This window comes from Sapajus apella, unplaced genomic scaffold (assembly GCF_009761245.1).
Source record: "Sapajus apella isolate SASKATOON/1434 unplaced genomic scaffold, GSC_monkey_1.0 scaffold91, whole genome shotgun sequence".
NCBI classification, from domain to species: Eukaryota; Metazoa; Chordata; class Mammalia; order Primates; family Cebidae; genus Sapajus; species Sapajus apella.
In genome coordinates this window covers 2,950,146-3,022,234 of record NW_022437031.1, presented here as the reverse complement: position 1 = coordinate 3,022,234, position 72,089 = coordinate 2,950,146, and the positions used below count along the sequence as shown (strand labels likewise).

At 40.3% G+C, this 72,089-nt stretch overlaps 1 protein-coding gene, 1 long non-coding RNA gene and 1 pseudogene across 2 annotated transcripts; 2 read left to right on the top strand and 1 right to left on the bottom strand.

Annotated features, from left to right (window-relative positions):
- The first annotated feature begins 5,368 nt into the window (after positions 1–5,368).
- Positions 5,369–6,377, top strand: LOC116534974 (annotated as a pseudogene).
- Positions 6,378–24,028: 17,651 nt separating this feature from the next.
- Positions 24,029–48,282, top strand: VSIG4 (V-set and immunoglobulin domain containing 4). Its single transcript, XM_032255816.1, is given in 9 exon segments — positions 24,029–24,295; positions 30,190–30,546; positions 31,267–31,548; positions 41,613–41,675; positions 42,195–42,272; positions 44,907–45,011; positions 47,152–47,173; positions 47,514–47,709; positions 47,711–48,282. Coding segments are annotated over 9 exon segments (1,209 nt in total). The 5' UTR covers positions 24,029–24,240; the 3' UTR covers positions 47,762–48,282.
- Positions 48,283–50,235: 1,953 nt separating this feature from the next.
- On the bottom strand, positions 50,236–60,624 carry LOC116535036. Its single transcript, XR_004262016.1, has 2 exons — positions 56,913–60,624; positions 50,236–54,612 (listed from the first exon to the last, which is right to left on the bottom strand). It is a non-coding gene; the product is annotated as an uncharacterized LOC116535036 (long non-coding RNA).
- Positions 60,625–72,089: the final 11,465 nt, after the last annotated feature.

The window sequence follows — 72,089 nt, the reverse complement described above, 5'->3', positions numbered from 1 at the left end:
TAGCCCTAAATTCTTGTATCAAAAAGACCAAAAGAGCACAAACTGACTTTCTAAGATCACACTTCAAGGAACTAGAGAAACGAGAACAAACCAAACCCAAACCCAGCAGAAGAAAGGAAATAACAAAGACCAGAGCAGAATTAAATAATACAAAAAAATACAAAAATAAATGAAACAAAAAGCTGGTTCTTTGTAAAGATGTATAAAATTGATAGGCCATTAGCAAGATTAACCAAGAAAATAAAAGAGAAAATCCAAATATCCCCATTAAGAAATGAAACAAGAGAGATTATAGCTGACAATACAAAAGATTGTTCAAGGCTACTGAGAACACCTTTATGCACATAAACTAGAAATCCAGAACAAGTGGATAAATTCCTGTAAAAATACAACCCTCCTGGCTTAAATCAGGAAGAATTAGATACCCTGAACAGACCAATAACAAGCAACGAGATTCAAATGGTAATTTTAAAATTACCAACAAAAAGAAGTCCAGGACCAGATGGATGCACAGCAGAATTCTACCAGATAGTCAAAGAAGAATTGGTATCAATCTTTTTGACCCTATTTCACAAGATAGAGAAAGAAGGAACCCTCCTTAATTCATTCTATGAAGCCAGTATCACCCTAATACTAAAACCAGGAAAGGACATAACCAAAAATGAAAACTACAGACCAATATCTGTGATGAACGTAGATGCTAAAATCCTTAACAAAATACTAGCTAACTGAATCCAGCAACATATCCAAAAGATAATCCACCATGATCAATGTATACTTCTCAGGTAATGGGTGCACCAAAATCTCACAAATTATCACTAAAGAACTTACTCATATAATCAAATACTACTTGTACCCCAATAACTTATGAAAAAAAAATAAAGAAGGGAAAAATTAAAATTAAATAATAAAACATAAAATGAAAACAAAAACTTCAAGCTATTTTTTAAGAGATCAGTTTGTACTGCTTCCCCACTCTTTTGCTCCCACTTGCTAAACTCCCCCTATATATTCACTCATTTTATTCCCCTTTTATTTCACAAAGGTCTACATGTGCTTCCATAGCCTCTCCAATGAGCTTAACTTCAAAGGAAAGGAAGGATTTTGTCACTGCTTTCAGTCAGCATATCTTATAAAAAGCAGATTCACTTAAATATAATGTTTACACAACCTTTAAAATTCTCAAGAAAATTCAGGCTTCAATTTACTCAGGACTGAGATTTTGATATGCAGGAATGAACCTAGCATACTTCAAAAATTGAAAAAAATATGTTGTCACTACAGTGTTGTTCCAACATTTTACATAAAGTTAACAAAAAACTTAGTATGCATTTCATAGGGTCCTCTTCTTTGGGGTAGGCTGGACTCTATGAAAACAAGACATACAGCTTATAGATCACATGTCCATATAGGTATTGAGACTGTGAAAAACAAACATATATATGAATTTTTGTTTGAATTGATTTTTGCACTTCAGAAAAATCTCCAAGGCTGAGTGTCCTCTGGTTTTATGGTAAAAACATCACAGAGTCATATATATCACAAAGAAGCATGAGCAAAAGTGATCTGGATCTATAGGTAGTTCTATGATAACCAGAGAAGTACACTTCAAGCTTCAAACCACTGGAAACTGACAAATAATAAATTGTATTTGATTTGGTTAAAAAATAAATAAATAAATATTGGATACAAAAAAAAAGCTGTGGAGAGTTTTAAAGACATAACAGAGAAAGAACTAAAGGTGAGAATGTAATAGCTAGAGCAGGAGCTACAAATAGGATCAAAGAGGTGGGTGAATTGGGTCAACTAAGATGGTATCTCTAAGTCCGTAGGTTGGGAGAACTCAATATAGTAAATGAGTTATATCATTCCAGGGTTTCTTGGTACAGTCAGATCTGTGTCAATTGAAGGCAGCCAAGAAGGCCTGAGGAGTAAAATGATATCAAATTGCCATGCTATATGAATAATCAGATGATAGTTTGGATAGTTTAATCAAACATTTAGTTTGGTTAGCTTAATCAAACATTTATAAGCCTACCAAGTGTTTTGTGTTTTCCCAGGGCCCACAGCCCATACAAGAAAGGTAATGAAATACTCTCCATACTTTGCTACTGGCCTCCATCCAAATGACTGAGGAGTCTTAATGTTTACCAAGTGAATATTAAACCTGGGCTTCTCCTTGTTTTAGACATATTTTTTTCCTAATCCTATCACTGCATTGCTTTAGACAGCCTATAGAAGAAAAGCAATCACTGTACAACCACCACAAAGTACTCTGGGTAAATTGTCCTGGTGCCAGATCACTACGTAAATTTCAATAATGTAGGCCCTGCTTCTCTTCTCCCCTAAAGAGTCATAGTCCCTTCTTCTAAGTCAGGCAAGTACTAATGTCTTTCATGGACCTTCTTATCATGGCATATGTCTGAGAAAAGTTAGAATGTTACATTGGATAAAAACTCAGTTATGGAGTGGGCTGTAACTTCCCCCAAATTAGAAACACCATGTACATTCTGAAATGTATAATGAAATATATTATTAACTAACTTTCTCAACGAAGACTAGGAAGCTACTAACAGCTGCCCCTAGAATTCAAAATTATGAAAGAATTCATCTCATAAAATGGAAATTTTTCAAATAAATGCTTTAAATCATTTTACTTTGCTGTGCTCATGGCACTGCCCGTCAGAAATGAGTAATGGTAGACGTGATTTTAGAATAATGGAGGATGATCTCGTTTCCCTTTCCAAGACGCAAGATCTTTAGGCAAAGATTAGTCTTTGCTGACTGCCTGACTATTGTGCTACTGTCAAAGACAGAGTAAAATGAAGAAAGTAGTAAAATTCATGAATTCAAAATGTAACCAAGCACAATTTGCTTTTTTATTGTTCTGAGTTCTTTTATATAGCAAATATTTATTGAGTGCCTACTCTGCACCAAGAACTGGAAATACAGTGGTGAACAAAACAGGGTTCTATACCTCATGAATTTTTGTCTCTAAATGGAGTCAGCACAAATATGTAATTGTTTTAAGTGCAAAGAGAAAAAGTGGAAAAGGAGATTTATTTGTTCATGGCAGTTTTTCTTAACCAGACCGTAAGTTCAAAGAACAGGTATTTTGTCTTGTTCCCTTTTATATCATCAGTGCCTAGAACATAGTGGTTAGTCCCTCAATACATGTTTATTGAATGACAAAATGAATAAACAATCAATCAAACTATCTGTTGAGTAGAGGGAAACATTTCGTAGTGCTTGGATAAAACTACAAAATATTTACTTTTGTATTTTTAGTAGAGTCAGGGTTTCACCATGTTAGCCAGACTAGTCTCGAACACCTGATCTCAGGTGATCCGTCGCTTTGGCCTCCCAAAGTGCTGGGACTACAGGTGTGAGCTACCCCTCCTGGCCAACTACAAAATCTCGAGACCAACAAATGCTTCTCCATCAGTGAAATTTCTAAGACAGATGCTCAGTTTGGATTATTTCACTTAGTACCAAGAAATATGCCTGAGTCAAGTGCTTCAAATAAAGCAAGAGTCCTTTGTACTTCTGGAGAGCCTGAACCTATCCTTTTAGAGAGCTTGAACCTATTTTATTTTGGAAGCCATCTACAGGCTAGACAAAACAATCTACCTTTGTTTTTGTAACTGAAATTCTATTAACTATTTCATATTATTTTTCTCCTTGTCTTCCAATACTAATTTCTTTCTTTTTATTTATTTCTATTATTTTTTTTTTAAAGATGTGGTTTCACCATATTGGTCAGGCTGATCTCGAAGTCCTGACCTCAGGTGATCTGCCCACCTCAGCCTCCCAAAGTGCTAGGATTACAGGCGTGAGCCACTGCAACTGGCAATTTCTTTTTTTAAATATATATACACATTTGTTTCACACTGCCGTGCTGACCTGCAAAAGTGAAAACTCAATCTGAATATTGCCAGAAGTTTTCTATTCTAATGTTTTTATCTTAGCCTGATAAATGCAATTATTGCTTGTTTTATGAGACATATAGATTTCAACACAGTTGCCTATAATATTAAATTTATTAAAATAAGCCTTTAAGTAACATTGGCTCCCATTAAATAAAAATAAATAACAGAGGGAATTCATAGGGTAGGAAAGTTACCAAAGAATCAAGTAATATAATGTTATCTTTTTGAATACTGGATAGTATTACTTCTAAGTAATAGAGTCTGCTGGGGTGAGAGGGCATTTTGTATCTGTTATCTAATTTCAGGCTCTCTCCTTACTTTTTATCCCATTTAGGCACTATTTCAAATCATAAGAATTCTTCCTATACCTGGCGAACCCTTGATTCTACATTTTGATCACATACTCATCAAGGATAGTATTTAAGCTTGATTTTCCAGAATAATATTTATTACATATGCCCATACCAAAAAGTTGGAAGGAAGAAGAAATGGTAACTTCTGCAAATGTTGATAGTTATATCTCTCATTACAGTAACTCAAATGGCATCTACGTTTACAAAGTGATTAATGTGGTGGTTCTTAAACTTGGTTGCACATTGAAATCAGAAGGGGGCTTGATATGATTTGGATCTGTGTCCCCACCAAAATTTCACCTTGAATTGTAATAATCCCAAAGTGTTGTTTGATGGACCCAGTGGGAGATAATTGAATCATGGGGGCAGGTCTTTCCTGTACTGTCTTCCTGATAGGGAATAAGTCTCATGAGGTCTGATGGTTTTATAAAAGGGAGTTCCCCTGCATATGCCCCCTTGCCTATCCTTAGACATGCCTTTGTTTCTCCTTTGTCTTCCATCATGATTGTGAGGCCTCCCCAGTCATGTGGAACTGTGAGTCAATTAAACCTCTTTCCTTTATAAATTACTCAGTCTCAGGTATGTCTTTATTAGTAGCATGAGAACAGACTAATTCAGAGCTCTACAAAATACTGATGTCTGGGACCCACTCCTAAATAAAGACTTCGATTTAATTTGTCTGAGGTAATATCTGTATATTCGAACTTTTAAAACTTTTCCAGGTGACTCTAAAATGTAGCCAAGATGGCACAGAGGACTGCAAGGGGACAGAGTGAGGTGAGAAGGAGGAGGCACCGACTGGAGAAGAAGAGAGCAGAAGAGACCATGGCCGCCTGATGAGGCGGTGAGGCAGGAAGGAGGCCTGACCCTGGCCCGGACCTTGGGCTCCGGGACAGGTAAGGATGGACCGACAGACATGGGGTTCTGGAGCAGCTGGCCCCAGAGGACGCAACCCTGGGAGGCTACCTGCATTGGTGAGCCACCCCTCCTCCCACTCACCCCTCCTCTCCACCCTTCTCCCTTCCCCCTCTCCCCAGCCTGCTGTGCTCTGAACAGCCAGAGCGCCTTCTCCACAAAAGTTTACAAATGAAAATGTAGGAAACGTCTTTGTCTGGCTTGGATAATAGCAAACTAGTGGTCATAGTGCAAGAGATATAAGCAAGATATAATCCTGGTCTAGGATCCTTGTTTGAGATTCTGCTTTGAGGTATACCAGGCTGTCAGGTGGGGCTACTTCTTTCTGGATGACACTGACCCTGAGAGCATGAAGGATTTTGGTTTTCAACCGGTGAAAGAGCAAGGAATATGTTTGTTCCAACTGCAGCTGTAGCATTCCTGCCTCCCACTTTGCTCCCCATCAGGATACGTGCCTAGGAATAGGTGGAAACAGTAGCCGAGTCACCAGTAGCAATAATATAAGCAAATCTGAGAGTGACCAAGAGGATAATGATGACATCAGTAACGACTGGTCCTATGGCTCAGAGAAGAAAGCCAAGAAGAGAAAATCAGACAAGAATCCCAATACCCCTCGAAGATCAGAGTATTTAAAACACAAAAATGGGGAACTTAGCTATTTGAATTTTTTTATGTGTAACAACTCAACTGGGATCAGCTATGAAATCAGTTATGATTTCATCATAACTATGAAATCAGTTATGAGACCAGGGAGCTTCATAACCTTCTAACCATGCAATATAGGGTGGTTTCTGAAGACACCAAGATATGCACAAAGTCCCAGCACACAGACGAGCAGAAGTGAACCTTGAAGATTTATTTCCTCAGGGCCTCAGCTGTCCTTCCACAGATGGAGAGCTCCCAGGATAATGACAGCTTTGACATGACTGACCGCTAGGCCCTGATCAGCCAACTTCAGTGGGACTGGTCCTCTGATCTCTCACCCTCTGATTCAGGCTCCCCCGGGACGAGTGAAAATTAGGGTTGAGGTCTAGGTACCAGCAGCTCCGAGACACAGAAAACCAAGAAAAAGAAATGCCATCTGAGTCTGGTAGGGACTACCTCCAGTCTGGACTCCAACAAGAGGAAGCCAAAGCCACCGGTACCCCCAAAGGTGAACACCTGTGATAACATCAACTGATTTCAGTGCAAGAGTTAGCCTTTTGCTGAGCAGAACCCTGTCTCCTGATCCCCAGCCAGGTGCCATAGCCTGGCAAATGGATGGCTGCTGGGGGTTGGGGCCCGGGAGGTTTGGTGGGCCAGGCAAGCAGAGGATCTGATTACGTACTCTGCGGGGGCATGTCAAGGTCCTTGGCGTGCAGAACTCAGACCTGGATATATTATGCTTTGGACATAAGTTTGGTGGTGAGGTGGCTTTCCTATTTATACTGTGAGTTACTGAATGTCCAGCTAGGCCAGGGGCCTGAACTGGGTGCTGTGTCAGGGCACTGCCTATCCCCCACCCCAGGAACTGGACTAAGTCCTGCTGAGGGGCAATGTGGTGGTCTAGGAGGCTATGAGTTGGAAGCTGAGCCTGGAGGGGGCCTGTTGTGGTTGCCCTCAGTAATGTGAATGGGTCCAGTACTTGGAGCCAAGGGGCAAGGATGGGCATGTCTTGTCTGTGAGGAGAATCCTATCAAATGTCCCCAGTCCCAGTGGTAGGCAGGCACAGAGTGCTGTCTGCTGAGGTCGGGGTCCAGAATTGCTGCCACCTTCTCTGGTGAGACCCTCCTTTATCTCTGGCCTCCCCTTGGAAGTAGAGGGGAGAAGGGACAGCCCTTTCCACTTAGTCCCCATGGGTCTCCTTGGCAGCAGGAGCTGTCCTTTTGTTGTTGGGTGCCAAGAAAGGGCCTCCAGCCTTTATGGCTTCAAGGAATTGGAAAGGGAGCGTATGAAGAGGGAGCTATATCAGAATTACTACCCATGACTCTCCTCCCTGACCCAGGGCTGGTGGGGAGTGGGGCCCCAAAGTGAGAGGGAACTGTGCTACTTTATTTGAAATGTTTTCGTACCTCATTCCCTGCCCTACCAGGGCAGCCCAAGTTCCCAACTGCTGCTTGCCACCCTGCTTCACCTTGATTGCCTTCTGTTTCTCTCTCAGAGCTCCTGCCTCCAAAGTACCCCACCCACCATCCCGAGTTTCTTTCCTTAGTGATTTTAAATTATTTATTCTATATTTGTGGTTTGGGGCTCTAAGGATAATCTTCATCTCGTGCCTCTTCTCCATTTGCTAGGAGTCAGGTGGAAAGAGAAGGTGGCCTCTGTGCTCTGGGTTGTCAGTGCTGGGGAAGGGGTATCATTGCCCTTCTGTGGGACTGTCAAATGCCAGTGTGCCCACCTGCCTGGTCTACATCATGAAGAGATGTACTATTCCCCCCTCCATCTGGGCACCGCTACACCCAGGAGCTGAGCTGGAGGACCACAGCCAGGACTGAGAGCAGAGCTGACTGACATGAGTGGAGGTGATCCTGAGCCAAGTTCTCTGGCACTTGCTGGACATGTCCCCTACCCTCTTCCCAAGAGGAGCCATCCTACATGTGGGTAGCTAGTACCCAGGATTGGTTGGACTGATCGAGTTAGGGACCCTAGAGCATTCAGGGAACAACAGAGATAGGGCTACAGTATCCTGTTTGGAACCCTACTGTCCCCTTAGGGTGATTCTGATCACGGCTGATGTCTGGCTGCAAGTTGGTTTTGACCCACAAATTGAAATTATTTTTTTAAAAGCAGATTTTGGCAGGAGTTAGAATAAATCCTGGGGCCTGGGCCCCTCTGTTCCTGGCCATCCATAGCCTTCTACCTCCAAGGGAAAGCCAGAGATAAAGGAGGATCTCACCAGTCCCCCAGGACCCTTCCATATGCAGTCTTGGGAGTAGGCTGAAGGTAAAGGGAGGAAGGCTATAGCCCACTCTCCCTTCAGAAAGGCAGCTGCAGGTCAGGCCCTAATACAGCCTTTTCTCTCTGGCCTCTCCCTTTTTCCCCCTTCTGGTTAGAGGAGTCAGAAGCGGGAAGTAGTTTGGGAACTTGTTTGTCCGCATAAACTTCCCCATTGTTCCTTGGCCCACCCTCCGGGCAGAGCCCCCTGCCCAGGCTGGGTAACCGATGGGCTTGGTCCAGCAGGGACCCTGAGGGAATAAACCCTTTTCTTTTTGAAGAGAGAGTTCCCCCGCCCAATCATGTAGTTGAACAGTGGCTAGGAGCTCTCCACTCTCCTCCCTCTAACATCAGGCTATGTAGACTTCAATTCCCATCCTTCCCACATCAGATAGGTGTCATCTGCCCTTTGTCTGTCTCCTGTCATGTGTCTGAGTGTGTGTGAGGGGTGATTCTGTACTAATTTCAGTGGCCAGTGGCTTTTCCTTCCATGCATCACTCTCCCCCACCTGCATACCCACGGGCCACCTGCCTGGCATTACCACATGCTGGGGTCATTGAGGGAGGTCATTGAGCTCACGCTATCCTATGTTCTTGAGATTTTTTTTTGTGCATATGTAATTCGTTATATACGTGCAGCTCATTTCGTAAATGTCGCGTATTCCCTCAGCCCCTGTGGCTGCTGTTGTAAATAAACTGCATCTCCTGTTGGTAAAAAGAATAATAATAATAAATAAAGTGTAGCCAAGACAATGACACTGTTTTACACCTTTGATTAATTTGACACCATCAGAATTGATAATAGTGACTGCTTGGATCCAAAAATTTGAGAACTTACCCTGAAGTAGTAGAAACGAAACCAACCCTTAAAACTCCATCAACCAGCAACAGCATGGACATGTGCCCCAACACAGCATGAGAATTACATGTTTCTTTCTAGTACCAGAAAGATATAAAGTGTTTATCAAGCCTTTGGAAAAATGAACTGCTCTTGAAAATTCCACATATATGTTTTTTACATATCAGTGATGTATAACTCTCACTTCAAGAGATTATAGCAAAGGGAGACAGCCAGACGAAAATATGATTAACTGAATTTTTCCTTGCAACGGCTTCCAACATGGAGACAGGCAACAGCTGCATTTGAGTTAAGTGATTCATGTATATTGAAAAAGTAGCATCTACTGTTGGACACTTTGTGCCTCCTCACATGGCTCAGCATCAGTACAGTTCCATTAAACCAGTTTTGCCACAGGTATCTCGGCCTTTAGACCTGCCTGTCTGTTTAGATCTGCTGGCACTACCTCAGTAGTGACAGCCAGGAACAGCCTCACAAAGACTCATAGTAAATAAATCAAAGATCACCACTCTTCATGTAGGTGACAGTGACCAAGCCAATCAAAGATGTGCAAGTGGTGGTGACTTCTGCGACTCTGGGCACTCTGGTGATTCCTTTTAAGTCTGTCTTGATTGTTTATTGCCAAATGTTCTCTCTGTCCCACAGTTACACACATTGTTACACCACCCTAGTTGCTCCACGGGAGTGTAGGCCTGATTTCATTCTTGGGTTACCCAGGACATTTTTCCATCTCAGTCAGCACACCCTCAGGGAGTGCTTGAATTTCCCAACTCCCCAGTCATGGGATTGATTATCACAGCTTACTAGAATAGTTAGTCCTTAGGGAGAAAACTTAATAAGTACTCTCAAAAAGTGTTCTGGGTCACAAGACCGTGATCTGTAAAAGATGACTGTTGGAACTGGGATTATATACTACAGAGAAAAAAAAAAGACTTACGATGGGAATACTCAGGGAAGGGGATATCTTTGCAAACAGTCTGTAATATTGGAAGCTATGCCAAACAACACCTAATTTAGCACCTGCTAAGCCTTTAATGGGCTTAGTTGCCATAGGAAAGATGACCTACACTGGGATTTCCTTTCTGATTCCAGAATTGAAAGTGATCTCTCTCCTTTCAACTCCTGGACTATTTAGTACATATTACATGGCACTTACTATGTGTGGCCTAAAATTCTAGTTAGATGCTATGTGTCTGTGTTTCACTCTGGATATTGGGTTTCCTGAAAGCAGTAATGTTTTGTACTCATTTTCATATTTCCAGTGCCAGCTCAACGTCAGGCATATAGTAGACATGCAGAAACTGAATGAATAACATGAACAAAAGAATACATTCCCTAGCACTGAGCAGTTTTGTAAACTGGACAGTGTGTTTTCAAGAAAACTTTTAGAGGCTTATTCCTTGGAATATATGACCTGTAAACTTTACACGGCAGATTTGATTCCTATTTGAGTACTACAAAGGAAGAAAATTAACTAAAAGATCTTAGAATGTTGATACATTCACCCATTCAATAAATATTTATTGAGCTCCCAAGGTTTCAAGCATGTTTCTAGGCACTTGTGACATATCAGTAAATGAAGTACACAAAATCTCTACCTCACAAAGCTTATATTTTAGCAGATAGTAAAAATTAGAAATAAATTACATTTATGTTCCCCAACTTTTATTTGTCCACCCACTACATAAGTCCAGGTTTAAGTCCTCAGATAATAAAGCCAGATAATAAGGAGGAATTGTGAAGCATTTTGTGGACAGAGGAAAAAATAATCAAAATAGAGTGTTTAGGATACATTTAAACATAAATTTGAGACAGTTAGGCCTATGAGAAATATTTGTAGTAGTTAAGCTATGAGCTTCACAGACCCTCAAGGAGAAATTTGACTATGAAGATGAAGAGAACAGCACAATTAGGCACCTGAAAGAGGAGGCCAAAGAGAAGGAAGGAGTATCTAGTACCTCCAAGGTTCGGTAAAAGGTAATAGAAAGTATAACCATAGAAGCAGGAGTAAATTTAGAACATTTATATTGGTCACGTCTACAGGGCATGTTTATTTGTGTCCATTTCAACATCCCTGCTCCAGCTGGGCTTTGTCAGCTTTTGCCACTTCTGCTTTGCTCCCAAATCAGTGAGATACAAGAATTTAGTTTGCTCAAGGGTTCTCAACCTCTGTAGTCAGTGAAAGTCCATGACCTAGCAGGACACACAGCTACTCTTGGCTCAGCCCGGAAATATCCCAGGACAGAACATAGGGAGTTCCACTTCCACTTTCCAGTCCCTAAAGCAAAGAAACAGTATGGGTGTGTGCAACGCAATGGCTGCGCAAGAGACTAAGAGATGCACCAGAAAAAGTTCACTCTCCACTTGAATTAATCTGGACACTGTTGTGCAATATGAAAGAGCACAAATTTGGAGTCACACAGATTGTAAGTAAGATTCCTGGTTCCCTGATGTGTGACTTTGGGGAAGTTACTTAACTTCAGAGCCTCTGCTGTATCTATAGAGTAATGATAACTGACAGATTTGGGATAATGCATGTAAAAATGCTTCTGCTTCCAATAAATTTTAAGAATAGAGGTCCAAGGCTTTCCCTATCTGGGGAGTTCTTTTGTAGGTTACCAGATATTCTGCTCCTCATGGGGAGGTTTTATACAATTTCTTCTGATCTTACTTGCTACTCTGACAAAGTCACCAAACCATTATTTGAATATGGATTGTCAATCTTCTTCTTACCTTCTCTTCTGATTTTAGAAACAATGTGTAAAAAATATTAAAAATTAGAGTAGTATAAAGCAAAATAACTGATCTTATTGCTTACATTTTAAATAATTGATACTTATTAGTTGCATTAGTTATCTTCAAGGTGGCTCTATGAAAAACATACAATTTTTAGCCCAATTACATATGAGAAAGTGGAAATTAACTTATATAAGGCCTCATACCTTAGTAAGTAGAAAATCTAAGATTAAAACTCAGTTTTCCTCCTTTGTTGAAACTGAAAATCCCCCATAAATCCACCCCACAAATAACAATTTATTGTCAGCCCTTTACATAATTTTTCTATGCATATATTAACCTAAATTTTTCAACAAAAATAGACTTATACATTCTCATTTAAATTTTACTTTCTTCATCTGTAATATGTTGTAAGCATCTTTCTGTATGTGTACATATAAAACTACCCCCATTCCTTTTAACAGCTTCATAGTATTCTTCAGTATATTGATTGAACTAAAATGTATTTAAGCAGTCTCTTATTGATAGACATTTAAGTTGCTTCTAACTTTTCCATATTACCATCAATGATGCAATAAACATCTTTGTATTTCATTGTACACTTGTGTAAATATTTCTGTTGAATAAAATCCTAAGATTTTAATTGCTCAGTAAATATTTTTTTTATCCTGATAGTTTTGTCAACTTACTTTCTAGAGTGGTGGCACCAGTCGACAATCCAGCCATCCCTGTATGAAAGAGTCTTTTTCCCTACACCTTTCACAAAATTGGGTAGCATCAATTGCTTTTATAATTTGGTTATTGTAAGTGAGGTTTAGCATACTTCCATGTGTTTACTAGCCAAATATATCACTTCTTGTGAAAATTGTCTCCTGATCGCTCATTGTTTCATTAGTTGACTTAAATTATTCTTATTTATTTGTAGATGCTGTAATGTGTGATGGATATTTTATGGTATTTCCAAATGTGTTAATATTGTCTATTAAAATAGTGCATTTTAATTGTAGAAAATCCAAAAACAGAACAACATAAAAAGTACAAAAGAAAAATTATTTTAGGTCTACCAATTAAAATATGTATTTGATGCATATGTGAAGAAATTTATAAAAATTAATTATTAAAGAAAATATATGACTATTAGAAAAATTCAAAATAAAAAAAATTAAAAGAAAAAATTAAACATTATCTGCAAGCCTGTCATACTTTTAACCTAGTTTGGATTATGGCTTACATAAAATTTCATATTCTTCTTTATTACTTAACATTATATTGTAAACTTTTTCCCAAGCCATTAAAAATTCTTCCAAAACTGTAATGAATTTTTCAACAGCTTTATTGAGATATAATTTATTAAGCATAAACTTTACCTACTGAAATTGTACAATTCAGTGGTTTTTAGTATATTCACAGATCTGTGCAACCTTCATCATAATCAGTTTTAGAGTATTTTTACAACCCCAGAAAGAATTCTTATACCCATGGCAGTCACTTCCCATTTTTCCATTGGCCCTAAGCAGCAATTTCCTCTAACCCTAAGCAGCAGTTAACCTACTTTAAGACTCATTAGTAACTTGCCTATTTTTTCGAGAACTTTATAATGCTGGCTTATTTGTTTCCACCTACCAGTATGGGCATGGACGCCTTGAAATCCTCCAGATAGTATGTGCTCAGGGAAAGCAAACATGAGGTTAGTACAGCAGAAGTGTTATTACATGGTTTGTATTACATGCATTTGGGTATAGCATAGGTCAAATCCTGTCCTGAAGCAAAACAGCTGCTCACATCTGGGGTCTGCAGTCTAGCAAACTAGTCAAGGCTAGAGATGCTAAAAGTGAAATTTTTCATCTGTAAAAAAGTTCTCCTACTTTACCCTGAACTTCAATTTGGAATAACCCCCTCATTTGCCCTTAATTCTTCCTATAAAAGATCTACCCTGGTGGTGTGCACCTATAGTCCCAGGTACTCAGGAGACTGAGTGGGGAGGATTGCTGAGCCTAGAAGTTTGAGGCTGCAGTGAGCTGTGGTCATGACACTGCCCTCCAGCCTGGGCAACAGAGGAAGACTCTGTCCCAAAAAATATAAAAAGAAAAGAAAGAAAAGAAAAGAGAACAGAAAAGAACAGAAGACAAAAGAGACCTACCCTATCCTCAAAATATATTGCAAACACCATTTCCCCCTCAAAGCCTTTCCTGACTGAGAGGAATTTGGCTCTTTGTTTCCTTGGGGTTTTATAATACTTAAACCTCCTAGGGTAGTACCTTCCGCATTCAATTTGCTTATATCTAACAGACAGTACCAGACACATATGAGGCCTTTGGCTGGTCCTAGAGTTACAAAGATAAAACTCACAGTATAAGAGTCAGTATTGGATAGTGGTAACAAGAACATGGACTCTATCCACAAGCTGTATAGGTTGAATTCCCAGCTCTGCTTCAAATTAGATTTGGAGGCCAGTCCTTGAGCCTTATATTCTTTGTAAATTGCAAATAAATTAGTAGCTTTCTCATATAGTTACTATGAAGGAAAGAAGGAGAAAATTTTTGTAAGGGCCCTATCACAAGCCTGACACATACAGTAAGTACTCAAGTCTTTTGATGAAATTAAAGGGATTTAAATTGAAAGTCTATTTAAGAGGAACCAGAAAAAAGGCTTGCAGGCCTAGCCTACAAGGGATCGCCCTGGGCTGTTCTTTGTTCAACTCTCCTAGTCAGTGGGTAGAGTGGGTGGAAGTAGGAAAATGACAAAATTGTCAGTGTTTGTATCACATTCACCCACTCACAGCCACAAATGTCTCACTTCCTCTTTTTCTGTCACCTTAAGAACCAGAGCTCAAAAAACACTGGTTCTTAATGTTCAATCAAAAATAAGGGCTGGTGGCATATAGTTTATTTTTTCTTAATTTCCCATTCTGCATGCGTGCATGTAATCAATGGATCCCGATTTGATTTTCAAGCATATTCTTGGTTGTTTCAGTTGACTGATTAATGCTATTAGCTTTACACTTCAGAGAGAGCAACTAGGGCCCAGTAAGGACAAAGCAGCTCCATTCTGCCCAGTCTAGAAATAGCCTCTCCCAAATGCATTTTTGAGGGTATTTCTTAGAACCTGCAGAATTAGAACATGTAGTAGCATGATTGGCAATGTGATGTAGATAAAGGTAGTGTGGGTTCTAGTCCTGCCTCTGCCACTCGCCTTCGCTGTGTATGATTAAACAAATTCCATTCCATCACTAGGCTTCATTTTTCCCCCTGTAGAGCCAAGGCAAAGGAGGAGGACTCATTGTGGTCTCAAAAGGTCCTCTAGTCTCTGACTTTCTGTGATTATAAGTATGGATCTAGAATTTATGGTGAAGGAGAGAGTTGGGTGCTGCATAGAACTCTTAGCTCAACATCCTTAGATACCTGCTTCTTTCTGCAGTCTCCTATAATAAGGGATATGACAACCTCTCATGGTGTCACCATCACGTGTCTTTGATGATTGTCAAAGTTCTCCCTCTAGGCATAATCTCCCCTGAACTTCAGGCCTATCTTCTTCACCTCATGAGGACATCTCACTGCAGGAGTCCCAACACCTCTGCTCTCACGTGGCTAGTCCCAAACTGTCTTCTGCTAAAAATAACCCCTCCCCTTGAAGACTTTCTGAGCTCTCTTTATGGCCTTATTGTTGCCCAGGCCAACCATATCTACAACATGAGTAGTATGTATGCTTTCCACTTAGCCATGATTTACTATGACACATAAGCAAAACCTAACCACTCTTCTTTCCACAGTCTCTGGCATCCACCCCTTCTACTCTGATTTCACTGTCACTGTCCTGCATTTACTCATTTGTTGCAAATCCAGACTGATTTCCCTGCTTCCACCCTTGCTCATCTATAGTCTACAATAGAGAAGCAAGGACAATCATTTTAAAACACAAATAAGATTATATCATCCTCCTGTCCAGATCCCACCAATCGTTCCTTATCTCAGAATAAAAGTTAAAGTCATTTAAATGACCTACAAGATCCTGCATAATATACTCTTCCTCACCCTTTCCCATTCCCACCTTATCGTCTCTCAATTTTCTCCTTCATTCCCTCTACTCAAAACATACCTCTTCGAACACTCTAGGCATGTTCTTTTCTCAAGGTCTTTGCACTTGGAGTCCTCCATGCCTGGAATTACCTTTCCCCAGATATCTGCTAAGCCTACTCTCATATTTCATTCACGTCTGCTCAAATATTACTTTCTCTGAGAATACATGCTATCTCATTACTCTGTATTAGTGTTATATCACTATCATAACAAATTAGAACAACTTTGCTGGCATAAAGCAACATAAATTAACCATCATACAGTTCTGGAAGTCAGAAGTCTGCCATGAATCTCATAGAGCTAAAATTAATATATCAGAGGATTGCATTCCTTTCTGTAGTGTCTAGGGGAGAATCAATTTCTTTGCCCTCTCAAGCTTCTGGAGGCCACCCTAGTTCCTTGGCACATGTTTCCCTTCCTCCATCTTCAAAGCTAGCAATGTTGCACCTACTTATGCCTTTTTTCCCATAGTCACATTTCCCCGTGCCTAACTCTGACTCCTCTGCCTCCCTTTTCTGCTTTTAAGGACTTTTTTGATTACAGTGAACCCACCTGGATAATCCAAAATAATCTCCCTATGTTAAGGTCAGTTGATTTGCAACATTAACTCCATCTGCAAATTTAATTCTCCCTTGCCATGTAACCTAACTTATTCACAGGTTCTGGGGATTAGTACATGGACATCTTCAGGGGTTCAGTACTCTACCTACCACACTCTCACACTGTCTATCCCATAGCCCTGCTTTATTTTGCTTCATGGTACTCATCATCATTTGACATATCATATGCAATACACATATTTGTTAGTGAGATAGGCATAAGAAAATCAAATCTTTTAATGAAACATCAAAAAACAGAACCAAAGGCAAAAATCACATGATTATCTCAATTGATGAAGAGAAGGCCTTTGACAAAATTCAACAGCCCTTTATGCTAAAAACCCTCAATAATCTAGGTATTGACGGAATGTATCTCAAAATAATAAAAGCTATTTATGACAAACCAACAGCCAATATCATGCTGAATGGGCAAAAACTGGAAGTATCCCCTTTGAAATCTGGCACTAAACAAGGATGCCCTCTCTCACCACTCCTATTCAATATAGGATTGGAAGTTCTAGCCAGAGGAATGAGGCAAGAAAAAGAAATAAAGGGTATTCAAATAGGAAAGAAGGAAGTCAAATTGTCTCTATTTGCAGACGACATAATTGTATATCTAGAAGACGCCATCATCTCAGCCCAAAATCTCCTGAAACTGATAAGCAACTTCAGCAAAGTCTCAGGATACAAAATCAACGTGCAAAAATCACATGCATTCCTATACGCCAATAACAGACTTAAAGAGAGCCAAACCAAGAACGAACTGCCATTCACAATTGCCACAAAGAGAATAAAATACCTAGGAATACAACTAACAAGGAACGTAAAGGACCTCTTCAAGGAGAACTACAAGCAACTGCTCAACAAAATAAGAGAGGACACAAACAGATGGAGAAACATTCCATGTTCATGGTTAGGAAGAATCAATATCGTGAAAATGGCCATACTGCCCAAAGTAATTTACAGATTCAACGCTATCGCCACCAAGCTACCAATGACCTTCTTCACAGAACTGGAAAAAAACACCTTAATCTTCATATGGAACCAAAGGAGAGCCCGCATAGCCAAGTCAATTCTAAGTAAAAAGAACAAAGCAGGAGGCATCACACTACCGGACTTCAAACTATACTACAAGGCTACAGTAATCAAAACAGCATGGTACTGGTACCAAAACAGAGATATAGACCAATGGAACAGAACAGAGGTCTCAGAGGCAACACAACATATCTAAAACCATTCGATCTTTGACAAACCAGACGAAAACAAGCAATGGGGAAAGGATTCCCTGTTTAATAAATGGTGTTGGGAAAACTGGCTAGCCATGTGCAGAAAGCAGAAACTGGACCCCTTCCTGACACCTTACACTAAAATTAACTCCAGATGGGTTAAAAACTTAAACATAAGACCTAACACCATAAAAACTCTATAAGAAAATCCAGGCAAAACCATTCAGGACATAGGCGTAGGCAATGGCTTCATGACCAAAACACCAAAAGCATTGACAACAAAAGCCAAAATAGACAAATGGGACCTAATGAAACTCCACAGCTTCTGCATGGCAAAAGAAACAGCCATTAGAGTGAATCGGCAACCAACAGAATGGGAAAAACTTTTTGCAGTTTACCCATCTGACAAAGGGCTGATATCCAGAATTTACAAAGAACTAAAACAGATTTACAAGAAAAAAACAAACAAGCCCATTCAAAAGTGGGCAAAGGGTATGAACAGATACTTTACAAAAGAAGACATACATGAGGCCAACAAACATATGAAAAAATGCTCATCATCACTGGTCATCAGAGAAATGCAAATCAAAACAACATTGAGATGCCATCTCATGCCAGTTAGAATGGCAATCATTAAAAAATCTGGAGACAACAGATGCTGGAGAAGATGTGGAGAAATAGGAACACTTTTACACTGTTGGTAGGAGTGTAAATTAGTTCAACCATTGTGGAAGACAGTGTGGCGATTCCTCAAGGACCTAGAAATAGAAATTCCATTTGACCCAGCAATCCCATTACTGGGTATATATCCAAAGGATTAAAAATCGTTCTATTATAAGGACACGTGCACACGAATGTTCACTGCAGCACTGTTTACAATAGCAAAGACCTGGAACCAACCCAAATGCCCATCGATAATAGACTGGACAGGGAAAATGTGGCACATACACACCATGGAATATTATGCAGCCATCAAAAACGATGAGTTTGGGTCCTTTGTAGGAACATGGATGAACCTGGAAACCATCATTCTCAGCAAACTGACAGAAGAGCAGAAGATCAAACATCGCATGTTCTCACTCATAGGCGGGTGTTGAACAATGAGAACACATGGACACAGGGAGGGGAGCACTACACACTTGGGTCTGTTCGGGGGAAATAGGGGAGGGTCAGTGGAGGGTGGGGAGTTGGGGAGAGATAGCATGGGGAGAAATGCCAGATATAGGTGATGGGGAGGAAGGCAGCAAATCACACTGCCACGTGTGTACCTATGCAACAATCTTGCATGTTCTTCACATGTACCCCAAAACCTAAAATGCAATAAAATAAATTAAAAAAAAAAAAAACTTTCACCTTTTCCAAGACAATCATTTTCAACTCTGTTATCTGCTTTTTTTTGGCCAGGCATTGACTTCATATCTCTGAATAACATGCTCATATTGCTATTGTTATTCTTTTTATAGATGAGAATGTAGCTCGAATTCATTCCCTCACCTCTATTGTCCCAAGTCCTGTGCATACACATATGAGTATTTCTCGTCTTCAGTTTCCCCAATGTATTATTAATAAACAATATATAGACAATGTTGGCAGTGAGAGCAACATTCAGGGTTTATGTTACTGAAACATCGTGGCAGAACCACCTAATATATAATTATATGATTATTGATGACCCTTTTTATATTTTTCGGTTGTTTTTAAAATTATTTCTTTCCATTAAAATTTGTTTCATGTCTGTTTCTTTACTACTATATCCCCAGGACCTAGAACAGTGTCAAAAACATCAAAAGTGCATAATATGCATTTATTCCATACCTATTATGTGCTACCAACACAATGTCACTAAACACAGAGTTAGAAATAAATTCACACAATCAGCTCTTAGAATTTAAGTTGGCTCTAGTACACCATTGGTTGAAATCCGTTCACCTAAATTTCTCCCTTTTCCCTTCCTCTTCCCTGCTACAGGACTCCTAGGAATCCGCAGAACATAGATTGAAAATCCGTGGGTAAGTATGATACCTTTAGAGTATAGACGGGAACACTGTGACCTAGAGAGGCGAATGAACCTAGTTCTCCTAATGCCCATTCCCATGATCTTTCCATTGCATTATACAACTGATAGCCAAATTAGTCTCTCATTTTTCTGCTTCCAATTTTCTCATCCTATTTCATTGATATTCTACAAACAGATTTGGTTCTAAGAAACTGCTTTCAGCAGCATCAGTCCCCTGTTTCACTATAGAACCTTCTGTGGCTCCCATAGAAGTCTTTAAGATCAAGTCTTTGCATCTTGGCCTTATTTTCAAAACCCTCCATAATCTGGCTGAGCTTTTTCTTCTTCTGCCTTTGTAAATATGCACCAATAGCTGAAGTCCAACTGACTCTCCCTGTTCATCAGAATCATTCTTGCCTTTGATTGCCTCTGGACTTTAGCTCTCTCTCTACCACTTACCTGGAATTTTCTCCCCATCCTCTTTGCCTATTCAATGATAAACAAATCTCACATCCCAGCCCACACGCCAGCTCCTCTAGAAAGACTTCCGAAACCACTGAAATCCGTAGGGATTGCTACCACCTCTGAACTCCCATTGCACGAATGAGTTTCTGCCATTCCTTTGTCCCTTAATATGTGAGGCCTTTTATTGTTAGTTTTCTTCGAAACCCTCATGATTTTCTTTCTACGTATCTTTGGGTTGATGTTTATATGCATTTTTCTCTGTATATGTCTGTTATATCTATGTTTTTATGTAAGTGTTGATAAGCTTATATGCATGGTTATCTACCTATGTCCTGCTTGAGTGTATGCATCTGTGTTTCATTGTTTGTTCTTCTCATGTCTATGTGCAAGCTCTGTGTATTTGTGTGTTTGAATGCATATTTTGTGTGTCTGTGTCCCACGTGCTTACATGTTTCTGTGTGTATACTTTGTGTGTTGTGTGTCAGTGTACTCATGTTTATGCTTAAGGATATGTTATTCATATGTATAGCTATATATGAATATGTGACCATATGTATCTGTGCATTTATGTTTATTTGTAGTAGTTGTAGATCTGTGTGTGTGTGTGTCCTTGAGCAGGGCCTGTGTGGATTTCCTCTTTGTACCACTGCTTTCCTCCAGCTCAGCAAGCCCAAGGTGCACATACACACCGGAAAGTCTCAGATAATGTTTATACGTTGGTAAATTTCTCCAACCTGACCTTTCAATCTTTTTCTAGAATGGTGGGCTATGGGGGTAGAAATAGATACAGAGCCACGGTGACCTCTGGATACTAAGCCTGAAAGGGTATGAGTCATTTTCTATGCTGCTCACACACAGTCTGTGAACTCTTACCACATTCATACTATAATCTCAGGAAGCATTGAGGTTGAAAATAAGCAAAAGGGGGACTCCCTGGATTAAAGTAACTATCCATCTCTCTCTTCTTCAATCATCTCATCTTTTCTGGCTCATGCCCTGGTGCGTAGAGGATCAAAGGTACAATTTTTTGAAACACAGACTTGGATGGTAAATCACACTTCTGTCATTTATCAGTTGTGTGACCATGGGCAGGTTCCACGGTACGTCCAGACCTCAGTTGTGTCAATAAGAAAAGGATATTAATAATGCCTTCCCTGTGAGTTAAGGCCTAGGGATAATGTTCATGGCACAGAGCAGGAGCTCTACAAATGGCAGTTTTAGTATCACTTTCCCTGGGAAGCCTTCCCACACTACTATTGCCTTCATTAAACACTGCTCAAACCACAAGTTTTAAAGGTCAGTTAATAACTCACCTTGTATTAGTGTGTTCATATGTGTTTGTCTTTTCTTTACACTAAAATTTAACTTAGACAGGGACCACATCCAACATTTCTTCTCTCTCCCTCACAACATCCAGAAACAATCTGGAACTATTGTAGAAGTGATCATTAAAGGTACGAATGAAGCAGAATAGTATGTTACTTAACAGTATCATTTCTGGGGGCATACAGATAGGAGTTTGAATCTTGTCTAGGCACCCCCTATACAAGTAAGTGATTTCACTATTCTGGGTCTTAGACACATTTGTAAAAGTGGCGATATATTCAATTCATGCATTCAACAAGTATTTATTAAGTGTCTTATATGCTAGGCACCGTTTTAGGCACTGAAAATATAACAGTGATCATGACATACAAAAATTCCTGCCTTCAGGAGTCTTACATTGCAGGCTTACATTCTAGAGACAGACAACAAAAAACTAAGACAATAAATATACAATATGTCAAGTAAAGGTAGGCTCTACAAAGAAAAAGAAAAGTAGTGTAAGGTAGTATAGAGTGGTAGGGAGAGATACAAGACTCCGTACGATAATACCCACCTGAGGGGTTGAAAGAACCAAGGGAAATAATGCAATGTGCTTAATTCAGTGACTGGAAGAGTAAAAGATTTTAAAATAGCAAGTATCATTATATAGTTATTATTGTATGTATAGTATAGTTTAATTTTTAAAAATCTGAGAAGATGTAAGCATCAAATCTAATCATGTTCATGTTACAAATAGGGTTGCTGGGGTTCAGAGACATATGACTTGTCCAAAGTCTCCGAATGAAGTAGACACAGAGTCAGGCTTATCTCCAGGTTTCTGACTTCTCAACCAATTCTTTTACTAATCAAGAGGGCTACTAAGCCTACTACAAAGCTGGAAGTCTTTCCTAGCCTTGCAGTAATATTGTGCATGCTCCCAAGGACATTATTCTATCTTCAGATCCAGGAGGTCCTAACAAAATGCATGAGGCAACTCAAAACATACATAATCACCAGGCCAGGCAGAAATTCATAACAGTCCAGTGGGCTCTTTAGCAGGGAAGGAATGTGTGTGTGTGTGTGTGTGTGTGTGTGTGCACGCGTGTGCATGTGTGTGTGTGGTGGTGGCGGTGGTAATCATGATAGGGTGTTGGCTGAAAATACCAAAGGAGTGTTCTTCGAAGTTCAGAGTTTCCTGAGTGAGGACTCAGTCAGAAAATGTGGCTAAAAGTTCCAGTAAGATGGAATGAGCACAGTACTCAAAAAACAAGGAACAACCAGCCAAGGGGAATTGGGCCATAGAGGAAGAGGTAATTGATATAATTCCATGTAATAATGGGTCCTGAAATGCTGGAATGTCTTCTTAGCCCATGGACAGCTCCAAATCATCTGTATGCAGCCATCCCTTGGCAAGTATGTTTCTTTATATTCCCACTCCTCATCTCTGCACAAACTCCTCACTCCCCTGACCAAGGCCTTTCCTATCCCTCCAATCGAAAAGTAAACTAAGCTTAGATGTTACTCACAGTGTGGTATGAATTTTTTGGATGTATTTGTGCTTTTGAAAGTGCTTATAGTGCCGGGCGCGGTGGCTCAAGCCTGTAATCCCAGCACTTTGGGAGGCCGAGGCGGGTGGAACACGAGGTCAAGAGATCGAGACCATCCTGGTCAACATGGTGAAACCCCATCTCTACTACAAATACAAAAATTCAGCTGGGCATGGTAGCGTGTGCCTGTAATCCCAGCTACTCAGGAGGCTGAGGCAGGAGAATTGCCTGAACCCAGGAGGCGGAGGTTGCAGTGAGCCGAGATCGCGCCATTGCACTCCAACCTGGGTAACAAGAGCAAAACTCCGTCTCAAAAAAAAAAAAAAAAGAAAGTGCTTATAGTTTCAAAGCTTAGTAGACAGAGACAGCGACAAACCTATTTAGGCTGCTAATGAAATTATAGTCACTCTGCAGACCTGTGAAGAGGAGCAATTTCTGGGGCAGTTGAGCTTTGCTAGGAGGCATAATATCACTCTCTTGTAGGTCAAGAGCCTGTACCCATTGGAAGTCAATGAAAAATTCAACCCATTAGAGCATATCCCTAATGGGTTGGTGCACTGGAAGCTAGGCTTAACTTTCCCTTAAAATAAGTAAATAATAAGTTCCTTATGAAAAAGCATGAAGAACATTTAATGAAAATGAATTATCCCTTGCCACCAGAGAGGTGGAGCCATTGGAGAAAGTGATTCAAAGAGTTTCCCCGATATGAGATGAGGCATATTCACCCACATCAACTTTATCCATTGGCTTGCCAATTATTCAAGCTTTGATATGTAGAAAGCCCTTGAATACACTAAGCTCTTGTACTCCTAAGCCCAAAGGCACCCCACACCCGACACCCTGTCCATTTGCCTAGGTTGCATAGGCAAGGGTTAATATTACAACTGATGAAAATTGCATAGGCCAGCTAAGTTGATTTCTTCCCCCTGGGATCACCACAAAGAAAAGCGCCCCCATACTGGAGTGAGAAAACTCATCCCATAGATTGCCCTCCAACCAAAATAAACACAGCCTGGGAGATCAAAGACCAGAGAGCTCCACTGGCTCCAGGGAAAGTAAAGTCAATACCCTAGCAGGGGGGAAGAATTGCTTCACTCACCCTGGAACCTCCAACCCCAGGGAGGTGGTGGAAGGGGGGCACCCCACATGACCAATGCCGAAATAGGGAAGGAAGAGGAATGTATGATGGGACTAGGAGTTTGAGTGAGAGATATAAGGAAGGAAGGGCAGTAAGCAGGCACAGACGCTGGTGGCCACCAGAAGTTTGAGCCTCTTTGGCAGCAGGAGGCTGGAAGAAAGGACAAAAGTGGCTCTGGCTGTGATGGGGATCTTACTGGGCCTGCTACTCCTTGGGCACCTAACAGTGAACACTTATGGTAAGGCAGAACGTGGGGTCCTGGCTGCCACTGCTGGCTTAGGCAAAGGCTGGGGCGGGGGGTGGTGTTTAATACCTACTAAGGAAAGCCTGTTCCTGTTGGGCAGGTGAGTGTTCTCAGCCAAACTCTGCAGGTTCTCTCAGCCTTCAGCAAAAGGGATGGAGGTAGTTGAAGGCTGCTGAAGAAGCCAGGAGGCAAGGTTGGGCAGAATTTGAAAAAGGATTTTCTCTTGGAAAACACTGGCGTGATTTTCTAGGGCTCGTGTCTCAGGGGCATCAAGAAGGCTCCCAATGACACTCGAATTTTTGCCCCATCTGCTGTCTCATCTAAAATTCTAACATTAGATTTAACCCATCTGCTTTCAAGCTTTGTTGTCTGTTGAAATATACAGACCCCAAAGAAGGATTGTTTTTTAAGAGTTGAATGGGAATACAGAAGTAACCTATACCACCCTTCATTGTCATGAACAAATGCTCAGAAACATTCAGTAGTTACTAAGATATCACTGTTCACTACCTTCCCAGACCATCTAGTCTATCAGCAGCTCCAACTGTTAGAAAGTTCTTACTTGTATTGAACTAAATCCAGTTCCCTCTGACTTCCATCCAAAAGCCCCAGCTCTGCTTCTTGGAGCTACGCAGAACATAGCTGCTTGCTTGCCCTGTGACAGCCCTGCAAAGACCTGAGGACAAATACTGTGTCCCCTTGATTCTTCTCTCCTTCAAGCTGAAAAGCCCCAGCTTTTTCAACTGGTCTTCATAGGACTTGGTTTCTTACCCGCTCCTGGACTAACTCACTTCCCTGTAGGCATGGCTAAATTTGTCTAGGCTGTTTATGGGCTTGACACAAATCCCAAATGAGGATGGACTATTCCATAGTAGCATTATTGCCTTGGAGCTTGGGAAGCTCTATCCTCATTTACACTCCTGAGAAGTGAGATGGATTTTCAGGAAGCTAAACCTGTGTAACAGCTAAGTAAGATCCAATATAGGGTAAAGGAGGTTTTTGCTGCTTCCCTACTCTCCCTAGAGAAAAAGGATGGATGGGTGTCAGTTTGGTGTCACTTGTGAAGTCAGTAAGAATCCGGCTTTCCATGGCTGACTCTGATTCGGTTACCCTATCCTGAGACTCTGTGACCCATCAGACTGTAAAATCTCAGAGCTAGAAAACGCTCTGGATTAAGTTATCCAAGAGAAAAAAAATTTGCCCCCAAGCCAAAGAGCATTATTGGCAGAGTTAATGCTCCTGAAAAATATTTTTCTTTCTGTAACTACCATACTTCCATTCTCTAGTGGGTTTTATAATGTATCTCTCTACCTTCTCCAAGTCTGTTGGTTTGAGCTAGGGCTCAAGCCTGGGGCTTGAGGGAGGATTTTAGAAATGTTAAATTTAAATCCTATGTATGTGTGTATGCGTGTGTGTGTGTATGTGTGTGTGTGTGTGAGAGAGAGAACACTCATGTGTCTTGTTCTTTCCCCAGCCTGTGAGATTTCCAGACCTGGAAGCAGGCCTTCCATTTGTACATAGGATCTTACACTACAGACCTGAGGCTCAGGATATCCTGAGCTGCAAATAATATCTTCCCTCTTCCTGGACCTCATTGTTCCTAGCCCATTTGTACAGTGAGGAGGTTGACTTGGCTGGAGTCAAAGGGATTTCGCAGCTGGACCGCTCTGTTGGACTGAGGCTTCACTGCTAAAAAGCCCGTAAGGGCCAGAATCAGCTGCTAACCTCTTCCTGTGGGGCTAAGAAATATGTCAAGATAATCAAAATTTTTAAAATTCTAATATTCACATTTTATAAACATTTTAAACATTTCAGAAACATTTTATAAACATCTATTATATAAGCTAATCCTCTATCCAGGAAGCATCCCAGGAACGGGGGAAGGGAGAGAAGCCAGTCATGTTGGGGATAGACACATGGAAAATGTCACCCTCTTTGTGATGATGGGAGGAGGTTATTTAGAAAGAGACCTAGAATGGGTCTTATAAAGGAGCACACACATAGTAAATTCAGCCCTTCTTTTTTTTAGTACCATTACACAGGCCTCAGACATCTGCTTTTATAAGTAGGCTCAGTACTGTCCTCTCTTTGTCAAGCCAGATTCTCCTTCCACAAAGCTCCTTGAGTCAATATCCAGCCCTGGTCTTTCTCCTGAGAGAGGCCAATATTTGAAGGAAACCCAATCATTTCCTGAGGGAGGAGAGCAAGGCTTGGGAACTATGAGAAAGGTTTTTCCAGAAAGCAGCTGGCAGATGGGAGCATCTTTTTTCAGACAATCATGGGATAATATATAACCCTAGGATAACATCCAGAAGCCATATCAGGTAGGCCCAGGTAAGGAGTTGTTGGTTTCAATTGTGACTGATGGTTTAATAAATTAAGAAAATAAGAAAGCAGCATAGCATCTGAAAACCTGTATTCTAGGCCTCCAAGCCCAGCTTTGACCTTGCTATCCATGTGACTTTGAGCAAGCATCTGCCTATCTCTGGGCCTCAGCTTACCCATATGTACCATGAGGGAATGTAACTAAGTGATTTATAAAAGATCTTACATCTATGTCATTCCAGAAGGCTACAAATTTCATCCTCTTTGGTACCTCAGTCCCTGTTATACCAAGTGCCTTGCCAGATGGTGGTTTTGAGGTATCCATAATGGGCACAGTGCTCTGCCAAGAGATGGGGCTTTCCTGAAATGAATTTTTCCTACCCAATCTTCCAGGAAAATCATGAGTATTGCTTAATTTGGCCAACATTTCACATTGGCTGCCAAGACAGTCCTGTCATTGGAGGCACAGTGTCCTATGTCATCTGCAGCTGCCCTGCAATTCACAGACAACCTAGTACCTGCCCATAACTCAGTAGATTATATCAGACAGGGGAGAGTGTTTCCTTACCTTACCGTGTGATGAGTTCTGATTCAGGTCAATATTAAAGCTGACAATGTTCCAACCTAATGAATCTGTTTATCCAGGGGACGACATATTGAAGACTGCTGTAGCATAGGAATAATTTAAGACAAATACAAGAAGTTGCACTTAGGGCATGAAACATTTATCCAGCACCCACTGCATGCCAGCTATATGCTAGGTGCTTTCACACATGTGAACTTATTTAATTTTCACAATTATCTGCCATGGAATCTTTATTATTACTTCCACTTTACTGATAATGACCTGAAATTCAGATAGGTTTAGTAATTTACCCAAGGTCACACAGAGAGATAAGTGGTAAGGCAGACCTTGGGCTTAGATCAGTGTTATTCCTACTACACCATGCAGTCCTTCACTACCCCCCTGCTCTCATTAGGAGCTCCTACTATATTCTGAGGGCACCACAAGGAAAGGTAGAAAGTATAAGTCAGTGCTATTGTGGTTAAACTCACTTTGGAGATTGGAGAACACAAGGAATAGTACAATGTCCTTTTCCTTGTGATGTCCTGTACCTGTAATCCAGTCTCTCTTTATGCAACTAATGAAGCAGGAGGATAGAAGAACAAGAAAAAGGAGAAGGAACAAAATAAAGGAAGAGAAGCATAATGAAAGAATGGGTGGAAGGAATAAAGGAGGAAGAAGAGAAGGAGGAAGAAAAAAGTGAAAGGAGGAAAAACGCCATTTTGGGAACTCTAGTTACCAACTCTGTCCTGTTCTGATGGAGGAGTCAAGCCTGACCTACTTCCAGAAGTGATGTTGAAAATTGAGAAGTTGAGACTAGCTAGCAATGTTCTTGACAGACCAGACTGAGCTTTGTGACAATTTCCAGCAAATTCCCAGAGAGGGGAATACAAGCCAGGCCTTGCAGTTCTCCAAAGGTCAGAAGGAAGACACGCATACACAAAGACAAAGGCATTTTCAACTGTTCCAGATATCCTCAAAGCAGAATGCTGCTTTATTGCCCGAGAGGGGAATATGAGAATGCTTTTCAGAGAAGAGGAGGGACATTGGGAAGGTCCAGGGAAAGATTAATGGGAAATAACCTATTAAACCAAGAGACTCAGATAGTTTTCATGGGGTTTAAAAATGGTATGTTTGTGCTTGCATGTGACCAAAAATATGTATGAGCATGTGTGTCCATGATAATGAAAAGCTGTATCTGCAATCACATGGAGGCAGGAATTATCTATAGCACAGTGAAAGCCACTACCTGGTGAAAATTCAACACCAGCTGGAATATATAATTATTTAACTTCTATTTCCATTATAGTCTATTAGCACTGGACCACCCAAGATTAGGAGGGACCTTAAAGAGCAATGCTAAAACCCAAACAAAGCCTAGAACTTCCCCAGTCAGCTTAACCCATCCATAGACAGCTCTGATTAATCATAAAGTGCATTTTAAGGCAAACCAACCCTTCTGTGATATGGAAAGCAAAAAAGAGTAACATAAAAATAAATAGAATTAGGAAAATAGGGCAAACCAAAATCTGCCCCTCTTGTATTCCCATTCGTACATCTGAATTCTGCTCTCTGCCAAACTTGAAACTCTCCAGGGAGTGTGTAGTGGATCTAGCAACACGAACTTAAGTTTATTTATTCCTTTCTACTCAAGGGCTTTTTCTTGGCTAAAATATGCTATTGATGTTCTAAGAGTCCCTGGTGAGGGCAGAGGCTAGAGGCTTGACTTTAGTGTCTCTATTAACAGAAGTTCTGATGCTGGACAGCACCTTCTAGGAGTTAGAAAGCATACACTCAACCTATCCAAAACATGTCATCTTCCGTCTGCTTGACTGAATACTGGGAATTCTAGACTCAATAAAAGACTTTTATTCAGTAATACTTCAGATCTTTGAAACCACCTCTCTTAGGAGAGACACGAATATATTGCCTAAATATACCCACCCACACTCCTGGTCCCAGTTAAATAACACAAAAATCTTTCAGAATAAGAGCTTATGAATAGAAAATTCTGATGGGAGGCAATGACCGTTTCAACGTCCCCACCTCCTTGCCCCACCCCCACCTCTAAGGGTTTCCCTCTCAAGCATGGCAAGAAGCAATCTCCCATTGCTTCTATCATCATCTCCACTACAGTCAGCTTCAGGATTTCACTCAGACCCTTTTCCTCTCCAGACCAAGAATGGATGAAATCATTTCCCCCTCAAAATGAAATTTTCCTGTGTATCCTTGCTAAGAGCTAAGACAAACCAAAAGGAAAATAAACAAATAAAAAAGAAATTAGAAATTCAGGCTTACAAACCGCATATCTCAAACTTAACAATAACTAATGATTTTGTTAAACAGGAATGTATATCCAGACTTCTTCCTCACACCGGGTTCCACCTCAGTATTGCCTTTTGCCTGTCTTCCAGAGAATATCTTAGGGTTGGGACCCTAGTCACTGAGGATTTGTAAGGGAACAAGAGAAGATAACAGGGGAAAGAGCCCTTTGTTGCTGAACCCCAAAGCCTCCATGTTTCTCCAGGTGCATATTTACACAAAATAAAATAGTCCAGACCCAATTGCTTAGTATTTTTGCTTCCATATCTCTTTTGGAAAATGTCAAAAGAAATTTTTTCATGGATTTGCAGAATGACAGAGTTGATAGAATGTCTAGAGTGCATACCATTCAAACTCTCCATATTATATATGAAGTAAATTGATCTTCCATGGTAGGAAGATGACTTACCTGGGATCACCTCCATAGCAAGACAGTAACATAAAAAGGACTCGAAACTCACAAGATCTGAACAATGTTAAGGGCTTTTATCCTGAAGACTGGTTCTGAATGATGAGAAGGCTGTCAAAGAGTAAAAAGGCACAGGTACACAAGAGTGTGATAGAAAAAACGTTGAGTGGTGTTTCTCAAAAACATTTGAGGTCTTCCACTGCCACTCTAGTTGCCAGGTAGGTATGCCATGTATATTTGCTTCTTTTCTCTTTTCTCCCTCTTCAGGCCGTCCCATCCTGGAAGTGCCAGAGAACATAACAGGACCTTGGAAAGGGGATGTGACTATTCCTTGCACCTATGGCCCTCTCCAAGGCTACACTCAAGTCTTGGTGAAGTGGCTGGTACATCGTGGCTCACACCCTGTCACCATCTTCCTACGTGACTCTTCTGGAGACCATATCCAGCAGGCAAAGTACCAGGGCCGCCTACATGTGAGCCACAAGGTTCCGGGAGATGTATCCCTCCAACTGAGTACCCTGGAGATGGATGACCGGAGTCACTACACGTGTGAAGTCACCTGGCAGACCCCTGATGGCAACCAAGTGGTGAGAGATAAGATTACTGAGCTCCGTGTCCAGAAACGTGAGTCACTGTGGGGTAGGAAAGCACTGATAATCAATGAATCAATAGAAGATGTTATTCTAGAAACTCTCGAAAAACCCAGAGGCCTTTGTTTATCTATACATAGGCTCTCTTCAGGTGTATGTGCTTATCAGACGAAGTGGATAGGCAGAGGATTCTTAGGGTCAGTATTTCAAATTTAAGAAGTGCTGGGAAGGTTTCCTGACCAGTAAATAAATCTCTATCCCTTCAATTGTCCCAGAAATGCCGGCATTCATAGCCTAGTTACTCTCCTTGGGCTCTGGGCTTTATAACTCAAAAATGAGTATAATTAATTTGTAGATAGATGCTGATAGAGAAACTCTGGGGAAAGGGAGGAAGAGGTTAGCCAGGATAAGTTTGCTGGCTGGACAATTTTACAAAGGTCCAGCCCTGATAATCCAAAACTGCAGATAATCAAAGTCTCTACTTGAGCCCTAAAAAAATCTACATTATTTTTAAAGGCCAGTTGATTTTTACCTCCAAATATCCCAAAACCCCAGGTAATACCAAAACGTATCTACCTTCAAAGGAAGTCATTTTATGTGTATTGCACTTTCCCTCCTATTTCCTCTAAAGTGGAGCCCCCTTTAGTTCCAGTTACAGATATATGCATGCCCTTATGCCCTACAAGAATGATTTGGCCTTGTGGTCCAATATCCTTATGACTGCCCAGTTTCCTGTCTTGTCTTTTCTTTGCAGTCTCTGTCTCCAAGCCCACAGTGACAACTGGCAGCGGTTATGGCTTCATGGTGCCCCAGGGAATGAGGATTAGCCTTCAATGCCAGGCTCGGGGTTCTCCTCCCATCAGTTATATTTGGTATAAGGAACAGACTAATAACCAGGAGCCTATCAAAGTAGGAAACTTAAGTACCTTACTCTTCAAGCCTGCATTGGTAACCGACTCTGGCTCCTATTTCTGTACTGCCAAGGGCAAGGTTGGCTCTGAGCAGCACAGCGACATTGTGAAGTTTGTGGTCAAAGGTGAGCAGTCCTCTCTCCTGGTGAGCATCTTAACAGACCAGCTTGAACCAAAGATACCTCAAAATGTGCCCTTATGCAAAAGAAGAGTTAGGGGGGTAGGGTCTCAAGTAGGCAATGATTGTACAATCACAAAGAAAAAAATTTGGGACTGGGGACAGCAGACATAGAAACATTGCCTGTCATGTCATAGGTTAAGTAGATGAAGATGATAAAAGAAAGAGTGAGATTTACTAGTACATTGTATTTGCCAGACACAAAGTACAAGAACTTGACACACATTTTTAAATGAAATCCCCATGACTGTCCCATGAGATAGTTATCATTACTTTTATTTTATAGAAGAGGGCACAGAATCAGAAAGGGGAATATACTTGCCCATGGTCTCACAGCAAAGAAGTATAAACCCGGATTTGCAGTCAGATTTCATGCTCTTTTTACTATGTCTGATTGTTTCTCATGGTTGAATCTATACCAGATCCTGGACATCCTTTGAAAGCTGTTGTTTTTTGTTTGTTTATGTGTTCTGTTTGTTTGTTATTGTTCTGCTTGTTTGATTAGGCTTGATCTAATATATTTACACGCTTCCTTTTAACTTCCCTTCCCCACTTCATTGTAAAGACAGATAGCAGTTTTGGTTGAAGTATCCTTGAAGATGGGCTCTGGTTAATCAAGACTTGACTATTTCTTACAGCACTGTCCTGAGAGCACTACAAACTATGATCGTAGGCTGAGTTTTAAATGAAGAGTCCAACAATGATATGTCCAGATGAATTTTCTTACCTTTTGAGAGATCTCCTTGGAAAGAAAGACACACCAACAAGGCTACCATTGCCCAAAACATGTTGGAAACTAACTGATTTTAGAGAATTGCCCTCAGAACCATCTGAAAATTATTGTCCTCTGAGGATAGATCTGTATAAGGAGAGTGCATAAACCTAGCCCAAATGGCTTATCACCATTTGGCCTAGGAAACTGACATTTGTTTGAAACACCTGTGTTTGCCTGGAGGGATTTGTTTCCCAAAGTTAAACTGTAGTGAGGATGTGTGTGCTGTAGATCCTGGCTTGTTAGTTTTGGGAGAAACAAGAGTGGTCCACCCTGAAACCTTATATAAACAGTGTCATAGTTCTCTAATAGCCAATAGCCTGGTCAAGCAGAGAGGGCAAGGAATGACCAGAAAGCCCAAGAATGTATTCTTTATAGAGACTAACTGAACATTCTTGCCTTTCTGTGAGTTGCTTCTTCTCAGACCATCTGGGCAAGAACTTGCTCACAGTAAAACAGCCTGTCTATTCCCTCTCACAGTCAATGTGCTATTAAGCAGTGCTCGTTATTGCCCCCTACTGATAGGTAAGAAAACTGAGGCTCAGGGAAGTTATTCTCAGCCTTCCACTCCTCCCAGCTCTGTGAGCCAAGGGAAGCGTTCCTTGCTACTTCTACCTGCCTCCCTGTTTACCCTAACCTAGTCCCATGAGTCGGATCTCTTTTCACCTCTGCCCTGCAGAACTCTCAGCCCTTTGCCCTTCCACCTCACTCTGCACTGTTCTTTATTTCTAGAATGGTTCTGGAGGCCCTGCCTTTGCCCATGTTCTTAGACTGCTGAGCTTTGCTGACAAACAAAACAAAACACAGATATGAACTGACTTCACTTTAATTTTATGCTCTTTGACATCCACTGCCTGACCCCATACTGTGTGTCAATCTATTTGCTCATCTTTGTCTCATTCCTTGTAGCAGTTTTTCAGAACATTTACACCTTATTTCAGGCTCCCAGCCCTGCTCCTAAAAGATAAAGTAACTTCCTTCTTCTGTAAGAAGATCCAGGCCCTCTTCAGATGTGAATTTTATCAAATACCCTCCTCTCTGCCTTGATATTTCCCTATCCATTTCCTCTTGGCTCAGAGTAAGGTATGCTTTGCTCCTCTCCACAGCAAGCCCCTTCTCTTGAACTCTTAACATCAACTACTCCAATGCCCTGCAATGCCCTTTATCCTCTACCTAAGCCAAATATATGCATGTATAATATATGTATATATGTCAGTATGCAAGCCTAATACATACATATATATGTATATATATATACATATATATAATTTTAAAAAAATCTTTATCCCATCTGCCATCCCATCTCTCCTACGGTCACTACCAACCTTCTCAAGAAGGTAGCTTCTAGCAGCTGAACATCTGAATTCATTCACCACAAAATAACTTTGTAATCTGGGGTCATCATTAACCTCCATATCACCAAATCTCAAGACCTCTCCATTCATACTTTTCCTCCTCAACATCTCTGTAGTAGTGGATCCTGTTGGCCATTTCTTCTTCTTCAAAATTATTCCAATTACTGCTATCAATGACATCAATTTATCTTGGTTCTCCTAAGACCTTTCTGAAAGATCCTTCTTAGACAACTTTGCTGGCTCTTTCTTCATTCACTCCTTAATTGTAAATGTTCTCAAAGACTCAATTCTTATTCACCTCTGCATGTATTTCTATATTATCAGGAAATTTTATTTACTTCTATAACTTCAAATATCACCTGCAGGCTGGTGACTCTCAAACCATAATATTATCTGTAATTTTTCTTCTGACTGCTAAATCCCAGTGTCTAGTTACCTTCATGAAAGCTTCATTTCTAATCGCAGCCTGTTCAAAACCGAACGTATCTTTTACTCGCCAAACCTGTTCCTCAAACCTGTTAGAAAACACAGCAATATCATTGACTCCTCCTTCTCCTTTACTTCACACGGTCAAGTAATCATCAAGATCACCAAGTACTGGGAATTCACCTACTGAATCAGATCCCTTATTAGGCTCTTCCTTTCTCTTCCTATACACTCATGGTCTCATATTCTTTTTTAAAAAACAATTTCAATCATCTTCTAAATGCTCTCTCCATGTTAATACATTCTTATGAAATCATCAACTTATTCAATATTTATTGAGTACATACTTTATGTCACTAGATTATAAAATTCAAGAGTGCAGAATTCTACCTGTCTATTTCATGGCTGTTCTCCAGAGTCCACCAAAGTATTTGGCACAAGAAGACACTAGACAGCAGATGAATGCTGTATTTATTAATGAATGGGCAAAATATGCTACTCCCTCACCTTCAAAAATCCTACCACACTGTTGTCAGAATTATTTCCCCAAAAAACAGACTGAACAATTTTCACCTCTGTTCAAGGAAGTAAACCTTTCTCAAAAGGTGTGTAACCTTCTGTTACACCCCATGGATCCTTCCAACCAAAAAACAAAGCCGAAACTCTTTTACTCTGTTTTCAGCCTACCTATGCAGCCTTATCTTATGTCTCTCCACATCTAAAACATAGCATGCTGTTTCCTCTATCTGCAGTATTACTCCTCCTTCTCAGCCTAAAGAAATTCTATTGACCTGTTACTGATATCTTCTTTTTGCATTGAGATGTACCTCACATTCTTTAAAAAAATCAACATTTAAAGTATACAATTAGGTGGTTCATATGTTTGTATGACTGTCACCATTACCTAATTCCAGAAAATTTCAATCACCCTAAAAGAAAACTCTGGACTCATTAAGCAGTCACTTTTATTCCCCTATCCCTTAACTCCTAAAAAACACTAATCTACTTTCTGTCTCTAAGGATTCACCTATTACGAATATTTTATATAAATTGAAGCATACAATACATAACCTTTGTTTCCTGTTTTCTTCTACTTAGCATAAAGTCTTCAAGGTTCATTCATGCTGTAGCATGTATCAGTACTTCACCCTTCTCATTGGTAAATAATATTCCATTGCATGGATATATCACATGTTATTTATCCATTCTTCAGTTGATGGGCATTTGGGTTTTATCTACATTTTTGGCAATTATAAATAATGCTGCTATGATTAATCATGTAAAAGTTTTTGTGTAGACATATGCTTTTAATTCCTTTAAGATATATGACTGACTGGAATGCCTAGGCCATAAAGTAATCCCATGTTTAACTTTTTGAGGAAGTTTCAAACTCTTGCCCAATGTGGCTGCCCAATTTTCCTTTTCCATGAGCAATATATGAGGGTTGCAATTTCTCCACATCCTCACCAGCACTTGTTATTTTCTGCTTTATTTTTTAGATTATAGTCATCCTAGTGGGTTTGAAGTGCTGTCTCATTGTGGTTGTGATTTGCATGTCACTGATGACCAATAATGTTGATCAGCTTTTTATGTTATTATTGGAGAACTACCTTTTCAAATACTTTACTCATTTTAAAACTGGGTTGTTTGCTTTTTTGCTGTTGAGTTATAAAAGTTCTTCATATATTTGGAATACTACACCCTTATCAGATATTTTATTTGCAAATATTTTATGATTTTATATATTGTATTTTCCCTTTCTTGATAATGTTCTTTGAGGAGGTAAGGTGTTTAATTTTGATAAAGTTCAACTTATCTATTTTTTTCTTTTGATACTTGTGTTTTTGGTGTCATGTGTCATAATCTGTTGCCAAACTCAAGTTCATGAAGATTTATTCCTTTGTTTTATTTTATGAGTTTTATAGTTGTAGCTCTTACATTTGTGTCTTTGATTCATATTCAGTGAATTTAGTGTGAAGTAAGAGCCCAATTTCACTCTTGTCCATGTGGCTATCCAGTCGTCCCAGCACCATTACCTGAAGAGACTGTACTTTCCCATCATACAGCCTTAGCAGCCTTGTTGAAAATCAATGATTAATGATATGTAAGCTTATTTCTAGGCCCTCAATTGATAAATTTGTTTCTAGGTATTAGTTTTCATGCTATTGTAATGGATTTTTTTCTTAATATCATTTTTTGATTGTTCATTGTGAATGTAGAGAAATACAACTGATTTTTGTGCATTGTTCTTGTGTCCTGCAACTTTGCTGAACGAATTGATTGGCTCTAGTCATTATTTTGTGGATTTTTTTTTTTTTTTGTGAGGACAGTTTTATTTCCATTTCATTTTATTTTACTTTTTTTTTAATGAGTAATTTTTTTTTCCCATTTATTTATTTTATTGCATTTTAGGTTTTGGGGTACATGTGAAGAACATGCAAAATTGTTGCATAGGAACACACGTGGCAGTGTGATTTGCTGCCTTCCTCCCCATCACCTACATCTGGCATTTCTCCCCTTTTTATCTCTCCCCAGCTTCCCACCCCGCACTGTCCCTCCCCTATTTCTCCCCAACTGACCCCAGTGTGTAGTGCTCCCCTCCCTGTGTCCATGTGTTCTCATTGTTCAACACCTGCCTATGAGTGAGAACATGCAGTGTTTGATCTTCTGCTCTTCTGTCAGTTTGCTGAGAATGATGGTTTCCAGGTTCATCCATGTCCCTACAAAGGACACAAACTCATCGTTTTTGATGGCTGCATAATATTCCATGGTGTATATGTGCCACATTTTCCCTATCCAGTCTATCATCGATGGGCATTTGGGTTGGTTCCAGGTCTTTGCTATTGTAAACAGTGCTGCAATGAACATTCGTGTGCACGTGTCCTTATAGTAGAACGATTTGTAATCCTTTGGATATATACCCAGTAATGGGATTGCTGGGTCAAATGGAATTTCTATTTCTAGGTCCTTGAGGAATCGCCACACTGTCTTCCACAATGGTTGAACTAATTTACACTCCCATCAACAATGTAAAAGTGTTCCTATTTCTCCACATCCTCTAAGAATTTTCTATGCATGACTATGTCATCTGAAAATGGATATAGTTTTATTCCTTCCTTCCCAGTCTGTATGACTTTTATTTATTTTTCTTGAATCATTTATCTGGCTAGTACTTCCAGTATAATGGTGAATAAACACGAAAAGAATAAACATCCTTGTCTTGTTCTTGATCATACAGGAAAAACATTCAATGTTTCACAGTTAAGTTTGATGTTAGCTATGGATTTTTTGTAGATGTCCTTCATCAGGTTGAGAAAGTTTCCTCTATTCCTAGTTTGTTGAATAGTCTTATCATGTGAGGGTATTTTATCATGTAAGGATTGTGTCAAATACCTTTTCTGTGTCTATTGTGATGATTGTGTGCCTCTCCCCTTTTATTGTTTTTTTGATGTCTCTGCTTTCATATTAGAGTAATATTGATCTCATATACTGAGTTGAGAAGTATTATCTCACTAATTTTTTGAAATAATTAGTAAAGATTTAGCATTAATATTTCTTTAAATGTTTGATAAAATTCACAAGTGAAGCTACATGTGTCTGGCCTTTTCTTTGTTGGTAGTTGTTCAGTGAGCAATTCAATTTTTTTCCTTGTTCAAAGTCTGTCTTTTCAAGTTTTTTATTTCTTCTTCAAAAATTAATTTTTGTTATTTATTACTAATTTCATTTCATTGTGGCTGGAAAACATACTTTGTATTATTTTGGTTTATACAAATTCACTGAGATTTGTTTTAGAACCTAACAAATGGTCTATTCTAGATAATGTTCTATGTGCACTTGAAAATAATGTGTATTCTGCTGTCTGTTGTGTGTATTCTGTATATATGTATTAGGTCTGGTTGGTTAACAGTGTTGTTCAAGTCTTTAACTCCCTTGCTGATCTTCTTTCTAGTTGTCCTGTCTGTAATTAAAAGTAGAGTGTTAAAATCTCAAGCTATTATTGTTCAGTTGTCTATTTCTCCCTCCAATTATATCAGCTTTTGCTTTATGTATTTTGGGGTTGTGCTGTTAGAAGCATTTCTGTTTGTAATTAAAGTGCCTTTATGATGGATAGTTTTATCATTATAAAATGTCCTTTCTTGCCTCTTCTAACAATTTTTGTCTTAAAGTCTATTTTGTCAAACATTACTATAGGCAGTTCTATTTTGGTAACTGTTTGTGTGGTATATCTTTTTCTGTCCTTTTGCTTTCAAATCACTCATATCTTTGAACCCTAAGTGTGTAAAACATATAGTTAGATCGTTTTTTAAACCACTATGCCAATCTCTGCCCTCAAATGTGAGTTTAATCCATTTACATTTAATGTAACTACTAAGATATTATTCATGCCTGGTATTTGCTATTTGCTTTCTATGTATCTTATGTATCTCTTATTTTTCCATTCCTGTACTACTGCTGTCTTTAGTGTTAAGCAGATAATTTCTAGTGTAGTAGGTAACTCCTTTGTTGTTTACTTTACTACATACCTTGAATACTTTTGGTAGTTTCTCTGGATATTGCCATTAATTCTTAGTTTACAATTTAATCTGGATTTATACTAACTTGATTTCAATAGTATACAAAAACTTTATTTCTATATAGTTTCATTCCTCCTTCTTCAATGTCGTTACACCTTCGTATATTATAATCACATCAACATCGATTTATAATTATTCCTTTATGTGGTGTCTTGTCAATCAGGAAAAAAAGAAGTTACAAACAAAAAAATACATCTACACTCTACATATACTCCTGTAGTTACCTTTGCTGGTGCCTTTTATTTATTTATTTATTTTTCATCTTGATTCAAGTTACTATCTACTTTCCTTTTATTTCAGCCTAAAGAATGTTCTTTAATATTTCCTATAGGTCAGATCTGCTGATGATTAATTCTCTCAGTTATTGTTTATCTGGGAATGTCTTACTTTTTCCCTCATTTTTGAAGGTAATAATATAGAATTATTGATTTATAGGGTGTCTCTTTCAATACTTTATTTCATCCTATTGTCTTCTGATCTCCATTATTTCTAATGAGAAATCATCTATTAATCTTATTAAGAATCCCCTATACATGATGAGTTGCTTCTCTCTTTCTGCTTTCAGTATTCTCTCTTTGGCTTTGGCTTTCCACTATAGTGTGTCCAGGTGTGGATATTTTTTAGTCTATCATACTTAAAGTTTGTTGGGCTTCTTAGATTTTGAGATTATTGTTTTTCATCAAACTCAAATATTTTCTGACATTATTTCCTCAAATATTCTGTCTTTTTCTCTTATTCTTGTCTACTATGACTCTCATTACATGTATGTTGGTAAACTTGATGGTATCCTACAGGTCTCTGAGGTACTGTTCATTTTTCTTTGCTCATGAATTTTCATTCCTATTACTCTAACTGAATATCTTTAATAGTCATATCTTCAAGTTTACTGTCTTTATTATGCTTGCTCAAATCTGATCTAGTGAATTTTTCTACCCTTTGGTGAAGTTTTCCTTTTAGTTATTGTTTTTTGACTCCAGTATTTCTATTTGGTTTCTTTTTAAAATATCAGTCTCTTTACTGATATTATCTATTCTGTTTGAATCATTTCCATTCTTTCTTTTTGTTATTTAGACATGTTTTCCTTTATTTTTTTTAACATATTTTAATTGCCTTTTCTACCAAATACAACATCTGTGCTTCCTTGGAGGCAGTGTCTATTGATTGACTTTTTACCTGTTTATGGGATACGCTTTCTTGTTTCTTTGCATGTCTCATATATTTTTGGTTAAATATTGGAATTTTTAAGCAACACAATGTGGCAACTGTGAAAATCAGTTTCACTTTCTCCTCAGGGCTTGTTGTTGACATTCTTTGTTGTAGTAGTTGTTTTTTGTTTAGTAACTTTTCTGAACTTTTTCTGTTTAGTTGTCTTCTGTCTTCTTTGTCATGGATGGACACTGAAGTTTTTACTTTGCTAGCTTCGTGGTCAGCTAATAATTAGATAGCGATTTCTTTCTTTATTTATTTTTAAATGGAATCTTGCTCTGTCACCAGCCTGGAGTGCAGTGGCATGATCTCGGCTCACTGAAACCTCCAACTTCGGGTTCAAGTCATTTTCCTGCCTCAGCGTCCCAAGTAGCTAGAACTACAGGTGCACGCCACCACGCCCAGCTAATTTTTGTATTTTTAATAGAGACGGGGTTTCACCATGTTGGCCAGGATGATCTTCACATCTTGACTTCGTGATTCACCCACCTTAGCCTCCCAAAAGGCTGAGATTACAGGTGTGAGCCACCATGCCTGGCTGGATAGAGATTTATTTAACCTGGAACAAATAAATCTCCTAGTCTTTACCAAAAAGCTATATTGCTTTTTGAATCATGTCTTCAATACTAAACCAGGCAGTTTTCAACTGTGCCACAGCCATCACTTCCTGCTTATGCCGAACTTCTAAGCTAGCCAGAGGGAGCAGCTTATGGTTGGTTCTCTCATGTCTTTCCTGAGCAGGCACACAGCCCTGTGCTTGTGTGTGGCCTTCTAGTTTCCCAGAACTGTGTCAGAACTTTTCAAAATCCCTATGAAAATCTTATTCTTCAACTCTTTTTAAGGCTATTTTGGTTCATTTTTTGTTTCTCTCACCTATAATGCATTGCCTCAGGCAGCTGTGTGACAAATGCTACTCCATCCCTGAGGAGAGGCTCTTAGCACTGAGTGACCAATAAAACAACTCTTTTGAGTCAGGTCTTTCAGGGAGCCACCAGACAGGCCAAATAATGGCAATTGTTCAAAAATGAAGTTTGTTGGGCTCACTCCAGCACCTGGAATAAGGTTGGATCTATGTTCAAGATGCCCTCTGAGCTAGAGGGGGTAAGGGGACTAGAATAAGTTAAAACAACTTAAAGCTTGTTGTTCTTACCAAAACTGCAGTATTTTTCTTCCATAAATCCTCACTAAGTTGCTGCAAACCTTTGGCTAATTTGCAAAATTCTGAAAAAAGTTGATTTGTGTCAAATTTTGCATTATTTTACTGATTTTGTTAAAGGGTAAATTTCTGAAAGTTATTATGCCACCATTTTCATTAATGCCACCCATTGCCACCTTCTTTGTGATACTTTCTAAGTTTCTCTCAAGAGAATTAATTACTAAGTCTTAGCTAGAAGCTAGTAAAAATAAAATATATTTTTCCATACAAGTTGACTAATCCTCTGAACTCTAGCTACAGGTTCCTTCGAGATCTATGAATCGTGGTTTAAAAATTCTCTTCTAGATTGATGTATGAAAGATAAACAAGCAACACAGGACTTACCAGCGTCATAACAGCAATGTTGAGACAAGTCCAAGTATGGACCTGACTGGCCTTTACTTACTTCCCAATTCCCCTAGGGCATTAAGCTAGTCACCCAAGTGTACAAGATCCCTCGAATGAGTTCCCTTTTCCTTGCAGACTCTTCAAAGCTATTCAAGACCAGTACTGAGGCACCTACAACCATGAGATACCCCTTGAAAGGTGAGTTTTTCTAGGGTTTGCGGGAGTCATAGAGGTCCAAAATGGTGTCATGGTAGCCAAGGAAGGAATCACAATGTCATTGAATGGCTAATAAATAGTCACTTGGTTTCTCAGAGACAACATAGCAGTAAAGGAATGGAAACAAAAGAAAGGTAACAGTGCTGAATATATACTCTTCTTTTTGGAAACTTCTGAGGCAAAAGGAAGGAAAGAGTTAGAATACTCCCATCGGAAATACAAGAAAAAAGAACACTGAATTCTATTCTGCTCCTAGTTTGACTTGCTGTGTGACTTTGGGCATATTACCTCCCCTTAATGGTTCTTCTTCTCACTTCCCACCCCTAACGGTAAGAAATGAAGATGCCTCATCTCATGGTACTAGTGGTTGATAACATGGCCAGGCACTCTGGAAGGTCCAGCACAAATGGCTAGAGGAGGACTCCAACCTTTGCAATCATCTCCTACCTCTCAGTTTTTTGATAGAAAAGAGATCCCTGACCCTATTCTTTATATTCATAGCAACATCTACAGTGAAGCAACCCTGGGACTGGACCACTGACATGGATGGCTACCTTAGAGAGACCAAGCCTGGGCCAGGTAAGAACACTGTCAGGGTTTCTATCTTTTCTTCTTGACTCTAAGCTTTGTGACTAAAAATTCCCATTATAGACACTGTTCTACAGCACTGAACTCTGCAAATCATTACCTGCTATGTACCAAGCAATGGTCAAGGACCTGAGGATGGGTGAGGTGGGTGGGAGGTAGAGGGAGAGATCGATCCAGGGATAAGCAAACTCAAAATGAGGTTAAGGGCAGTGGTAAATGTGTCCTTTATTTAGTTCTCAGTTGCCATAGTAATATACTTTCCCAGTATTCTGGACAAGAATAGGGATAGGGCCATTATAACATCATGACCTCAGCCAGGTAAGGATAATGGCAGAATCTCATTACTTGAGCTCTTAACCAGGGTTCTTCCAGCAGCTCAAAGCTGCTTTGTGATTCCTCCAAGGCCTTAAAAATTCCCAAGTTAGGGTTTCAGAGATTCAAATCCCAAGTAAATCTTTTGTGTTTCACCTGCATCTGATAGTCAATTGGTATGCACTGACATGACTACATTGACTGTTGAAATAATAGAACACTCTCACACAAATTGATAATTAGCTGCTCTCCTTAACCCCTGAGCCCTCCATTATCACCTGGGCTGCCTTGGCCCATTACTCAGAACATTCTAGACCACTCCGATGGTCATGCAACAAAAGATATACTAAGGAATCTCTAAGACTCCAGGTCTACAGCAGGCATCTGTTGGGATTGGTTGAAATTAAATAGTTTGATAACTCTCACTCCTGGTACTCATTCTCTGACTGTGTATAATTGAGAGTGGACTTCCAAATGCTCTTTGTACCTCTCCTTTTCTACTTGCAGAGCTTTTTGGCTATCTCTGGGCATAGCTCAAACCTGTTTTATGTGCCACCTTTGCATTGCCATCTTTGGCTTCAAGACTTCCATAGCTCTATTCATCTCCCAGAAGAACATCTATTGGGAGAAGAGAAGTTAGAAAATGTGTCATGAAGAGTTGATTTAGAAAATGAGAAAATAACCTTCTGCAAAGTCTAAGCTCTCAGATGTTGGGTTTGTGCCCTATTTTCTCTACCAAGTTTTTCAGTACTTGACTCTCTTTTAAAGAGAATATTTCTTTGATTTGTAGCAGCTTATAACTTGAATTCTCTTAGTTCCAACAAGACACTCTAAGGACCACAAATACTGGATTCCTAGGACATAATATCTTTGAGTCTCATGAAAACAAGCCAGCTGCAGCAATAAATCCTAAGTACACTGAGATTCATTTCCATATGCCTCTCTATCCCCGATCTACCCTCTTAGATTCAGAATATTACAACTAAAAGTGCATTAGACTTCATCCAATCTTTTCATTGACCTTAAGGGGCAGCTAAGGCCTAGTGACAGTCAAGGATTTGGCTAAGGTTACTGTATTCATTTTTCCATGGCTGCTGTAAAAACTTACCCCAAACCTAGTAGCTTAAAGCAACATAAATATATTATCTTCCACTTCTGGAGATAAGTCTGACACAATATCACTGAACTAAAATCAAAGTGTCAGTCAGAAAGACTGTGTTCCTTTTGGAGGCATTGGAGAATTAATTTCCTTGTCTTTTCCATCTTATAGAAGCTACCCACATTCCTTGGCTCATGGCCTTCTTCCTCCATTTTCAAAACTAAAAATGTAGCATTATCAAATCTCTATTCCTTTTTATCGTGTAAACTAACATACTCACAGGTTCCAGGAATTTGGATGTGAATATCTTTAGAGGACCATTATTCTGCCTACAACAGTCATACAGCAAGTAAATATCAGATCTAGGACTGGCAGCCCAGTCCAGTTGATTCCTTCAACTTTTAGGCATAATGGGAATATGTACCTCAAGTGGCTCAGTGGAAATATGTTTTCAGGATGAAGGAAGCTGGGGACTTAACCAGAGAATATGATAGGAAGAATCTTTGTGGCTAGAAGTAACTGACCAGAATATTAATAAGGTGTGTAGCATTTTTGGTGAAGCTGGAAAATCAGGATATTATTTTCTTTTTCTTTTTCTTTTTTTTTTTTTTTTTTTGAGACAGTTTTGTTCTTGTAACCCAGGCTGGAGTGCAATGGCACAATCTCGGCTCACTGCAACCTCTGCCTCCCAGGTTCAAGTGATTCTCCTGCCTCAGCCTCCCAAGTAGCTGGGATTACAGGCATGTGCCACCATACCCGGCTAATTTTGTATTTTTAGTAGACACCGGGTTTCTCCATGTTGGTCAGGCTAGTTTCAAACTCCTGGCCTCAGGTGATCCGCCCGCTTCAGCCTCCCAAAGTGGTGGGAATTACAGGTGTGAGCCACTGCGCCTGGTCCTATTTTCTTTTTTCTAAGCGAAAGTGAAAACCCTCAATTTTGGCCATGTAGAAAGCATGGAGAACTAGCTCAAATGCCCAGGCAAATCAGCCAACCAGTGAGTCTGGAAGAACCTGGCATCTCTTTCTCAAGTCTTTCTCATGGACCTGGAGTTTAATTTGTCTCTCTGGCTAGCTAAGAAGGTTAGGAGAATATGGAAAAAGGAAAAAAAAAAAAAAAAAAAAAAAGGTCTGGCCTAGTCTGGTCTGCTCCTTAGAGTTCTTGTTTCTGGCCTTATTTTCAACCAGATACCACTTGACCTTGTTTTATCCCCTAGGAAAGAGCATGCCTATCTTTGCCATCATCCTCATCATCTCCTTGTGCTGTATGGTGGTTTTTACCATGGCCTATATCATGCTCTGCCGGAAGACGTCCCAACAAGGTGAGTGATGAATATGAGAAGATGGCTTTGGCTCCTTTATTCTTTCTGTCAGTATATTTGAACCTAAACTCTGTATCAAGCATTGTGTTGGGCACTTCAAGAAGCTCCCAGCCTGGTTCAGGAGTGAGGGTTAGAGTGCAAAGACATAGACGTTCAGGCAAACAATGGCATAAGACTTATGGAACTAAATGCACTAGTCTTTGGTACTCAGTCAAGTACATCCATCTTTTAATGAGTCATTGTAATGATACAAGAGAAGGAAAAGTCACACTCCCTGCCTTCAAGTTTCTTACAATTTATTTAGGAGATTCAAGGTAGAAACATGGAATTTATCAATAATAACACATAGCAATAAAGGCTATGAGTTCAAAACCTAGAGAAGACAATCAACACTAAAGGGATCCAGAGGAGAAGAGAATCATTTAAGGCTTGAGCAATTAGCAAGGGATTTCAGAAGGAGGGATTTCAGAAGGAGGAGTATCTTCGACCACATTTTAACAGATGAAAATAATTCTTAAGGGGACAGTATTTCAGGAAGAGAGAACTACATCAGCAAAGTTGTAAAGACCTAAAAGACAACTGAGAGTGGGGTCATCAACAAAAAAAAAATCTGTAGATGGGCAACAGGGAAGTACCGTGGGAAAGGGAAGCTTATTCCTGATTATAGAAGGCCCTGAATGCCAGATTTCTTCACTAGGCTTTGTAAGGGCACTAAAAGTCACCAAATTTTTCAAGCATGGAAGTGGCATAATGACAGCACAGTTGTCAGAGTCATTTAAAAACTATGAGCCAACAGAGGAGAAAAAAGAATATTGAGATGTTTGTTTCTAAAAGGAAAAATCAAACAAACAAAAAAAAAAACTCTCAATACCCAGTGCACTGGTCATTTTCCCTAGCGTTAGTGTTATTTTCTGTAGTAACTCTTACTCCCAAACAGCCTGATTTCTACCATGGGTCTCACGGATTTCCACCAGCAGAAGGGAGTCTTGAGTATCTCCTTCTCTCAGATCTCAAGTATAAGCTCTGGCTTTGGCCAGTTAACATGGCTATCACCATGAGACTGAACGTGATAGCAGAGATACCTCACATGGCCACAAACCCCAGGGGCACTAAAAGGAGAGTATTTCTCACAGTCTTGATGAGGTTGGGCATAAATGGTAACCACATTAAATTTTTTCTCTCTCAAAAACTTTCCATGGCTTCTCATGGCCCAAGGAATAAAGGTCATATTCTGTTCAATGCTCTCTGTGATCATGCTGTAGCCAATTTTCTAACGTCCATCATTTCCTTATACCTAGTCTCATTTCCAGATTTTTCTCTTTCCTACTTCTCTATAAGGAAGATAGCTTTAGGGCATCAATTTAATTTAATATAATTACTGAGCATCTATTCTGTGACAGGCATTGAGCATATTCAGATGAAAAAGACATGACCCTTGCAGTACAAGAACTCATAGGCCAATGGGGGAGGTAAGACACAGAAATGCAGGACTCTAGCACAAGGCAGAAGTCCTGTGGCTTGCCTTGTTTACTTTTTTGTCATTTAATGCTTGCATTTCCAGTTGCAGCCCAGAAAAATTATAAGCACCTAGAGGGCAGTACCAAGAAATATCTATCTTTGTACCAACCTAAGCCTTTGAGCCTGTATGGAATACAGAACACTATTTCAGACACTAGGGGGCAATGGTGACCTATTTCATGGGTTTTCCTGGGTATATGGTGGGGGTGATTGCATTTGGGAATGGCTTGGGTCATGGTCATCAGCATCAAGCTAATCCAGCCCCTTCTTCCTGGTCTCTGGCCTGACAGTCAAGTTTCCCACAAGGACTCTCTGGGGATCTTTGGGGGAGATTCATGGTTAAAGAGCAGGTCCAGTTCCAGTGCCCTCCCCCTACCCATACCCAGAAACTGCTCCAGCCCAATATCCTGAGTCAGAGATGACAAAAAGGTTGTGCTTTTCCTTCCTTTCCCTGATAAATCTGCATCATTGTGTTTCAATTCACCTCTCCCACACCTCCCAGTTGTTGGAAAGCTGAGACATAAAATCTCCTTCTCTGTACCCTTCCCTCGTCTTTTAACTGGTATTGACCCTTGTCCACTTGCCATGAAAACTTCTGACATGATTCCTCCTTCTTTTCTAGAGCATGTCTGTGAAGCACCCAGGTAAGAAAGCCTCTCCTCTTCCGTTTTTGACCCCTTCCCTGCCCCCAATTTTGATTATATGTGGGAAACGTAGAGGAAACGGGGTGTGGCACAGACCGAATCCTAAGGCCAGAGGCCTTCAGGGTCAGGACTTAGCTTTCTCCCCTGTCTCAGGCACCTCCTGAGGTTGTCTTGGCCCTCTGAACACAAAGGATAATTTAAATCCATCAGCCTTCTGCTCCCAGAATCTTTGGGAGGCAGAATCCTGAGAATTAACTGACAAGAATTGAGGCAGAAGGGTGGGAAACCAGGACCCCAGCCTGAAGCCCCTTCTTTTGGGTGGTGGGCTCTTGGGCCATAGGGTGCATGCCAGGGAGGCCAACGACTCTGGAGAAACCATGAGGGTGGCCATCTTCTCAAGTGGCTGCTCCAGTGATGAGCCAACTTCCCAGAATCTGAGCAACAACTACTCCGATCAGCCCTGCATAGGCCAGGAGTACCAGATCATCACCCAGATCAATGGTGACTACACCCGGCTGCTGCACACAGCTGCACGCAGTTCCTCTGTATTATGAGTTTCTGGCCACTGAGGCAAGAGTGTCTGTTTAAAATGCCCCACTAGGCCAGGATCTGCTGACATAATTGCCTGTACAGTCCTAGCCTTCTGCATAGCCACCTTCCCTGCTACCTATCTTCATGAATAGCCTCAAATTTCTGCCCTGCCAATAATGGGCCCCCTGGGAGTCACTGGCTTTGCTTTAGAATTTGTCAGATGCATTTCAAGTAAGTCAACTGCTGGATTTGGCCCTGGGCCCTTCTAGTATCTCTGCCTGGGATTTCTGGTACTCCTCTCTAAACACCAGAGGGAAGATACCCATAGCACTAGGACTTTATCATCATGCCTACAGGCACCATTCAACTTTGGCATCTTGCCACCAGAAGACGAACGGGAGACTCAGCTCTGCCAGCTCAGAGGACCAGCTGCATCCAGGATCATTTCTCCTCCTTCAGGGCCAGACATCTTTTAATTGAGATTGTCATATCACAGACCAGGGTTCAGCTCTGCTCCTGCACTGAAAGTCTAATGTTCTGCCTCTTAATGCTCAATAAATATCTAATCATAACAGCAATCTCAGTTGTGTTGTTCTTCTCTCACTGTATGGTAGGACCTACGAAACGTAATTAAAGTGAGACTAGTTAAGATGGTTGGGGCCTCTGAGGGTATGGATGTCACTTTTGCTTTTTTGGTCTTTCCCCTTCCCACACATGCCACTCCTACTTTACTCCACTGGTAAGCCCAGCTGGAACACCGTGAATATTTGATTACATAGTACTCGTCTGGCTTCCATTACCCCACGTACTATCCTGCCAGGTCCACCTGGATGATTCTTCCCACATCAAGTGGAAGCCTGGAAAAGAAAACGTCCTTCTGTCTCGGGGGACTATGAATGCAGAGATGAAGGGATTTCCTTCTTTCCAAAGTATGGATGCACCACTCCCAAGGATTTCACCTCTTTGAATCTTAAAATCTTGGGGGTAGTTGCATTTTTCACAGGTTATCTTCTTTACGCCATTTCTTACAATGTGAGGTGGGGTAAGGGCAAGAAAGCCTTTCTCTTCCAGCAGGAACAGGGTTAGGGGAGAGAGAGAGAAAGAGAGAGTTTGTGTGTGAGTTTGTGTGTGTACATAAGTTCCTGCACCTTTAAATAAGTCTCCTCTGTGGGAACCTGTTCTGACCCAGGTCTACACAGCTTTCTTTTCCCCATGTAATTAATGTCAAATCAACTTATGCACTCTTCAAAGAATCTGCCATGTTGCTACTTCTGGTTCCCACGCAGCCCCAAAGGACAGCTCACGTTTCACAAGGTGCTGTTCCCCTTTTGCGATGATTACAGACTTCAAAATAGTACACAAAAGTAACAAAAAGGAACCCGCCACTTCACTAACATGCCAGATCCGTGGTAGAAACCTCAACATTTTCCTCATTCCAGATGCTAGCTTCACCTAGTCGGTGAAAGGAACAACTCTTTCTTCCCCCTGGTGCTTACAAGCCTCTGAAATAGGGCCTCCACCCAGTGGAAACCTCACCTTCTTTCATGAAACAACTCTGTGTCCAGCCCCTACAGCCTTTGAAAATACCCATTATCTTTCCCTGCTGCCCATCAAAAAATGAGTTTCAGGTGTTGGGGAGAGAATCCTGGTTGCATTTTCACTAGTAAAATGAGCCACAAATCCAGGCACACTTCTCCCTAAGAGCTAAGGACTCCCAGGGATATCTCAAAATCATGCATCTTAAATAAAGAGCCTAGAGATTACTGATTCTAATACTCCCGTATTAGAGATGAGAAAATGAAGCTCAGAGAGGAACAACAACCAAGTTAGTGGTAGAATGGAGACCAAAAGTCAGCCCTGTGAACTCCTCAGTGCATATATTTATTGCAGCATCTGGATCTTCTTTGCTTCAAAGATGAGAATTTTTTTCAGATAGGACAAGCTAGTAAAAAATTCCTATGTATAGAGATAGTTCAAAGCTGCAGAATAGGCTAAACAAAAACCAGGTAACATGGGACCTTTCTTAGGCTGGTGGCTGGTTGGAGAAAGTAGATGAGTAAAAAGAGGAAAAGATCTCCAGAACAGAGAGAAGGTGTGAAGTTTCTCTAGGATAGTTTCCCAAATGTTGCTTCATGGGCCATTAATACATGGGAAAAAATTGACACATGGGAAAAGTCTTTTTTTCCTGTGGGAAAAGAATTCATATCAGTTAAGTGTGGCAAATGCCTCATTCTACGGTTTCGTCTTTGAGATTCTCAATGTAACATTACACTATTAAAGGCTCTGAAAAATCCTGTAATAAAACACCTGTATAACTGTGTAACCAAGTAATACTAAAATGTATTTGCCCTCTGAATCTTCTCTTTTGTCCTTTTCTTCCAGCCCTTGACAATTTCTCAGGAAGAAAAAACCCTTCACGCTGGCTACTACATAATATGCTCTATAACATTTGGTGTACGCAGTTTGATTTCTTGTTCAAAATCCAGGGTAGAATTTGGCCCCAAGGCCTAAAGATAGTGGACTAGTGGAAAGTCAATCAATCAATAAAGGTTTATTTGTTTCTGTAACCAAAGTACTGGGCTGTGGTAGGGGAGACAGCAATCAAAGATACATAGCCGTGTCTTCTAGAAGCTCACAATCTAGTTGAAAATTCAAGAATACTCCCCTAGAAAAGTTCATTGACAATTCAAGAGGTGCTGTTAGACAGTAAGAGAGAAAGAGGCACATACCAGGGCCCAGGCAAGAAGTGCTTTGTGAGTGAAGAAGGAAAAAGTATAAGTTGATTTTTAAAAGTCTCTGGAAACACTGGACTTTGGCTAGGCCAGGAAATATGGGGAAGATTTGAATAGACAGAAATAAATGGGGAAAGTCTCCCTAGACGAAAAGACGTGGAAAAGGGAAGAGGTAGGCAAGGTCAAGGAGTATTTAGAAGCCAAGACTGAGCATCAAGAAAGTGAATTTCTAAGCCCTGCTTTCTCACATAAGCTATGATGCTTATGTGAGAATTCTGGTGTCCTAGATGGGAGACTCTGGGAGGAGAATGTGAAGGAAGAAAATAATAATGTATCCATGAGCACTTCCATTCCTGGACCGTTTATACATTTTCAAGACTATTGTGCTCCCATCAGCACTCTCATGATGTGTGTAGACGAAGCCCAGGGCTGTATTGCCCACATATGCCACACTTTTCCCCTGGTGTCCTCAGATATAATGCATCAGTTCCTGCAAAGTCACATAAAATAACTCATGAGAACTTGGTGCTTGGTGAGCATCCTTGTATCCAGCTGGCAGTTCATCTGTTATATCCCATCTGCCCTGGTCTGGAGCTGCTAAGCATGTGTCGCACTTGGGGTATTTGACAAACTGACACTCTACCACACGGAGTGTCCAACTCAGCTTGTCAAATACACGGAGTGTGGCACTGCAGGAGGCCAGGCCAGGGGCTTCTGTGGGAAGGTGAGATCTTCCTGGGAGATGTGACCCTGGAGGGAAAGAGAGAGAAAGAAGTGATGAGATCACACTCTTAGCCCCAGAAAACTTGCGAAAAGACCAGTCCAAGCACCAGAATAGGGAAGTGAGCAGAACAGGCATAAGGTTCCTAACCAGAAGAGAGATCCTAAGGACAAGCAGGGAAGGCCTGATTGACACCCAGTGCTCAGCTGGAAGGTCCTCAGACCTGAGTCCTGTAGCTATGGCATTTCTAGGTGTCCCAAGCTTCAGTGGTTTCCTCTATGAAGAAAAGAGGAGAAAATTTGGTCATCATCCTGCCTGTCTGACTTGGGGAAAGTACCAGATTCCAGAGTCATCATCCTTGCTCCCTCTTCTTCTCAGTTCCCCCAAGATGTGTTTTCACAGTGTTGTGGCTATATACATAGGCTTTGAGGTTAAACATGAGCTTAAATCCTAGCTCTTCCATTAGCTAGCCAGACAACTTTGGATAAATCATTTCACCTCTCTGAGCGCAAGTTTGCTACTCCCACAAAATGTATGTAAGCATAATACCTACCTCATAAGGTTATTGTGAGAATGACAGGAGAAAATGCACTTAAAGCCTTTGGTTCAGTATTCAATACATAACAAATGCTCAAAAAAAATAGTGATTGTAACACCAAAATGAAAGCAAGAGCTATTGGCAATTGATTTAGCAGAATCTGGACAGGTGTGACATTGATTTCTCTTGGTCTCAGCCTTGCCTAACATGATCCTTTTGTCCCATAGGGACTCAAGAATGGCAGCTATTAAAGTGCCCTTAAAGATCATCTAGTCTCACTCACTTAGGTTATAAATGAGAGAACAAAGGCTCATGTTGGGGAGGAGACTTGTAAAGTTTATACAATAAGTTTTCTATAGTTCAGCAGTATGCATTATACAGCTTTCCTCATTGGTTCTTTTGCCTCCCTTCTCCGTATATTCCTCTAGGAAAGGGGAGACACAGCAACAAAGAGGGCAAAAACAGACAGTACCTTTGCAATGCAGCATTTGGGATCACTGAACCCACAAGTCACCAGTGCAATAAGGAAGATGCCAGAAGAAGGGTCAGGTCTGAAACTTCTGGGAGAATTCCCTTGGCAACACTCAGAACTTGTTACTAAAAATGCCGGGTTGCCAGGGTCAAATTATTGCCCTTACCAGCTGTGGCAGTCGATCTGTGAGCAGGTAGCTGGTCTACATTAAATACTGTCATGAAAAGTGGCAAAAATCTCAAGGTTGCCATAAATGGAAAACTGTCCCCACGAGGCCAGAAAGCCCTGTTCCAGCCAAGGCAAGACAGAAGGATTCAGCCTTGTTTTTCAGCAAGAAAACACTCAATGTTTTTTCTTGCTCAACTCTTTTAATTGAATGTAAGGGGTTAACATGCCCCTTCAATTTAAGTTCTAGCAGTAACCTCAAAACTAAGGCTCATTTGCTCCCTCGCTTCCTTTTCTACCTACTCAATCCAGCCTAAGTCACCCAGCAGCAAAAGCAGCAGTCATGGTCACCAGATATGGTATGAAAAAATCAGACAAACTTGTGTTCTGATGCTGTCTTGGCCATCAACTAGACAATCATGGCTTGGGCAAGTATTTCTTCGGGCTTCAGTTGTCTTCTCTGGAAATAAGGACAAGAACACTTACCTGGCGAAGTTGTTGGAAAGCGTTGCTAAGCTTTCCAGAGATTCCCACACCGGAGCCCAAAAGGACTTTGGCTCATTCCCTAGACCTGTGGTTGGAGGCCAGCCAAGCAAGCTGATTAACAGAGTTTGAGTTGGGGATGGCAGGCAAAAGAGAAATATATTTTTACCTTTTTTATATCATTACCCTCATTGGCTACCAGCTCCAGTAAGAAGGCCTAGATAAGCTGCAGGTATTCACAGCCTTTTGAATGCCCTCTCTGACTTTATTGACCCCCAGAAAGCCTGGAAAGAAGGCATGAAAAGAGCTGAAAATTCTTAGTACTTCAAAATTTGGAGGTACTTGTAGACAATAATGCTCTAATATTGATGGAAGAAGTTAGTGGCTGAGCTGAAACTAGACTGGTTTCATTTCCACTCTTGCTGTTCTAGTCCATGCCTCTCCAATGGAGTGTATATAAGAAAATCAGGTTCAGTTGAGAAATGTTGGCCAGACCCATAGAGATAAATGTCTATGTGGGATGATATTAAAGGAATTTGGAAGCTCTTTTCTTTGTCTGTTACATTATTTGGAATAACATCATTTTTCTCCCATATGAAATGCAAAATCTTCTATTGAAGAGCTTCACAAAGCCACTATTATTGGCACAAAAGATGGGTCAGTTTTTATGGAGGGAATTGGAGGGAACCAACCAGAAGTAGGAGGGGTAGGTGTCTGGGAATCTCTGAACACTTAGAGTGAGCCAAGTATCTGAAAGAAGAATAGAAGAAAAGAAGTCCTCAGGACCATGCCTAAAAAATCCAGACTGCCTCTACTATGAGGAGGCCCAACTGAGTCAGTTATAGGACAGGTTCTGCTGCTTGATGTCTCTGTCCTCTGAGGACAGAGCAAAAAGAGGACTGGCCTGGGAATCCAGACCCAGCTCTCCTACAGATTCTCTGTATGACCTTGGGCAAGTCCCTTTCTTCCTCTTTCTGGACCTCAGTTTCTTCTTCCACATGTACCTGGTCTCTAAGAGTCTTTCAATTTTGAACTTCTAGGAGTCAAAAATTGGACTAGAGAAAAGGCTTTCATCTTTGAGCCATGCACTCCATATAGAGTGCTATATGGATTACCACCAGCTCTCCTCTTGGATGTGTTCAGCCCCACCCACAGTTACATATGCAAAGATTACTCACATCTTCTTTCTTGACAGAGGGCTGACAATCATAAAAATAAGGAATCTAATAACTAAAAGTCTCTATACAGAACTCATCTAATCATTCTTTTCTTATTTATTTATTTATTTATTTATTTTACAAAAGGGGTGAAAAAGCTGAGTCCTAGATTGGAGAAAGGACTTTCCCAAAGATACACACTGGGTAAATGGTAAAACCAGGACTGCTACTACGGTTTTCTGACTCCTGGGTCCAAAGAACATTCCACTTCCATGTGACTTTCTCCTAAACATACTAATTGGCTAGAAAATATCCTATCCCCTTTTCCCCACTACTAGAAGTTCCAGGATGGAAAGTCAATGGAAACCTTCTTCCCCCACCTTTGACATTGATTCCCTGAGGAAGATCTGAGGAAAATGGAATGGGCAGATCCAAGCCACCCTTGGCTGCCATAGACACTGCCCTAGCTTGGGAATGCAAGAAGAGAGGGCAAATTGATACCATACCTGTCAGTGGAGTGGTGCCTTGGTCATGGAGGGGACACTGGTTCCCCAGTGCTGAGCCAACCTGCAGGGGCCAGATGGAACTGGGCTTTATGCCGTGAGCAAGAAGGTTGTGTGTTTTGAAGGGCCCTTGGTGTCTTCAACAGGAAACAGAAATGAGGAAGATAAGACTGAGGTTAGCCAACGGAAATCTGGGTGCGAAATGACAAAACAATGCTGTTGTGAAAGGGTCTGCTACTGCAGCAATAGTAGCAGAACACTGCCCTGCCTCCACCAACTCCCAGCTGACTTTCAACAGACACTAACTTTCCAAGCTGCAGAGAGAGAGAGTGGAAAGCACTTGGCTGCCCTAGGCTCTGCCTGTGGGTCAAAGAGGTTTTCCCAGAATAGTTGAGGGAAACCTGGAATGCCAGAACTGAGTCATTATCTAATGAAAAAACCCATTATCAAAATTGAGAAACAGAGCCCCTGAGGGATAAAACGAAATGCTCAGTATCACAAAGCAAATTAGCGGCAAAGCTGAAATTTGAACCCATCTCTATGGACTTCAAATCACATGTTCTTTCACTCTGCCAGAATGACTCCTGGTCCTGGAATACCATTTTACTTCCCACTGATCTCCTGCCATATAGAACCAGCTGCATAATTTGCAAGTCCCAGTAAAAAAATGAAAATAATAGGCCACTTATTTGAAAATTAAGAACAGGCCAGGCGCAGTGGCTCACGCCTGTAATCCCAGCATTTTGGGAGGCCGAGGCAGGCAGATCACAAGGTCAGGAGATTGAGACCATCCTGGCTAACACGATGAAACCCAGTCTCTACTAAAAATACAAAAAATTAGCCAGGCATGGTGGCACATGCCTGTAGTCCCAGATACTCAGGAGGCTGAGGCGGGAGAATCACTTGAACCTGGGAGAGAAAGGTTGCAGTGAGCCAAGATCATGCCACTGTTCTCCAGCCTGGGCGACAGAGCGAGACTCTGTCTCAAAAAAAAAAAAAAAAAAAAAAAAAAAAAAACTAAAAATATCAAGCTGATAACAACAGAACATTAAACTAAGTGTGGAGTCCTTCTAAGCATGGAGCCCTGTGAAGCTATAGAGGTCATATGCTTATGAAGCTGGCCCTGGGGGGCACAGCTATAACCACACACCACATTTTGTCATCTCGGGGCTTGTAGAAGGAAATAAATAAGAAAATTCACATTTATTAGAGTACTTATGATGTTCTTTTACATGTATTATCTAATTTATTCAGCAACCCTCTGGTATGGTATTATCATTATTCTTATTTATGGTGAGGAAACTGAGGCACACAGAAATAAAGTGACTTGCCTTTTTGTTTCTAGGAAACAAAACTAGAAAATAATAGAGAAGACAGATTTTTCACTCAGGTCTAACTCCAAACGTTGAGATTTTCTTCTACTCTTCCACATTGGCTACAAGGAAGCAGGGAAGAAAGTAGTTGGCCTTGAGAAAGAAAGACAGTGCCAGACCCCTAAGTTAAACTGTGACCTTTAGGCTAATAAGGGACATGAAAGGTGTAAAAAGAGGGTGAGTGGTTTCCTAGTGCCTCATGTTTAGAGTCCCTAGGAAGTCCCCATTAACAGCCAGGAAGATGATGAATTCCCACGATGCAGTGCCCTCCACCATGAATTCTGATGGCATGGAGAATGGGAGGGGCAATTCCTTCAATGCTTTCAGGATATATTTTGGATAGCTTTCAATGGTTGCAGTGCCCAAGTCACAGTCCTTTGTCTACAGTAGAGGAAGTATGGCCCTGAGTGGTACTCAAGCAATGGTAAATAACCTTTCCAAGCTACATACATTCTTATAAATTCAGATTCAAAAGAAAGACCACATCCTGTGAGCCAAGAGACCTGCACCCTAGTCCCCACTCTAATCCCTCCCTGGGCATTAGTTTCTCCTTTAACTAACAGAGGTTGGACTAAATGGTCGTGATGACCACTCCAACTCAAACGTTCCCTGTTTCTTTTGTGGCTCTTCCTTACTCACTGTGAGCTTCCCTGTTGTTGCAGGACCTGAGGCTCCGTGGAATTCTAAGGTAGGGATTCACTTGCACTAACATTACTCTGTAGAAAACTTCCTTCTACCAGAATAATGTATTGGCTTAGGCCTCAAGACCCTGGATCTAGCTTCTAGAAAGATTTAGTTCCTGTTTCTTTTTGGTTTCTGACTAAAGCTTGGAGCGGAAGTAGGGTGGTCCTGTGGGCACTTTGCTAAAAAGGGACCCCCTTCTTTCTACTCCAAAATAGAGATTAAGATTAGTTACACACGTCTCTTTTCTCCCTTATCAATTAGGGTACTCTACTAGCTTTCTAACTGGGGTTTCTGGAGACAATGTGTTTGCTTAAAGTAATAATTAACGGTATCTACTTTGAGCCCAACAATAGGGAACCAGAAGGCTCTGAAAATCATACCACCTATGCAGAGGACTCGAATGAGAGCAAAGGGAACTGAGCTCAGAGTTCGTCTTTAGCCCACAAACACCAACTATGCTGGGAAGGGCCAAGTTTGCAATAACAGCACAAAAGGGCTTCTTCTTTTTGGTCTGTTGTCCAGGTTTCTGTTCAGAGCAACCAAAAGTCACAAAGCTTTCCCATTTTGAATGATTTCTGCCTTCCCTGTGCTTGTGGAGGGAGATGAGACAGAAGGGAAAAGAGTTGACAAGGGGAGCAAGCAGGCAGTGCTGGGGTCTCACACTGCAGATACTCATTTATTTCCTCAGTACTGGAATGGAAAGAACATGGAATCAGAGTCCCTGCATCTTAGACCCTAGGTTATAGACAAAGCTCTGTAACTCATTAACTATGTGACCTTGAACAATCATACACAGTCTTTCTGAGCCTTAGTCCCCACATCAGATTCAAGGATTCTCAGGCTAAAGGGAAGTGGAAGACAGGCGTGCACCCCAGGAGCTATGTCACTCTACAGAATATAATAAGTAATTTGACAAAGGCATGAAGTGTCATCAGATATGTAGATAAGATTCTCCCAGGGAAGAAGATGAGGAGGTGATGGTAAGTAGAAAGGTTCTCAGAAGAATAAGATTTTAGCTATATCTGAAAAGATAGGGAGGAAAAAATGATGCTCACTGTCTCTGGAAAGCCTTCTCTGACAACCACCTACAAAATTAGTTGCTTTCCACCTTGCCCTTCTCTATTCTTGAAAAACACCCACACTGCACTTATGTGTCAGTCTCTACCAGAAGACCAAGCACTGCCCAAAGTAGGAACTATGCTTAATCTTTACTGTCTTCCTAGGCCTAGGAATAAACTAGTTATCCCAGAACTGTGAGGTGAATAAGTGAATGCATAAGCAAAACAAAGAGACCTCATGGCCCAATGTCCCCACATTGCTTAGCTTACCCTACCTCCATGAAGGAGCTGAGAAGCCCTTCACCCTTCATTTTGAGTTTATCTTCCTGTTCACTCACCCCCACCTCCTTTCAGAAGACTTTCAAGAAGTGGCCCTAGGGAAAATTGCAAAGCTAAGGCCACTTCCTGTGCAAGCTGCTGGTGTCCACACACGCCACCTCACCCCTGGTGATTGCTATGCATAGGATTGCATCGTGGTTTCCTCTGAAAGGAAATCCAAAGGCTGATGCAACGTGTAGGGCATCCCCAGGCCAGAACTAAAGAACTTTTTGTATACCTGGGCCTGGGGACAAAGGTTTCATTGTGAGGCTCACCACAAAACAGTGATATTGACAAGATAAATGGCAGCAATTAACCTACTAACTACAGCTTAACTATATGCAGCAAGGGTGTGTTGTGCACCTAGCGGCTACAAAGCTGTATGCTTAGCACCAAGGGAATAAAATAAACATACAACAGAACAGAAATATGCAACAATATAATACAAATGTAATGTGAGCCACAATTATTCTAACAACTGCATTTAAAAATTTTTAATAAATAAGTGAAACTAATTTTAATAATATAGTTTATTTAGCTCAACACATCCACAATGTTATTTCAACCTGTAAACAATGTAAACGTTTATTAATAAGATATTTTACATTATTTGAAATGCAGTGTGTATACAAATAGTACATCTCAATTTGAACTTGCCATGTTTCTAGTGTGAAATTGTCATATGTGGCTAGTGGCTACTGTATTGACCAGATCAGGTATAAGACATGGTCCCAGCCCTCCAGGAATTCAGAACCTAGTCCAGAAACCAGAATGCTACATAAGCATGTTCAAAGAATGAGTACAACGGCGGAGGTGCATATATAGAAAAGAGCACTGCACTAAGCGTCGTAAGATCTGGGCTACAGTCTTTTCTCTGCCACTGATTCTCTGTGTGACCTTGAGTAAATCCCTCTCCCTTTCTGGGCCTCCATATTTCCATTTCTACAATAAGTCTGGATTAAACTTATTCATGAAACAAATATAGGTTGAATGTTTTCTAAGTGTCAGGCATGATGCAAGGTGCTCAAGACGCAGAAGTAAACAAGACATATAAAATGCCTGCCTTCTTGACATATACAGTGTGGTGGAAAATAGCCATTAAACAAATTCTTAAAATATGTCAAGAAAGGGGAAAGACCAGAGAGCAGGGAGAACACATAACAGGATAACATAACCCACCAGGCTTGGACAGGTCAAGAAAAATTCCCAAAGGATGTAACTTTTAAAGAGAGACTGAAAAAATGAAAAGTAGTGAGCCAAGTGGATAATGGGTGCAAGGCAGTTCCAAGCAGAAGAGGCAACAAGATAAAAGGCTGGTATGGCTTGAAAATGAGTGAGCAAAGGAAAAAAGCGTAAAGGAAGTAGAAGAGTTAAGCAGAGGCCAAACTAAGAAAAGCCTTGTATGCTATGTTGAGCATTTGAGACGTGAGAAACCAGAAAGGGTATAGGTGATGCAGCGCCCTTCTGTATTCAAGCCTAGGATTTTAGGGGTCCAGACCATGGCAACAAAGAGGAAAGAAAAGTTAATTCCAGCTGCTTGGATTAGAGATTTCACAGGAGAGGCAGAATTTTAAAAGAGTCTTGACGGATAACTGGATTAATAATCAGAGAAAGGCATTCCAGGCAGAGGAAAGGACCCAAGTAAAGGTGCAGAGATGGGAAAGAATACGGTGAGCTTGTGTGAATAGGGAGACTACTGATACAAAAGGGCAAATATAAGCCTAAGAGTATTTTTAGTATTTTTGAGTATCTACAGGCAGAGAAGAACGATAGTAGCCCAAAGGCCTATGCAACATACCAAATGTATTCTGGAGGAAATCTGGCAAAGAGTTTAGACCTACTAAGAGATCCAGTTTGTACTGTAATAATAATGAACAAGTATTGTGAGCTTACTAAGTGCTGGGCACTGTTTCAAGCCCTTTACATATGTTAGTTTATGTAATCCTCATAACAACCTTATGAGAGAGATACTATAATTAGCTAGTAAATGGCAGATGTAGGATTTAAATATCACGCAACAATCTATGAATGGTAGAAATTTTGGAGCAATCTTCCAAAAATATATAATATGTTTCTGGGTAGGAAATGTCAAATTCAAGTCAGTTATCATCTCAGTCTTTAAGGGCAGTTTTTTCCAGGAAAACCTCATTACTTTCCAATTTATGATCATTAGATAAGTCTGAGCTGAACCTGACTTTTGTTTAGCTTCTTAGAAAAACAAAATGAATGAAATAAATAAAATGGGAGTTCCAGGGAGTTGTTTAAAGACAGAAAATCAAACTGGTTCTGCTTACTTCCCATACCTAACTCTCAGTCACAGCCCTTCAGAAGCTTCCATCTGTGGCATAAATAACTGAAGTGGCCTTAACCAAACATTTTTGTCTATTTCCTATAATGGTCTACCTAAAGGTTTTTACTAAGCAGCAGTCGTTTTGTTTTGTTTTGTTTCTTAATATGAGTAAAGAGTTTATTTGGGCCAAGTTTGAACGTTGCAGCTTGGGTGCATAGATTTAAGTTGCCCTAAATATACACTCCCTTGGCAAGAGTTTTAAATGGACAGCGAAGAAAGGAATCAGGAATCAATTTTCAATAGCCTACTGTTAATAGTATATTTGGAAGGAACAAACGTGTATTTATTTAAAATATATATTCTCACTCCAGTCTGTCCCTGACTGCCACTATTCATATCATGCCTGTAGTCCCAGTTACTGGAGACGCTGAGGCAGGAGGATCACTGGAGCCCAGGAGTTCAAGGCTGTAGTGCACTATTATCACCTGTGAATAGCCACTGCACTCCAGCCTAGGCAACATAGGAAGACCCTGTCTCAAAAAAATACATAAAAAAGAGGAAATTCTGTCCTTTTCAACAATATAAATGGAATTGGAGATTCTGTGAAGTGAGATAAGCCAGGCACAAAAAGACAAATGCCACATGATCTCACTTACATGTGGAATCGAAGATAATGAAAGTTATAAAAGCAGAGAGTAGAATGGTGGTTACAAAGGCTTAGGGGTAGGTGGAATGGGGAGATAAGTTTCAAAGGATACAAAGTCTCAGACAGAAGGAATAGGTGTTTCTCGAGATCTATTGCACAGCATGATGAATACAGTTAATAATAATGTATTACATGTTTTGAAATTGCTAAGAGAGTAAATTTCAAATTATTCAACAAATTGTAAGCATTCGAGGCAATGGATATATTAATTAAATTTAATTACTCCTCATTGTATTTATAAATCATAACATCACTTTGTATTCCACAAATACAATTATAAATTTACAATAAAAACTAAATGAATATATCTATATCTATATCTGTATCGATCTATATATCAGCAGAGAGATATTTCCTAATTCAGACTGGGGCGGGTGCCCCGATACCATTGACTTGGCACACACAAAATGTTTTCATCTTCTTAGTTTGTTCTCTGAGTAAAGGAAAGGCAATAATTGTGCCTTTTGGGAAACAAAAAGAAAATTTAGACCAGACCCTTGAGTTTTCACCACAGCTAAGCATTTGCTAGAACTAGATTTGGCACTGATTCAGGAATTAGTCAATTCCTAATAAATTGGTACCTCACCGGTTTTCAAAATGGGATCATGAGAGCTCCTATAAAGGCCAGATAATGCAAGATAAGAAGCAAAAAAGCTTCATATTGACATCAGAAGGGACACTGCCCTCTATTCTCAATCCTAGGCAGAATAAGGAGTGGAAATTGGAAGAAAAACACTTTTGTTGAGTGCTTACTATGTACCACTTACTCTCACTCACTATTATATCACTTATTCTTCCCAATAACCTTATAAGAATCATTTCTATTTCACAAATGGAGGCATTGAAGCTTGAAGAAATTAAGCAGCTTCCTTCAACATCACATATTTAGTAAGTGGCAGAATTAAGATTTATAATTTTGTTAGAATTTAGAATTCCAAATTCTAAAATTTAGACTTTTATCCCTAAGATGGCATAAGAGAGGCTACTCAATGACTCACCATATCCTTCAGTCCCCTCAAACCCTGGAGCCTAGCTATTTGCCCTAGCCTTAAAGAAAAGAAGAGTTATTCCTCTCAGTTACAAGCTCCATGAGAGTAGGAACCACATCTGTCATACCCAGTTTTCAACTGGACTGCTGATTTCTTTTTCTTAATTGGTTTTGGGAGTATTTTGTATATTAGAGAAGTTTTTCCTTTGTATATAATGAGAATTGCAATTATTTCTACTAGTTTGTCATTTGCCTTTTGTCTGACTGTTTCTAGCATTTTATAGTTTTGTTTATTGTTTATGTGCCCTGCTAGAGTGTAAGCTCCATGAAGGTAGTGATTTTATCTTATTCATAACTATCCCTAGTGCTTAGAGCTGCCTTGCTTATACAGTAGGTGCTCAATAAATATTTGTTGATGAAAATATTCTTCCTGTTCTGCAAGGCCAGAAAATGAGGTGATATCTGAATAACAAAAGCTTTGATCTTTTTTGGACTCTGGTTCCTGATGATGTGATATCTGAAAGCCATCAGGTTTGAAGGTTCATTGAGAATAGCTCTAGACAGACTGTCAGGACACATGAGTTCCAGGTCCTGCTGTGTCATGGTTTATAATATCACCTTGGAAAATTTCCTTTTTGCTCTGGGTATTGGTCTCCCTGTATCAGTTCATTCTCACATTGCTATAAAGAAATACCTGAGACTGGGCAATTTATATTTTTTAAAAAAGTTTAATTGGCTCATGGTTCTGCAAGCTGTACAGGAAGCATAGCAGCATCTGCTTCTGGGGAGGGCTCAGGAAGCTTCCAGTCATGGTGGAAGAAAAAGGGGTGCAGGCACATCACATGGCGAGAGAGATCAAGGAGAAAGGAAGGAGGTGCTACACACTTTTGAACAACCAGATCGCATGAGAACTCGCTCATTATTGCGACAGCAGTACCAAGGGAGATGGAGTTAACCAATCATGAGAAACGATCCCCATGATCTAATTACCTCCCACCAGGCCCCACCTACAACACTGGGGATTACATTTCAACATGAGATTTGGGTGGGGACACATATTCAAACTAAATCACTCCCTCACTCCCCATTTATAAATAGGGTGAACTGTGTGGTCTTTAAAGGGCCCTCTTCTCTCTCCCATTCATAGATTGGTCAAGTGGTCTAGGTAGCAAGGGTGCCAAAGATAACAAGACTGACCAAGGGCCTGCCTTCCTGGAACTCACATTCAAAGGAGGGACACAGGCACTTGCCAAAGTATCTCAGAATAAAAATTTAAGTGTTATACAGAATAAATATAGGGTACTATGAGAGCAAATAATAGTAAACCTAATCTGGTATGAGAGTTTAGAAAAGTCTTTCTTCAAAAAATGTTTAAGATCTAAAGTATAATCTAAACTAAAGTTCTCTGGGCCTTGTGTATATGTGTACATATATAATATTAACATTAATTATACTACAGTTATAGTACTAGATACCTGTTGATTTTTTATTATAGTGAATATGATTGTTCATTGTAGATAATTTATAATGATATAAACATTATTGATATTATATTAAATATATGCACATATATATAAATACCTAACATATATGAAAAAAACTTTCTAAACTGCAAAGTGATAATACAACTGTAAGGGATGAATTTTCTCATTTGAGAATTTCTCTGGGCCTGTTTTGGACCTCCGTGGGTGGCCCTCAGTGAAGGTTCCTTTGAAATTGGACCTGAACCTGAATCTGAGTCCCCATGGGATTTGTAGTGTGACCTGATGGTGCACTTATGAGTACAAAGTAGATATCATCGATCTCTAACAAGGAAAGATATATTTTGGAGCCTAGAAGTACCTTTTTTCATATAATAGGCTCATTTGTCTAAGCCACTGATGATATAAGACATCTTAGAAGCTGCCTGGCTTATCCGCAAGTCTTGGCAATGGAGGCAGATAGGAAAGGGTAAGAAGCTCTGTGGGTCTTTCTAGCAACTTTGACACTATCCAGAAGATGGTCAGTTCTTGGACATTGTGGCATAAATTCTCAGCATACACAAGCTTTTCCATCTTCTCATTATCTATTAATAATAAAGAGAAGAAAGAAAGGTGGCAAGAGTGCAGCAGGGGTCGGGTAGAGGGATAGCAGGGCTGGAGACTCCAGCACGCTGTGTTGATAGGACTAGGGAACCAGAGGAAGTGGGAGAAGAGAGACAACAGTTGAAGAATGGCTACTCTGTCCCAAGCTAGATGTTTTATGCACATCCTCTTATGTAATCTCCATAACAACTCTATAAGGTCAGAGTTGCTATCATACCTTTCAATGATAAGGAAATTAAACTTCAGAGTGCTCAAATGACTTACTTCAAGTTATTCAGTAATCAGCTGAGCTGGAATTCAAACCAATTTTTCTACTGTCTACATGCCACTTGGAAGGTCCATTTTAGTCTTTCGATGCCTTCAGGCTGTATCATATCAATTTTTACTCCAAAGCAGGAGAAGTATTTCTAAGTTTTGGGGGATCACAAATAAGGAGATTTTCTCACTTCTCTTCACATGAACTGGTGCTCCTCTGGCAGGAAGTTGAACCTCCCATCTAATCTGAGCCAGGCCTATTGTGGTTTAAGTCAACTTCCTCTTCCTTTATCCTACTTTTCTTTTGAACATTCTTCCCTGAACTGCAAGCTGAAGCCTGAAACCTCTCAGGAACCTCACATTTTGACCCCTAAGCTAGGTAAAGGAGTTTTAGAACTGGAATCTACTACTCCCACTTCATTTGTTTCTTATTACTACATAGGCTCTGTTCTCACAGAGTTCATCAACCCAGTAGCCTCTTCTCAGACATTGTCCTATTCTCTCCCCCATTTGTTGATCTCTAAGCCTGTGAACATACTCATGCCACAACCAACAGTTAAAAAAATCTCTTTCTAGTGACCACCACATCATTCTTCAGATCACTTAAAAAAGTAGTTTCCATAGATTACCTAATTGTTTAACCTTCTAATCTACCATAATTTAGCTTTTTGTCCTTTATTCACATTTCTGCAGTAACCCTGGTATCTATTGTTACGAAATTACCATGAATTCCTAATCAGCAAAGCCAAAAGCCTCTCTTCTAGCCCTCACCTGCTTCCACATCTCTGCAACAGATGACTGTCAGTCATTTCTTCTTTCCTAAAACCTGTCATCAAATGGTTTAGAGGATGCTCTCCCTTCCAGACTGAATTTGATCACCAGAAGTCACAGAAGTATGTTTCAGATGAGACATAGAGATGAAATTCATACCGGAAGATCATAGCTAATTATAGGGACTGTTTTCTACATTTGGGTTCCTGTTACCTAGCAAAGCATTTGATCCAAGGTAGTGCTCAGTGAAAATTGTTAAGTTTACCTATACTCCTCTGATTCACCTATCTTCCTAACCATTCTCTTTGTTTCCCTTAATGATGTCTCTTTCTTTCCTGTTCTTTATTGCATGTGTTTGCAAATACTCTGTACTTTTGTCTTTTTATTGTGTCTCTGCATGCTTGCTTACCCTCTGTCTTCCCTACCTCCAGATCAGCAGATTCAATCTAATATTGAAGATATCTTCCAGAATGTCTAAGTCCTCATGCCATAGACTCTACACCTCAAACAAACTTGGTCATAATACTGTGTTTCTTATCTCTATAGAGAAAATCCAAAAAATATCAGTCATTTTTGACCATTATATATTTTTACTAACGCTCTGATTATAACACTTGGTACCTTATACTGTGATATTTTTTGTCCATGCCTTTTTCTCATGAGTAGCCTGTAGTTCCCTCAAGAAAAAGTACCTCTGTTTAAATTGATTTCTGTATCACCAGTGTTTGGCACATCATAAGGGGCCTTAGTGTTAAGAATTGTTAGCTGAATTAATAAAGGGTGATAAAGTCAGCTCCCAGAATCCCTGTATTTGAGGAAGAGAATAATGTTGTTCCTCATGATGAAAAAGAATATGGTTAAAAAAAAAAAAAAAGAGATGAACATGAGTTTGATATTGGTTGCCTGGATGATCTCTTAACAACAAAACTTTAATGGTGTTATTGCACTCTTTAAAAAAGATGACTGGCTCTTCATTGCTTTAAGCTTAAAGTTCAAAAATTGTCAACCACATATACACCATGGAATATTATGCAGCCATAAAAAATGATGAGTTCGTGTCCTTTGCAGGGACATGGATGAACCTGGAAACCATCATTCTCAGCAAACTGACAGAAGAGCAGAAAATCAAACACCGCATGTTCTCACTCATAGGCGCATGTTGAACAATGAGAACACATGGACGCAGGGAGGGGAGCACTACACACTGGGGTCTGTTGGGGGGAAATAGGGGAGGGACAGCGGGGGGAGGGGAGTTGGGGAGAGATAGCATGGGGAGAAGTGCTAGATGTGGGTGATGGGGAGGAAGGCAGCAGATCACACTGCCACGTGTGTGCCTGTGCAACAATCTTGCATGTTCTTCACATGTACCCCAAAACCTAAAATGCAATAAAATAAATTTTTAAAAAATTGTCAACCCAGGTGATCAGGATCTTTCACAGTCTGTATACAATCTATGTCTTCACTGTTCTCTTCCCATCCTATATTCCAACTATTACATGCCCTATATTCTAGTATACCTCCAGCCTTGCACATGCCTCTCTGTGGACCTGGAAAGCTTTCTGGTCCCTTCACATCTATTCTGACACTATTCTGACAGGAGACCTTGTGTTTGTTCTTCAGACCCAGCTCAATTATCATCTCCTCTGAGGAACCTCTTTTGATTGTCCTAGACAAATTTTTCTGTACTTTGTATGCACCTAAATTACAGCCTGATTACATTGCATTTAAATTATCTGTTGATGTGGTTACAAAGTGTGCTCTACCAGGCACTGGATTTAACTTAATAATTTTTGGATCCCCAGAGCCTAGGTTAAGTTCTACCATTAAGTAGATTTTCTGCAAATGTTGGTTAAATCTGTCTAAAATACCTACTAAAATAAATATTAATATTTGTCTTATACAGTCTGACTCCATCTTGGCTTATGGATCCTTTCCATACATGTTTAGTCCACAACTCCAATTCTGCCTGAGTTAAAAATCTCTTCAGGTGGGAGGGATACATCTTTTCTTAGGCTCCATACCTAGAACACGGTAGGCTTTTAGCGAAATATTTGGAATCAAGATCTGTCTGGAGGTGAGTACAGGGTGCCACAGCAATTGAGTTGATGAGTAATGTCTTTTTTTTTAATTTTTTTTTTTTTTGAAATGGGTCTCACTCTGTTACCCAGGCTGGAGTGCAATGCCTCGATCATGGTTCACTGCAATCTCTATCTCCTGGGTTCAAATGATTCTCCTGCCTCAGCCTCCCCAGTAGCTGGGTTTATAGGTGTGTGCCACCACATCCACCTAACTTTTGTATTTTTAGTAGAGACAGGGTTTCACCATGTTGGCCAGGCTGGTCTTGAACTCATGACCTCATGATCTGCCTGCCTCGTCCTCTCAAAGTGCTGGGATTACAGGCATGAGCCACCGTACCCTCCCAGTAATGTCTTCTAAACCTGTATTTTCCTTCTGTGGACATAATGAGACAAAATTTGAAAAGAGAAGAACACAATTTCAAACAGGGTTGCATTCCTGTCACTTTAGGTAAGGAAGAAGAGGAAATGAAAGTCAGAGAGAGAGAACAAAGTTGGGTGGGCTGGAGGGAGGAAATCTGTTGTATAATGTCAAAAGGCAAAGCTGAAAATAAGCCTCAGTCCTTTGGAGAATTACTAGGGAAGTTAAGTTCAATTGATTTAAAGATTGCTTTTCAAAGAGTTCATAAATCTTATGATCCTGAATTGAGCGTTGTTTGGGAAAAACCCTAAAGCATGCTTTCCTCTGCTTTCATACCAGGACAACAATCAACACAGAAGATTTCTGTGGCCAAATGTGTGGGACATTTTCTCCCACACACAAGCAGCAGACACCAGGTGAGTGTCCTCTAATTCAATTCCAACACCATCTACCTAAAGATAGCCTCAGGTCTTACAAGTTGAGGGCTTATTTTCCAAGAGTTCCCTTCACAAAAGACACCAGTCCCAAGTCCAGGCCTCCAGAACTTCTGACTGGGCAGTTTCAAGTTGGGGTTTCCAGAACCCTCTCTTGAGTTCAATTAATTTGCTAGACCATCTCACAGAACTCAGGGAAACACACTTACATTTACAGGTGTACTATAGAGGATGTTACAAAGGATACAAATGAAGAGATGCATATGGTGAGGTATGGAGGAAGGGGTGTGGAGTTTCCGTACTCTGGGCACATCGCTCTTCAGAAACCTTCACATGTTCAGCTATCCAGAAGATCTCCAAACTCTGTCCTTTTGGGTTTCTATGGAGGCTTCATTACACAAACATGATTGACACTAGTGTATAAATGTGATTGGACAAAAAAGGTATTATCTCATACTAACAGACTGGGTCAGAGAAGCCAGAAAGGTTTGTCCATTCAGATCCCTCTTGGCCTCTCTACATAAGATTCTTTCCTCCAGGGTATAAGGCAAGACATTCTATGGAATGTGGGTCTTAGGATCCACAATCAGATTAGAATGCTGACTTGGACAAGTAAAAGGGGAGCAGGAGAACATCAGAAAGAGAGAGAGAGAGAAAGAGAGATTCTGTTTTCTGAGACCTGCTTCTGAGGCCTAAAGGAACTAAGGAACCGTGGACGAAAACCTACACACACACACACACACTCATACACACACACCACATATATATCACAGGGGCCAAGAAAGAGTCTACAAAAATCTAGACATAGAATGTTGTAGGACAAGAGTCTGTGTAGGACAAGGTTATGACCTACACATAGATCCTGGCTTTACCACTGATCCACTGTGGAAAATTAGGCAAGCTTCTTCCCTTCTCTGGGCTTCAGTGTCCCCATGTACAAAATAAAGCAGTAAGCTTCTTTACATAACAAAAAGAGTGAGATAGAAATGTCCTTCAAGGATGTGGCTTTCTTCTCAAGCAGAGACCTCTCACTATGGATTCAGTTTTACAGAACACCTACAGTTCAATTTTGAGAAGACACCTGGAGTTGACCTGACTATACTCCATGAACTGACTCAAGCAAGTCAAACTCACAGAAAGCAGATATAACACAGAAAGGTTTTTTGTTTTGTTTTGTTTTAACTCCAGAGCTAATATAACCCCCAAATAGCTGGGAATGCTCATGTTGGCTGAACAGCAATCTCTGTACTGTATTGCTTGAGCCAAATTAATCAGAAAGTTGCTTGATGAAAATATGAACAAGACAAAACGGATTAAATGAGCTTAACAAATTCTTCTTTTCCCCAAACCTCATCAACTAAGATGGAATGAAAGAAGGGGTCAAGGTCCCCTCTTTCTTTTATCTGTCCCTTAGACACTATCATGAACACAATGACCACTTTCAGTTCTTGGCACTGTTTTTTTCCAGTCTTCATGCAGAATCCCCACCCGCACTTCTGCATTGTTTTTGCAGCTGAGTTAATCCTTTTGATGAGCCTTATACAACTTCTTTAACATGCAGTTAGATCTCTTGAGATTCCACCTTAATTAGACTTCCAATTTCTTCAAGGCCCTGTTCTTTACAGCTTTGGTTAATGAGAGCTCCCATTCCGTTAAGAACTTCTCTGGATGGCTATTCTGTTAATATGGTGATTTTACTGTTTGAAATCTCAGGACAAACTCTTGCTTTGGGTTATGGGGATAAGGGGCGGAGAATCTTACTTTGTTCCTACCCCTATATAAAAGAGCTCTGCCTTCTCCCCTGGTAGAAATGGCATTGGGCTTGGGGGACTCTGGAAGTTTTCGAGGATTTGCAGATACACTTTCTTCCTTTTGAGGGAATCAATTTAAGGAGCTTGGTAACCAATGTGCTAGGTTCTTATCAAGATAAAATATTATTTCATGGGAAAAGCCTTGGGTCCTAGAGAAATCCCTTCCATGGTAAAGAAGAGTTGGTGAGTCTACTAGTCAAAGAGGGCAGGTTATCTTTTTTCCTTGCTTTTTCTTTCCACTCCTTTCCTTCTACTTGTCCCTCTCCTACCTTCTCTTCCTTCTTTCTTCTCTGTTTTTTTCTCCCCTTCCTTTCTTCACTTTCTCCTATCTTCTCCAACAGTCTGGGTTAGATATTAGAACCAGTGCTAGGATGAGCCTGAACTTGAAACTGGGGTTATAACTATATCTGGCCACCATGTGCATTCTAAGTTTCAAAAGCCAGAAGAAAAAGAGAAGGAAGAAGAAAAAACGGAAGAGAAAGAGGAGGAGGAAGAACAGAACAAACAGCAGCAGAAGCAGCAGCAGCAGAAAAAAAAAAAAAGCCATTGGAAGCAAATGAAAACGGATTTGATCTCTCTCCAGTTCTTTCCATGCTAAAACATTTTCTAAAAATGGATTTAAAACAACAAGTTCCCTCCCAGGAAAGAATAACAATTTTGGACTAACCCCCTTCCAGGGCCTCTCTCCCTACCAGGCTAAGCCTTATCTACCCAAAACACTGTGCTGCAGTTTCTGCTTTTCCTGAAAATATCTGCAGCTAAGAAAAGCTTTGCTGGTGTTCAAAGGCACAACCATACCATCAAAGGGCTCCCAGATAACTTTTATCTTCTGCATTCAAGAAAGAGTACTCCCAATCCATATATTCTTCCTGGGCAGTGCCAAAGGTCTGGCTTACCCACTTGGGTTATAGTTTAGATGAGACTCTTTCAGCTTTACCCTGGTCAATCAGGCATAGAGCTAAACAGAAATGTACTTATCTATTGGGCAGTCTGAGACAAAAGCACTTTATCTTCCAGGACCTCAGCCTCCTAACTGGAGGATGGAATCATAGATTAGATCAACTAAACTCTCCAAGTTATAAAAGCCTGTAGACGCCAAACAGTCTCACTTCCTTGTTACATCTAGGAGAATGCTGAGGATCAAGGAATTTTTTAAAAAAAAATCTATGTGAGAAAGGGACTAGCTTGTGCCTGACATGATACATAGTAGGCTGGGCACAGTGGCTGCAATTCCAGTACTTCAGGAGCCTGAAGTGGGAGGATTACTTGAGCTCAGGAGTTCAAGACTAGCCTGGGCAACATGGCAAAACCCTGTCTCTACAAAAAGTATGAAAATTAGCCTGGGATGGTAGTGTGCACCTGTAGTCCCAGCTACTTGGGAGGCTGAGGTGGTAGAATCTCTTGAGCATGGGACGTCAAGGCTACAGTGGGCCATGACAATGCCACTGTACTTTAGCCTAGACAACGGAGTGAGAACCTGCCAGAAAAAAAAAAAAAAAAAAAGACACATAACACATGCCAGTTCCCTTCTGATCTCTTATCAGGGATGGGTCAAAAAAAAGGCGGGGGGGATTCCTAAGGTTGCATCCAGTGCTTTCCTATATACCACACTGCCTTAAGATGGCTGTGAATCCTAGTTGGCGTGACTAGGTACACCATTGGCTCTTTCTTAACTCAGGGTCTTTGAAATTCTCTTCAACCCATGACTGACTCCTTCTCATTCTTCAGGTCTTAGCTTAAAATATTCTCTCTATGGAATGCATCCCTGCCAAACAAAGATAAAATAGCTCTCCTGACTCCTTTTCCCTCATATGCTTGGAACCCGACTGATTTTCTTCATAGCACATCCTACCATTTGGAATAACTGATTTTTTTAAATCAATTTACATATTTACTGCTGATCATCTTCCTGGCTCTAAACCCTGTATTTTTGTGATTGGGAGTTCTGTGAGATAAACAGAGACTGTTTTGTTCACTGCAGTATTGGATATTGCTTAGCTTAGTACTTGGCACGTGGTAGTAGATATTAAATAATATTCAGCAAGTAAATGGTGCCTCTGACACAACAAAAGTTAGGATAGGAGGAGTTGGCATCACTAGGTCAATGTTATATATTGAGTCGAAATTGAGAAGTTGAACGCATGGAAAAGCTGAGGAGGTATTAAGTTGAATGAATATGAGACTCTAGTTAGGGCAAGGCTCAGACTCTGTACATCAAGGGGCCACGAAGTAAAGACAATTGAGCAGTTGACTCTGGAAAGAGGCTGCCTCATGGCTCACTTTTCTGAAATTTGACATACTCAAGTGTAAAATAGAGGTCATAATCTTTGCCCTGCCTATATCATGGGGCTATTGTCAGATCTGATGTAAGAAAGATGTGAAAAAGGAAAGTAGAATGGGAAGGGA